Source organism: Anopheles nili, chromosome 3 (genome assembly GCF_943737925.1).
Source record: "Anopheles nili chromosome 3, idAnoNiliSN_F5_01, whole genome shotgun sequence".
NCBI lineage: Eukaryota > Metazoa > Arthropoda > Insecta > Diptera > Culicidae > Anopheles > Anopheles nili.
The window spans coordinates 14,391,494-14,444,089 of NC_071292.1; the positions used below are offsets into that span (position 1 = coordinate 14,391,494).

At 47.2% G+C, this 52,596-nt stretch overlaps 7 protein-coding genes across 7 annotated transcripts; 6 read left to right on the forward strand and 1 right to left on the reverse strand.

The window, feature by feature from the left end:
- Positions 1 to 2,909: 2,909 nt before the first annotated feature.
- Positions 2,910 to 4,226, forward strand: LOC128723706 (protein phosphatase 1B). Its single transcript, XM_053817471.1, has one exon. It carries the CDS (start codon positions 2,910 to 2,912, stop codon positions 4,014 to 4,016), a length of 1,107 nt encoding a protein of 368 aa, XP_053673446.1. The 3' UTR covers positions 4,017 to 4,226.
- Positions 4,227 to 7,908: 3,682 nt separating this feature from the next.
- LOC128723742 (uncharacterized) lies at positions 7,909 to 9,354 on the forward strand. Its single transcript, XM_053817508.1, has 2 exons — positions 7,909 to 9,084; positions 9,154 to 9,354. Exons 1-2 carry the CDS (start codon positions 7,909 to 7,911, stop codon positions 9,352 to 9,354), a joined length of 1,377 nt encoding a protein of 458 aa, XP_053673483.1.
- Positions 9,355 to 10,018: 664 nt separating this feature from the next.
- LOC128722866 (metaxin-2-like) lies at positions 10,019 to 11,150 on the forward strand. Its single transcript, XM_053816549.1, has 3 exons — positions 10,019 to 10,097; positions 10,175 to 10,766; positions 10,843 to 11,150. The coding sequence occupies exons 1-3, from the start codon at positions 10,052 to 10,054 to the stop codon at positions 11,015 to 11,017; spliced, it is 813 nt and encodes a 270-aa protein (XP_053672524.1). The 5' UTR covers positions 10,019 to 10,051; the 3' UTR covers positions 11,018 to 11,150.
- Positions 11,151 to 11,253: 103 nt separating this feature from the next.
- LOC128725690 (DNA-directed RNA polymerase III subunit RPC2) lies at positions 11,254 to 14,743 on the reverse strand. Its single transcript, XM_053819454.1, has 2 exons — positions 14,675 to 14,743; positions 11,254 to 14,600 (listed from the first exon to the last, which is right to left on the reverse strand). Exons 1-2 carry the CDS (start codon positions 14,741 to 14,743, stop codon positions 11,265 to 11,267), a joined length of 3,405 nt encoding a protein of 1,134 aa, XP_053675429.1. The 3' UTR covers positions 11,254 to 11,264.
- Positions 14,744 to 17,558: 2,815 nt separating this feature from the next.
- On the forward strand, positions 17,559 to 24,090 carry LOC128723523 (chaoptin). The gene is made up of 8 exons (XM_053817276.1): positions 17,559 to 17,686; positions 17,805 to 17,965; positions 20,624 to 20,946; positions 21,017 to 21,219; positions 21,289 to 21,535; positions 21,612 to 22,763; positions 22,836 to 23,518; positions 23,578 to 24,090. Exons 1-8 carry the CDS (start codon positions 17,559 to 17,561, stop codon positions 23,987 to 23,989), a joined length of 3,309 nt encoding a protein of 1,102 aa, XP_053673251.1. The 3' UTR covers positions 23,990 to 24,090.
- Positions 24,091 to 38,025: 13,935 nt separating this feature from the next.
- LOC128723743 (uncharacterized) lies at positions 38,026 to 39,270 on the forward strand. The gene has a single exon (XM_053817509.1). The coding sequence runs from the start codon at positions 38,026 to 38,028 to the stop codon at positions 39,268 to 39,270; it is 1,245 nt and encodes a 414-aa protein (XP_053673484.1).
- Positions 39,271 to 45,858: 6,588 nt separating this feature from the next.
- On the forward strand, positions 45,859 to 48,029 carry LOC128727030 (uncharacterized). Its single transcript, XM_053820889.1, has 2 exons — positions 45,859 to 46,307; positions 46,563 to 48,029. The coding sequence occupies exons 1-2, from the start codon at positions 45,859 to 45,861 to the stop codon at positions 47,962 to 47,964; spliced, it is 1,851 nt and encodes a 616-aa protein (XP_053676864.1). The 3' UTR covers positions 47,965 to 48,029.
- Positions 48,030 to 52,596: the final 4,567 nt, after the last annotated feature.

Here is a 52,596-nt window from a genome sequence, read left to right on the forward strand (position 1 = left end):
GGTAGCTTGTGATGTGAATAATGTTTGTGTCTATGTGTGCGAACTAGTGTATTTGTGTTTGTGTATGTATGTGCGCGCGTGTGCTTTGGTTTTGTTTTTGTTTAGTATAATTTAAACGCGACACTCGGTGCTGTAATCATCGCATCAAGGCGGCACCGTCGCGTATGGGGTCAAATTTAACGAGTGGCAAAACAATTACAACCACCACAAGGCGAGCCTGTTTGGGCAGGATTACGTGGACGACGAGACAGAGAGAAGGCAGCGGAGAGCGAGCGACAACAACGACGGCCCCGGGAACACGAGCTGCTGCCCGCTACCTCCAGCCATCCACCGCGTGTACAATGTTCGCGTAGAATGTCCAACACTCGCTGTTGCTAGATCCGGATGAATTGCAGCCTTCTTCGCAGCTTGAACTTGTCCTGTTTGTTCCGTACGATTGTTGCAACGCAACAGGGCGCCCGAAAGCGAAGGCGAAAGAAGAGGAGCGTCAGGCGACACGGAAGGACGAACAGTGGGTGGTACGTGTGCAGTAGGGCATCATTCTCACAGAGCAATTCCGTTCCGGTCAACCTTTGGAAATCAATCGACGAAAGGAAATTGGATGCTAGCGAGCACGCGACGAACAGCGGCTACCTAAATAACGTGCTATATTGCTGAAAAGCACTCATCGTGTAGAGCTCAGAGCCGAAAAACAGGCGTGCTAAATTGGGAAAGTAAGTTTCGCGGCATGGGGCATTTCATGTTAGATACAATTCCAAGCAGATATTAAAAATAAGCCAATGGGCATAATGAACAAGCCAATACCAACCTCGGGCTGAAACAATTGCACCGAGACGTGGGGTGGATTTGCGGGTTTGTTTAGAACCATAGCGACCGATCCAAGTCTCTCAAAAAAAACATAGCTATACCTCCTCACTGTGGTGAGTTGATTTATGTTCTATGAGTGATTGGTTTTCCCTTCAGCGTGCCTGACCCGCGGCCTGCTTTGTTCGGGCACACTTGAGGTAAAAATGAGTTTTCCAACGCTACACGTTTCGCCAATTGCATGTGCGAGTCAGGCGCGTTAGCCTTCGGGTGACTCACCGGAACAGTCAGCAAGTGCTAGAAAGTGTTTTAAAAACATAAGGTGTGCTCTTACTCATCGATCTGATGCAATTCTCTTCCTAAGGGACCCGAGAACCCTGTGTAACAACCATTGAGAAGAAAAAAAATCATGGCAAAGGAAAGAGTGTTTTTCTGTTTGAAATATCCTTCATTTCGTTTCTGTTGTATTTTGTAGAAGGTGGTATTAAGTAAATTACTCTGGGAGAGACTCGCCAGCAGGTTCACGGCCGGCCTTTAAACGCAGGATCTCACAGAAGAACGTCACCGGAAGTCCCATCGCATCAATGACCGGGTGGAGGGAAAAAGTAGGTCACGAGGAAACTGTTTCATTCATGGACGGTCGTCAAGCAGGCGTTCATTGATTCGCCAGCTCGGGGGGGATATGACATATGTCGAAAGGCCATCCTTTGACATTTTGAGCGTCCGCTAACAAAAGCGCATCCGCATCGAACAGGCCACTTGAAAATTGTATCGGTCTCCGGGACGTGTCTTTAAACGAAACGTGGTCCGCTCACAGAAGCGAGTCAATGATGTGTGGACGCGTTCCTGTGAATATGCATCGTAGCACACTATCGTTGCCGTTGTTCCGCCGACAGTAGGAAGGATAATCCCCGCTCGGTTGCACAAAAGGTTGCAATATATCCTCCACCTTAGGTGAGGGCAGTCCGTAAGGGAACGACCGAGTGTGATCGTAACGCAGGGAATTTCATGTGTGTCTCTTAATACGCTCCGCAATCCGTTTTATGTTGGGGCTTGTAAGATTTTTTTCAACCGAAGGACAAAGAAGATAACCCCCTCTGAGCGTGAGCATGTTTCGGGTAGTACAACCCGAATGGCTGACTGTGTGCATAAATCTGTCGCGAGAAAACACTTTGCTGCTCGTACAAGAGCAATTTAAAAATAATCTATTTTAAATTATTTAACTATGAACAGCGAGGCAATTGTTTAGACACGCATCCGAGAGCCGGACGTCCGAGAGATGTGCCGCTAGAACGAAAAGGTACGCGAATGGGGAAAGGAAATTAGCGAAAGTGGAGTAGAGCGAAGGGATCCACCCGTTGATCGGCCTGGTACACTATTTTTAGTAGTAAAGTAATGCGGCCGGTTTTTAATTGAATTGTGCGCAAACATAATAGAGCTTTCGGTACGTTTCCCGCCACTGTCTCGCTACCGTGTTGTCGTTGGGTGCTCGGGGACATGAAAGCATCGCAAATCAATTTACGTTCCGGAACTGAACAAGCATGCATAGCAATGTTATGGAAATGAGAAGGTCTCGTGCATCAAACATTTCCGGACGATAAGCATAGGGTTTTCCCGATGCATATATCGAATATGTAATCTTTTAAAATTGCTTGATAAATACATTAACATAATACATTTTAAAATAGAAATTTTCATCATTTTTTTTCAAACATTCAAAAATACAATTAAATTTTATAGAAAATAAGTGAAGTTAAAAAAAAAATACAAAAAACACACGATAAAATTTTGTATTAGTTTTTTATTAAAATTTATATTTTTCCTGTTTTCAGGTAGATTTTGAAGTAGTGTAATTAAACATTTTACGTCGAAGAGCATAAAAATTTCGTCTGCAGAATAAGTAAGTAGATTTTGACTTAAAATATAAGTGAATTTGTTTGAAATAACCTGTATTTCACTTGTTTATGTGTTTCAGATTTGATTCTAAGCTCCGTCGTAGAGGTTTCGCTTTTTCTAACCAATACTGCTCGATTGGTCCAGAGGCAACATCTGACGTAGCGGTGTAGTTTTCAAGAATAAAAAAACACCAAAACCCTACAGCAACGATGGGTGCCTTTCTGGAGAAGCCGATGACTTGCAAACACAATGAGCACGGTGAAGGTAACGGGCTTCGTTTTGGTGTCGGCTCGATGCAAGGCTGGCGTTGCGAAATGGAAGATGCCTACCACGCCAAGACGGGTCTCGGCGAGAAGCTAGAGGACTGGAACTACTTCGCCGTGTTCGATGGCCACGCGGGTGATAACGTGGCGAAGCATTGTGCCGGCAATCTGCTGCAGCGCATCATTTCGACGACCGAGTTCGGCAACAATGATATTACGAAAGGCATACACACCGGCTTCCTGCAGCTGGACGAGTCGATGCGCGACATTCCTGAGCTCGCGTCCGGTCTGGACAAGTCCGGCACAACGGCCGTGTGTGCATTCATCTCGAGCCAGCACCTGTACATAGCGAACTGTGGCGACTCCCGTGCGGTGCTCTGCCAGAACGGTCAGGCCATCTTTACCACCCAGGATCACAAGCCCATCCTGCCAGGCGAGAAGGAGCGCATCCAGAACGCAGGCGGTTCAGTAATGGTGCAGCGAGTAAACGGTAGCCTCGCGGTAAGCCGTGCGCTTGGTGATTACGACTACAAGAACATGAAAAATCTTGGCCAGTGTGAGCAGCTCGTGTCACCGGAACCGGAGATATTCTGTCGCGACCGGGACCCAGCCGACGAGTTCCTTGTGCTCGCATGTGACGGCGTGTGGGATGTGATGAGCAACGCTGAGCTGTGCCAGTTCGTGCACAACAGGCTCGAGATCACGGACAATCTGGTAGAGGTTGCGAATCAGGTCATCGATACTTGCCTGCACAAGGGCAGCCGAGATAACATGAGCATCATCATCATCGCGTTCCCAGGCGCTCCTGTCGTATCTGAGGAGGCACAGAAGCGCGAGGAAGCACTGGAGACGGCCCTACGCACTCGTATCGAGGTGATTCTGAGCAAGATGAGCGACGTCGAATACGGTACCCTGCTCAAGGAACTCGCTAAAGAGGACATTCCCGATCTGCCACCGGGTGGTGGGCTGTACGCGAAGAGTTTGTTCGTATCGAAGGTGTTCAAGGAGCTGCATCCAAAGCTGGCCGAAACATGCGAGATGGGAAACTACTAGAATCGAATGAGGCGGGAGATCCGAAAGTGGAGAAAGAGAGCGTGTTTCTCCTGCATCCGGTGGTAAAACTGCGTTCGAGTCCAAAGGTGGCAAAGGGAGGATTCCTGAAAAAAGGCACACGCGCGCAGTTGCGGATCGTTCCGTTCATGCTGGCGGGGACGATCGTTGGTCTGCAAGAGACCGCTTGTTCGATCTCTGCAAATCCTTTACGCCCTGTTGAGAATATGTTGTCTAATTTAGATTTGCTGCCTTTCTCGATTGTCGCAGAGTTCGTGACAGGCAACGTATCGAATGCTAAGCTATGCTGTGTTTTTGTACAACCGACAGCGATTTGCTTACCAGTGGATAAGTCCAAACTGAACTTTAAAAAATAGTAAAGACATTCGTGCGTACACTAGTGTCGTGTTCCCGTCTGCTGCTCGATGTGGCGGATAGGGCCTATGGAAAGTACCACGAGAGAGGCGTAGCTGCCGAAATCCGCATATATACATGTACCATAAGCATATACCTTATAATACACAGAGCAAACAGAGAGATTGTAGTAGTAGCTAATAAGGCTGTGTTACATTGTTGCTGTTAGAAAGGCGCAAACCGAGAAGCATATAGAACAAAAGGAGGTAGTGCAGATTCCCCAATAAAACTAGAATGTAACCGTTAGTTTGTCTTCAAAAAGGGTGCCAAGTGAGTCATAGGTGGAAGATGCAACTAGAAAGCAAACAAGCAGCCGAAACAAAAAACAAATCTATTGTACAGAACATTACGTTTTTTTTCTCATCCAATTTGATGAGCAGTACAGCCCTAGCAAGTGGCAACGAGTGTAGTTCTAGGAAAAGTGTTTGCTTAACAGAGTCCATGTGCAGATTAGCACTAATGAAACGGCTCGAGACAGAACAAATCACCGTTTCATACATTTTAAAGTTAATTATTGTATTATTAATATTATTTTAACATTAATATCTTTATTACTACTGTACACATAATTTTACATGTATGATTAGTGCTGCACTTCCGCATTACGCTATTCACTCAAACAGTGCACTGTCGGTATTCGGATTATTAGCAGCTTTGGTAGGATCTTTTTTTTTTGCTATTTCATTCACCACCGTTCTTCGGTTTCTTTTCCTTGCTGCGGTTATTCGAATGTAGTTTTCGTATCGTTTCGTACTTTCTGTTGAACCATAGATAAAGCACTAGAGATTACTTTGTTAGTAGATGTTATTGTAATAGCGCCACCCATGCCCTTGATTGCGAGAGAGAATACTGAAGTCATCCGATCCGATCCGCGCGAAGGCACACGGATAATAAAACAAAGTAAGGAAGGGAACGTAAGCCAGGTAAACTATAGGGCCATGCAGAGCATTGTGGTGAGTAATGTCCGAAAAAGCAGCGACAAAAGCGTTAAAAAAATACTTGAAGGACCGGCAAAAGTCACCAAACATTGAACATATAAGCCTAGAAATATAATAAAAGACATGTTATGAAATGGAACAAAGTAAAAAGAAGTCAGGGGCAGTAAAAATGGTAACGGGTAGCGAGAAACTTAAATAGCAAAGAACAAACGTACACACAAAATCATTTTTCGTCAATTTTATTTTTTTTCCTTTCGAGGAGAAACGTTGTGATAAGATGCAGAATGGAAATGATGAACGAAAGGGAGAGAGGACAGGCTTCTGATATCATGCCACTGGCGTTCTAGACGGCCGAGAAGCGATTTAAAAATAGCCGGGAAACATACACATTCCATTCGAAGTTTAAGCAAACGCGTAAAACAATTAGCGAATAAATTATTTGAGTAAGCAACGACAAAAAAAATAATCAGCTGGTAAATTTTTCGAACAGAAATAACAGCTTTCACCACAAGAGCCACTATTTCCTAGCTAGAAGACTTGTCAGTAGAGGAATGAACTAACACATGATGAAGAAATCATTTCGGTTATTATTTGTTGATATTATCTTCAGTTTTGCATATTGGTTGGTGTATTTCGGGAATGATATATTGGCGTCTAGCCATTTAGAATGAGAACACTACTAAGTCAGAATGGTGTTACGATACAGCTTGATTACAACCAACGGGTAGATAAGTACTTCTCTCCGCTAAACATTATCTTTTACTTTTCAACATTCGGTTTTGCTGGTCGCATAAAACTATCATGGTCCATAAAGTGATCCGGCAGCAAAATGAGTTTGGCAAATCATGGTTAATGAACTCACGATTTAAACCTATAGCTGCCATCCCGACCAGGTGGCTTTTTACATTTTACTCTTGGGCAATGTTTCCGGAGCATTTACTAATCACGCACACGGAAATTCTATTCCCACGAGACCCTCTATAAAATCTACATAAAGTAAAAGACGATAAACAATAGGGCTCTAAATCCATGGAAGAAGAAACGAGCAAACTGGGGAATATATGCGTTGTCTGTCAACCTATCTACAATCCAAATGGTTTCCGGTAGCACGTCCATGGCTGTTCGATTGATTTAATTTGAGCAATCTTTCTCCATCCATATTCTATCGCGCATCGTAACTAGTGCAAACGAGGCCATTGTCAGTATGCGTCGAACGTTTTTTTAAGCTGAATAATAAAAATATAGCAAAATTTCGTCGGAACAAATAGAACACAAAGTGGCAGATGGAAAGTGTGTATGCGAGGGATAAATAATATTGTAAGCAAACGCAGGAAAAATGTTTCTTATATTACCTTTAGACAGTACGGTCGATGTGTGTTTCGTTTGCTTGGAAAATGCGTACGAGCGTATGAGTGTTCGCCCTAGGTTTGAGCGTAGTCGTCGGGACGAAACCAACCTGAGGTCTGTTTGCATCGGTCGGATGGCGTGCAAACTCAATGCCAGGCCACCCCCTTTTTTGGTATCGGATAGAATAGTTGGATTCAACCGGAAAGGAATTCTCCGGCGCTTTAGGAATGGAATTGTCGAACGTTTATAAAAACAAATTTAAACAAAACCGCCTGCAATTCGCACGGTACCACTAAATGAGCAACTGAACATGAACAGGGACAGAAGCATCAGGGCGAGAACTTACTTAAGTAGAAGGAGTATATCATCAACCACACATATTACGCGTTGCTGCAATTCCATTGGGAGTCTAAATGCGGTGGCGAGGGATAAGCGAAAGAAACAAAATTCACGTTGCAATCAACTACCATACCATACACATTTCTTCTGGTTTACGATGGGATTCAAATATATATATATACACACATATATGAATATATTTTTTGCGAAAAAGACGAAGGGTTGAAAATCTTTAAAGACACGTTCATGGGGAAAAAGAGTAAACTAATGAACCCGCGCCCCACTGATTGTAAGCTGTAACTATTAGAAACTATCCACGTTGGAGCGCGTGGGGAAACTGAACAAGGGAACTCATAACGCCCGTTTAGCAAACCTCAGCTGGAAGAGCATGTGGTTTGTGGCTCCGGGGCGTTTTCCACGAAACCCCTAAAAACAAACAGCAACACAACATACTGTACATGGAAGGAAAACAAAAATAGAGTTGGTGTTTTATTGCTAGAAGACCGTTTGAAATACCTATTGTAGTAGTCCTGTTGTAGCATATCTCACGCATCCGAATCTCGTCCCCCGTTCATTCAGTGTTTAACAAATTATGCCACCTGCTAGCATAATGCGTTGGACAGGCGCTAATGTGTTATATGTTCAAATCCAAACTGATAAATTTAACATAGCTGTTATCGCTTTGTGCCTGATCGTTATCACCTTGGAGAAATTGAAAGTGAATATAGAGAAAGTGCCCAAATGTGGCTCGTGGCCTCTACTCACCTGATAAATACAGTCGCAGTAGGCGTGGATCAGACGCTTTTAATGCTGAACCGCTTAGAATTCATACGACGTCAGGATCGTTCCCATGCACAATGGGTGCCATGCGTTTTACGGTGCTTGTAGTGATAAGCTTTGTCTGCGTGTTTGGTGGAAGTTTGTTCAATTTCGGTCGTACTGAGAAGACAAATCCAGTCCAAGAGCAACATCTTGTTCGTGCGAAAAGAAGCATCGGAGAATCCGGCAATCGGGAGGCGCTTTTAGTGACAACTGAGTTTATTCTTCAGCTTAATGAGCTTATTAAACATTTGGCGATGTACACGCGAGACGAAACAATCGACTCGCGCACGTTGATCGAGCGGGCTGTTGGTATGTGGAATCAAACGGAGTCCATGCTGGACGATATAGTACAACGATCGGAGCATAATTTTACGTTTGTAAGTTCCAACACGACAATTTTCGCCCTGCGACGTGCTTCAAATGCGATCCGAATGGAAAAAGACAACTTTATCAATAAATTAATGCAGCTAAACGACACAGCGTTGGAGCATATTGTATCGCCATTGCTAATCGATCAGGGTATGTTCGAGGTTGCGCAACCCGGTTTTGCCCGTATTATATATTCTAGTGTGCACAGATTGACCCGCGTGTCGGCCAGTTTGTTGCTATCGCTGGAAGCTGTCGATGCACAAAGTATGTCTACAGACCACGCGAGAGCAAACCCGACGAAACCAACAGTTGATATGTTCCTGAAAGGGTTAAAACGCACCATCAGAGATACCAAGCGCAACTATCGCACGCAAACGCTTCGCCTGTACAGGAAAGTTTCCATGCGGCTTTCCGATCTCTCAAACACGCAGGAGCTGGGACAGTATTTGAAGGACCTTGCAATGATTTACAAGACATTCCTGCAAACAATTAAAAGCCTGCTCGATGCTACCTATAAGTCGGTGGAGATGTCCATGTCTACGTCCTACTCAGCGCTGATAGATCAACAACTGACCAACGGTCTCTCGGTTCTGCTCCAAGAAGCAGCAAATGCTGATGAGTACGAATCACTTCAAGTGTGTCTAAAGCGATACGTTTACAAATATTACGACCAGTCACTAGCCAGCGCGAAGCTGCTCTACTGTGGGCAACCGGAATTATCTACATTCGAGTACTTGGTCACGATCGCCATTCCAATTTTAGGACGAGCAATCTTTTCCGACAGTAGTGCCATTCGAATGGATGTTATTTGTACCATAGACTCGCAAGATTGCTTGAATAACGTAAGAAAAACCCATACTTAGTGTTGTTCCATTAGGTCGATTTGTTTCAGAATATCTTATTATTTTCAGTACAACACCTTATTGAGCACCCAGAGTAATGCGATCGGAATTCGTATGGAAAGTTATGCCAATTTCACCCAGCAGGAGCTCGTTAATCTGGCAGTACGAGTAGAAATTTGCGCTCAGTCCGCTACAATTGATGTTCAGTACTATGTGACAAAAATCAAAGAGCGTTTCAACAAATGCTTGATGACAGGAGCTGCTAATTGAGAGTAAATTAGCCAAATCATCTATGTGCATTTAATTTTAAGTTCTTACATTGAAATATATTAAGTTATTTATCATCTGGTTAAACGTTGTAGCAGCGTGTGTTATTTTTGCAGTCACGTGTTTGAAACAACTGACATCCGCGCGAAAAGTAAGTACCACGTGCGCGTACATTTTGAAGGTTCAATTTTGTTTGCAGTTGTGTTTTGTTTAATGATGACTGTAATAAACGTATAAATACTACTGAAATGTATATAAAAGATTAAACAATTCTACAAAAACCTGTAATTTACCTAAAAAGAGGCAAATTTTTTAAAGAAATGAACACCTGCATCCGTATATAAAAACATATAGCGGCTACCATATCTGAAAAGCAAGACATTCAAAACAAAGTCCTCATTTGTTTACGTGCTCTTAACAATTCAATTTTGGAGTTATATTTCACGGATTAAAATCACGTTTCTTAAGGATTTATAATTTTCAGTTAAAAGGTAATTATCTGTTTAGCTCTCTTAACTTTAATGTAGCATTGATTTTGGCACCCTAGTTGGTTGTAAGCTATGAATCGTATCGCGGTTCAATCACGAGGAAGAAGAAAAATATTGAAAGATAGATTTATATAACCGGATAAATTTGATGTTGTTTACAGAGCTGCCTTGATCAGGAAGCCGGATCAAGCCGCCGAGTAAAGTAATCGAAAATGGCATCAACCATAGATAATTTTTTAAAGAAAACAGCTACCGCTGGTAAGTATGAAAAACACAGTGTATCGTTGCATCGTTTGTACTTCAGACTATCTACTTGATTTCATCTCATTTTACAGGAATGGAAGAGTGGCCACGAGATGCCGTGTTGTACCAACCATACGAGGAGGAACAAATTCTGCTGGCCGAAAATGCCAGTTGTCTCGCGGTACGAACGTATCTGAAAATGCTGAACCTTCCCGTGGCTCTAGAACAAAGAGCAAACGCGGAGTTCATCTCGCCCGGAGGCAAAAGAACAAAGCTCCCGGTGCTGCGTGTCGAAAACTTTATCTACGCAGAGTTCGATCATATTACTTCGTTCATCGAACAGAATTTCAACAAATCACTCAACGCGTCCCTTTTGCCGGAGGATAAAGATCTGTTGCGCTCGTCCCTTTGCCTAGCGGAGCACATTTTCACCAACGCTGAACAGTACATCAGCTGGATGGATCAGGAGGTGCGTAATACGGTAACGTTGAAGCGTAATGGCTGCGTATATCCGTTCCCACTCAATCACATACAAAATTGGCGCAAGGAAGCCGCTGTGAAGCGGCAACTTCGCATGGCAGATTATTTGAACGTAAGCCTCGAGAAGGTGATTGCCGATGTCGAACATCTGTGCCAGGATCTGAGCGATCGGTTGGGGACCAATCGATACTTCTTTGGAAATGGGTATGCAGCATGAAAGTTGAATGCGAAAAATCAAAGTCGTAATCATGAATCATTTTCTTTTTTGTTTCATCTGCAGACCAACGGAATTAGATGCATTAGTCTTCGGGCATCTATATAGCATTTTCACCATGAAGCTACCGAATAACTTGTTGGCGTTAACAATCAACAAGTACAGCAATCTGAATACGTTTTGTCGACATATCGACGAAAAATACTACTCAGTGAAGGAAAACCCCAAAGCGACACGCTAAAGAGTGTTCGGCTGATGTGTTTCTAAATACACGTAAATATTGAAACGCTTCTTATCTTAGTTGATCATTTGTCGAGCAACAGCTGACAGAGTTGTTAACATTTAGAGCGTTTTCGCACATACAGTAAAACAGAATAGATGAATGGATTGCAGTGAATGCTGTATATATAACGCGCATGGTTTATTACGATTCGTTCGCATAGTTGGCATTCTCAATTCATCTTTGATATTCCCCCTGTATCAAATGGTTAATAATTCTGCAGTTTCAACCGTGGAACGATGTTCATACTAGTCAGCTCCTGGAAGAGTAGTTTGCACGCGTACGGCATGGAAATTTTCGACACGCTTGCCGACGAACGACAGTTGTGGCACCATGACGAGTAGGCCAGCCGACCGCAAACGTTACACACGTCCACGTCGAATGCATCGGACGAAATCATCAATCGCTCCATAATCAGCATGCTGGCACCGTACGAGATGAGACAGTCACGTTCCATCTCGCCCAACCGGAGTCCTCCCTCACGGCTGCGACCTTGTGTCGGTTGGCGAGTCAACACCGCCCGTGGACCTCGTGCACGCGCATGCATCTTATCCTGAACCATGTGCTTCAGCTTCTGGTAGTACACCGGGCCGGAATAGATGTACGCCTCGAGCGGTTCTCCCGTAATCCCTGAATAAAAAACGTCTTTGCCGAGGTAGTTGAACCCGTGCTTAAAAAGCTCGTCCTGTAGATCCTGACACTTGGACCCGCCAAACGCGGTGCCATAGTGAAATTTGCCCTCCAACACTCCAGCCTTACTGCCGAGCAGCTCCAACGTTTTCCCTACCGTCATACGGGACGGAAAACCGTGCGGGTTCATGACCATGTCCGGTGACATACCGTAGTCGTTGAACGGCAGGTCCTCCTGATCCACGATTAACCCCGTAACGCCTTTTTGCCCGTGACGAGAGCTAAACTTGTCTCCAATTTCTGGACGTCGCGTCTGCCGGAGCAGGATCTTCACCAGGAACTCCTCCTCGTTGTTTGTCGACACGAGCACCCGCTCGGCGTAGCTCGGTTCCGTGCCCTTGTACGTGATCGGTACGGCACTGTACGCGATCGGTTGCTGACCGGATTCCTTTTGCTCGATAGGGTTGTTCGATTTTACCGCCGGCATTTCTTTGTTCACCATCGTCTGCTTGCAGGTGAGCCGCTCGCCCGGCGAAACGATACCGTCCGTGTCGAGGCACTCGTGCTTGCTAATGATCTTGCCCGTAAGAGCGTCCTTCATCGGACCCATGATGCGATCAAACGTCTGGTTGCTATACCGCTTGATTGTGCACTTGCTGTTTTTGTACACGAGACAGCGACCGTACCCGCGGTCAATCGACGCTTTGTTGAGAATAAGCGCGTCCTCGATATCATAACCGGAGTAGCTCATCACGGCAACGGTCGCGTTTTGGCCCGCCGGCAACTTGTCAAAATTCGTCAACTCGATCGTACGCGACCGCACCATCGGACTCTGTGGGTACACAATGTTGTACATCAACGTGTCGATTCGATTTTTCTGATTGTACCCAATGATACCCATCGCTTGTTTCCCCATCGCACACTGGTACGTGTTACGAGGGCTCTGGTTGTGGTGAGGATATGGTACTAGCCCGGCACACACACCCAGCAGGGTGAATGGTTCGATCTCGAGATGAGTCGTCTTCTCCGGATCGATGTCACGTTCCTGATACGCGATGAACGAATCGTTCTCCTCGTTCACATCCAAATACTCAATCAGGCCATCGTGGAGAAAATCATCGAATTTGCGCAAACCAAGCTTCATCTGTTCGATGTGGTCCTGTAGTACGAGCGGTCGTCCATCTTGGACAATAATGTACGGTCGGCACAGGCGCCCTCCGTCCGTGTGGATGTACACGCAGCGTTGCGTGAAGGAAGTGTGGATCGATACAAAGGCTCCGATCAGCCCCCGTCGACGCATCATCCGGAAGACCTCCACCAAACGACGGTAGGCGATCGTTACACCGAGAATGTTACCGTTGATGAACACCATGAACACCTTCGGGTTGTTGATGGTCTCTCCCCCGAGCAACCGAATATCTTCGACACCGGCATTGTAAGCCAGCCGGATCACCGGTTCCTCGTCGACTTCAGTCGTGATGTGCGTCATGAGGGCTAGATTTTTCACCAACCCGCAGGCCTCTCCTTCAGGTGTATCCGAAGGGCAGAGCATGCCCCACTGGCTCGGTTGCAGCGATCGTGGACCCGACACCTTGCGAGTTTTCTCAAACTGCGAATTAACACGCGTCATCATGCCCAGTGCGGATATATAGCTCAGTCGCGATAGCACCTGCGTTACACCGGCTCGTTCCATCTTGAAACGCTTGATAGTCCAATTGCCAGTCGAGATGGCTGTTTCCAGTCCCGAAGTAATCAGCGCTTCCCGCATGTGCTTTCCAACGTCGAATTGAGCTGCCTTGATCTTTGGGATGTTCTTGTCAGCGATCATTTTCAGCTCCCAGTTGAACCGCTTGAACAGATCTTCAAACATGAGCGAAAGCAGCGAACCTGCTAATTCAAGCCGTTTGTTGCCATAATAGTCGCGATCATCAACGGCATTACGGTCCAGCTCGGCGGCCATCACGCGCCTTATCATGAGCGCAACGTAGATCGCTTTCACCTGAAAGTTGAAGCTGGGAACCGGTACGTGTGCCAGGATTGTTGTGGCAAGTAGATCTCGAGCCTCATCAGCTGTGGTTTTGTACTTGGTAGCGGCGGTTGTAAACCGTTTCGCAATTAGTTTCGAGCCCATGTACTCGAGAGCTCGTTGCTGTGTATATACTTTGTGGTTTGCAGCCTCCAGCAACGACGGTGCGAAACGCTTCTGTGTTTCAGAATCAATACCAACAAGCTGCATGATCTCCTGATCCGACGCGATGCCCATCGCCTTCAGAATGATGGCAACTGGGATTTCTTCGGTCATGGAATTGTGCTTGAGATAGTAGCGGCCGTGCTTGGTGATTAGAATCGTACGAGACTTTTTTTCATGGGTCGAACTCGTCACCTGGCACTGGATTACCCCATTGTAGTCCTCCGTGATCATTTTGTTCCAGCTTAGCTGCTCCTGAATTAGGATCACCTTTTCCGTGCCGCGAATGATAAAATATCCACCCGGGTCCATCGGACATTCATTCACCTTCGACAGTTCGTAGTCAGACTTACCCGTCAGCACGCAATTAGACGATCGCAACATTATTGGCATCCGCCCGATTAACAGCCCATTGCGTACGACACGCTGCGTTCCTCGGGTATACTCTATGTCGACCGTTATCGGAGCCGAGTAGGTCATGTCCCGCAACCGGCATTCGTGTGGTGTGGTGGATTTTGTATTATTGAAGCCTTCTTCCACGTCTGGTTTGCCAACGTGTACGTTGAGATACTTCAAGTAAAAACACGGATCAGCATCACTTTTCACCTCCTCATTTGCTTGCACAATCTTCTTTATGTCTACGTTGATGAAGTAGTTGAACGAGTCGATATGTTGCTTCACCAAGCCTTTCACTTGCAAGAATGCTGGCACAAGCTTCCATTTTTCCTACAAAACAGAGAAATCAACTAATGATATGCTTTCTCACAAATCAAGATTGCTTGCGATAGTGGATTACATACCTCCAGAGCACGTTGCGTCTTTTTATAGTTTTTACTCTCCTCTTTCCAACGCTTTTCATCAGTATGCATTTTAGCAGTGTACCCCTCTTACACGTTTTCGATAAATAAAGTTTATTTCTGTTTAACTCACCAAACGTTTAATTAGAATCTCAGAAAAAGGAATAAACTATCCACGAGCCTAGAATGTGCTCCGAAGTAAACACGATGTTGACGTTTAACGTTGGCATACCGGCAAATTGCACGTATTGTCAGACGAATTTAGCGCATAAATAACCCGAAGTCTAGCCAAATTTAGCATGTAGTTTAAAGATTATGTTGTTAGATGCAATAAAAATTGCATATAAACAATCAAATAATCCTTAAGACACTTTAATAGTAGTTATTACTGACGATTAACAAGATAATACCTTGTTTGACACCTCTGCTGTGTTTACAAACAACAGATACAAATAGCACATTCAATTCGAGCAGTTTATTCGAGCTATATCATTTCAGTATAGCTCTCAATCCACACCTTGGTTTATATATTGTAAAATTCATTTAAAATAATTATTGTTTTTTGTAAGATTTTATCTTAAGTTATAAGAATCGACTATTAAATCAGCATACTTAATGCAGACGTTAAAATGTTCTATTATTCACAATAAGAAGGTGGCCAACGTACCGAATGAAACATACCTACCCTTCATCTTTCAAATGTTCCATCCCTTCTCTTTGGCATGATCGTTCGCAACATGCCAGCCACGATCATGTTTGCGACAGGGAGGAGGAAAAAACCAGTCTAATGTACGATCATGGGCTCTCGTGGATGGTTTTAGTCATACTTTCACATTCGATCGGCACAGTTTAGTGTAGTATACATAGAGAGCTGCAAGAAAAGACACAGATGTACAGTGTGAAGTGATCTGTTTTCTTATAGATCGTACGTACATTTCGTACTATTTTCTCCTAATGATAAATATTAATGATAGTGTTGCACAATAGTTGCATCCAAAATAGATATCCTTCACGAGTTGGCTGTTTGGTTTACTAACCCATATTGATAATCAAAAAACGCTTGGAGATGCACTATCGTTCGATAATATTTCGTGACCGAAATACGTGAAAATCAAATGGCCCACATAACAACGATCACGCATTTGGATCATTATTACAATTTCTTGGCCATGACATTTTGGCTTCGTATTCATTGTAAAAGTGTGTAGCATAAACGACGGTAGAGTTCATAATAAAGACACTACTCTGTGATTAAGCAAGGAAATGGCATGCTACAAAGCTTACCGTAACCTAGTCGAAAGAGTAACCCATTCAGTTGAGGTGAAATTGAACGGGCAAAAAACGTGCGACGAAAGAAAGGAAACCTCCTGCCCGATTTGCGACGTGCAAAACGTACTCGTGCGTGATCTCCTCTTTTAGCGTCCGTGATCTGTGATGTGAAAAATTTACAGCACCACAATTAGCGCCGCGATGAGTGGAAAGAAGAAAGGCGTTTCAATGAAATGTTCCGTCGGTACTCCCCAATGTGTAGTAATATCCTCGCCGTGGTGCGCCCACAAACCGCGATGATCGATCGAGTTAATGAAACAACACGGAGCGTTGTTGTACCCGTTCGTGGTGATTACGGTCCATCCGTTAAGTGAATCGCGCGTGTGTTTAATAATAAAGTACAGCAGCATGGTACGAAAGACTTGCGCGCCGCGCTTGATAAGCGACGAACCCCCACGATCAGTGCGATTGATTGATGTTTGGCGCGCGTTCGATGGGATGTGAAGTGTATCGGCCACAGCCCTTCGCGCCAATAGCCGATGATTCTTCGAAAGGGAACCGGTCCAGTGGAAAGGTGGACGATCTTCGCGGGAACAAAAATGACCCGCGCTTGATGACAGCAAATTATGCTCCACGTGAAGTATAGAAAGTTTTCAAGTGGAGTTCGAAACGGACGTGCTCATCCTTGCAGTGATTTCTTTTATGTAAATGGGGCTTTTTCCCATGATAATGGTATCTTTGATCGACTGATAAGTGATTTTACAAGAAAGAAGTAAAGCTTTTAATATCGCACCTTTGTGTTGGAAACTTTTCAAATTGGCAAATATATTGTTATTGTTTTTCCCCGTGGTCAACGAGGCTTGAAATGAATCGAAAGCCTCTCGAGCTGATCACCTTAGTGAAGGGTTTTCGATGGTCAATTATCTCCGATGCCGTTTTTTCAAGGCACTATCGTAGCAAATCGATCGCTCCATGGAGACAATTTGTCGCTCTACACGGTAGAAGCTTTGTCTTATTCGACTAAAAAACAGCAAATAGTGAGCCACCTCCATCGTGGTTAGTTCACGCTGCAAATGCCACCAATTGTTGATTATTTCCATCTCACACGGGAAACCGTACTTCCACCGGTGTCGGTGGCTTTTTCATCGGAGACACAGAATCGCGCAGGGAAGGAAAATAATCATAGACGCGTGTCAAAGACCGACTGGCACCAAACCGGACTAAAACCGGTCGCCTGCCAGTTTTTGCACGGTCGCACGCAGTAGTTGTGGCTTCACTTTCCGTTTCATTCAGTGCACAGTTACAGCACGCCTAGCGATCGGGGCACGTGAAGCCGGAAAACGAACTACACAGCACCATGATCCTCAAGGTCAACGAATAATGCCAGCTCAACCCAGCTCCAGATGAAGGTGGTAGTTTGCTGCTTTTTTTTTCGTGCGGTACACCGACATTCGGATCAATTGTGAATGTTTCAGAGGCCGGTTGGGGGATTGATTTATAAGTGAGACCGAGCCTAAAAAAGAGCCAGAGAACTCGAATAACACGTTAACTCTATGTCTCTGCCTACAACTTGCCTTTGCAAAGACACGAAACAGCGACACCGCCTCGCTACAGAACAATGAAATTCGGACGTGGCGGTGCGTTATGGCATGGGCTGGGCCTAATTGCTGTTCTATATGCAGGCTGGCCCTCGACAGCCCACGCGGAATACATACCGCCTGGACCGAAGTACAAATGTCCCGAAAAGTAAGTATTTGCCAAAAATATGCGCGAACGCTCCTCGATGTGAACCTTTGTCATAAATCAATTTCCATTTTTTTTTTCGCACCTATTCACGTCCTATTCTAATCCTTTCTTCATCTAGACCTAAACTCATATATCCATGCGTCTGCACCCACGGCACCGACGACGGTTTGTTCGTGCAGTGTGAAAACTCCAATCTGGCTAGCCTCTCGGTGGCATTCATCAATCTGGGCAGCATGAATATGCCGATCGTGCAGCTGCATCTGAAGCGCTGCAAAATCAGTAAGTACCCTCACGCTACCAATCAAAATACTGCACCAAATTCCACAAAACAACCGCCACCACGATCTGTCGTTATGATGCAAAACGAGCAAAGCTCGCGCAAAGCAGATGTAAAGCAATTACGGATCGGGGATGCATTTGCAAGTGCACAATTACTTCACTACCAATGTGTGGAGCCTTCGCGATTCGTTCGGAGTGGCGTTAGCAAACACATTGTTTCTCGTTATCTGCGATATGGTGTTTATTTTTGACTTGCCAGCCACCCCATTGTTTCCTTTAGTGTTCTCTTATGCACAGGGCGATAAAATTTATCTCGCTCAGGCCACGACCTGGGCCATATTGCTCTTCGCACCCTTTACAAAAGCGATGCAATTGACGTTGATCGAGCCGTAAAAAGTGTTGTCCATTATGCTGTTCATAAAGCGTGTAAGGTCCAGCGCAAGGTGGCAGTGTACCATTTCGGCCGCAAATTGCTATCATTCACGCTGATTCTTTCCTTCAAGCGAGGTAGTAAAGCTACGTGCCATTTGCAATGCTTTTACAGCTCAATTTTGTTCGCTGCAAGCCAACAAAAGATCCATTTTCCATCTACTCTTATAGGACACTGTAAAACTCTATCAGCACTGAAGCTGCGTTGATAGTATTCTGTCCAACTGGTCTTATCTCGTGAACTATCTCTTTCTAAAAACTTAAATTTCTTCAAGCAGCAATTAAAACTGTTCGAAAGCAACCACGCCATTCTAGTTCCCGTTTGGTTTGTCCTTCAACGCAATATTAAGCTGGTGCGCTGGAAACTCTGGTACGAGAAAACACACTGCCGGTACTAGATCGGTGTAATTGTTTCACTGAAGCATTTTCCGTAGCTTTCCTCTCTTTCGCTTTATTTCTGGGCCGCTTCCCGTGTAATCCTATTTATGCTCGCACGTACTTCTACACCGCTGTGAAAAGGGTTAAGATGGAAGAAAAGACCTGGGAAATGAATGGGAGAAAACGTAAACATCATCGCGTTAAGCAACTTTCCCGCACGGTTAAACAAATATCAAAATGTGGAGCAACAAGCATGCTGTCTTTATTTTCTCGCTCTATATCATTTTCATTGAAATAAAAAGTGCTTCCTACGGACTAACTAATTCAATTACGATTTTTTTTCCGCGTAGAAGGAAAATTTATATATATGTTAAACCTGCGTGGTATTCAAGTCAAAGAAGAAGCATTTGATGAGGTTTTTAACGCCATGATTGTGTGGTTTTTTTATGGCTATTCCGGCAAAGAATTTCTCGAAATTAAAATCGTTATAATTCGATGTTTTATCATCTGCTTGTTGCTAATACAATGCCATCTGTCGTCGAAACAGGTGAGAACATGGATTTTAAGTAAAATATATATATCAACGTTTTTCCATAAATAAACAAACTGTTAGAAAATTAGAAAGCGGTTTGCATGCCGACTGGACACGGTTACACACATATACAATACATTTGAAATGGTGTTAATTTATGCATACTTCCGTCGAAGAATTAAGAATGCAAATGCAACGGACCGTCGCACGTGGGTACCACCATCGCAGGAAGCTGCCGAGATGCGTGACATTTGGTTTGGGCGCGTGTTTTCCACCTGGGCAAAACTGGACAAGATTTAAAAGTGAAATGGACGCACCCAAAATTTCTCCTTACTCGCTGGCGAAGCATTCCATTGTGTGGACCAGTCAGCGGTCAGATCAAATATTTTGATCCACAATCAATGTACTGGAACTTGCTGAGAAAAATGTTCGCACTATGAGCTGACAATATCTTTAGGTCGGTAACAGGAAGACTAATCACTTAGAAGTCTGGATTAAATACGATAGCTGGAGGAAAATCATTCGATTGATGGTAACGTGCTATGGCTGATACTGATAGATCAACTATTGATGGTTGCGAAATCCTATCGATACGATCGATTTTTTTTTGGAGTACCTCTGATCGCATCGATTATCAAGATCTTTGTTAATTAGCTTGATTCGTCCCCGGAATCAACTGTACACGATCGATAAACGTTGAAACACCAGAAATGAGTGTCCGTTATTGAATCCTGCATACAATTGTAGCATTGGTATTGAATCGGCACAACAGATTTAATTTGGAGTAAACATCGCGCGTAATTTATGAAAAATGCATGAACTGCATAACAGGTCGAAACAAACACACTCTTCCATAACAAAATCGTTCCGGCTGTGGGCAACTACATCAGCCTGAGCAGGGCTCTGGCCGCAGCCCTTCGAGTGTGACACCGCTCAGACGAGGTCGGGCCCTTCGTTGACATGGTCGATTGATCTGATCCGGCTCACGCTTCCGGTGTAGAGCGTGTCGCTCATGGCAGTCGGGTAAAAGTCGTAAAACCGGACGACAACTTACTCTAAATGGTTTCATAGAAAAAAAATTCGAAGGGCTGACAGGGGCATTTACTTGGATAAAATATGACATGTTTTCGGTGACGATTTGTGTAATTTATGCTGAAAAATGGCTTCATTTTTCTGATCTCACTTTTAGAGCTTTACAATGGGGTCGATCTCTTTTAGAGCGCATTTATGGAAACTCCCTTTTACCGTGCCAACTAGCGACAGGTCGAGTTAATAATATAGTTAGTTTATAATCTGTCTTACTATCTACTCCTAACCAGAAAATCTTTTTGGAACTCTGCTGCATAAGCTGCCTGTAAAACAACTGCACATTGCTGATACCCCACTTGCCGACATAGCCGACCATGCGTTCTACGGTATCAACGATACGCTGCAAGAGCTCCACCTGGTACGCAGCGAGCTAACGCAATTCCCAACAGATGCGTTTAAGATACTTGGCATGCTGAAAGTCCTCAACATCGACGGCCATCAGATAGAGATACTGAAGAAGGGGGCTTTTGCCGGGGCGCAATTCGAAGGAACGCTCGAGAAGCTACACTTCGTTAACGGTGCGCTCAATGAGCTGTCAGCAGACATTTTTGGGGTAAGATCAGTGGAATGAAAATGCCCAAAGAATGTTGGAGTAACGAGAAGGTTTAATTGCATTTTTATAGAGCCTCAAAAAGGTAAAAACCCTCGATCTCCACGGCAACCAGCTGTTGGCGCTGAAGAAAGGTCAGTTCAAAGGAATGCGCGAGGTGGAAGTTCTGGATCTGAGCTACAACAATCTCACCAAACTCGACGCATCCCACGTGTCCGATCTGACGAAGATGACCTGGTGCAACGTGTCCAACAATGCGCTGACGGAAATCACGAGGTAACATATGCTTGTAAGCTTGTTCGAAAAACACCACGAGTGATCATACTTGATGTTATGGTTTTATAGAGGAACGTTTGCACGTAACACGGTTTTACGCGTAGTGAATATGGCTGCTAACGCCATCCGCAAGATCGATGCCAACACATTCCGAGGAATGCGGTTCTTGCGAAGGCTCTATCTGAACGACAACATGATCAGCGATGTGGGCCGGGGAACGTTCGGATCCGTCACGCGCATAGGCACGATTGATCTGGCGCGAAATCGCATCAAAAAGGTCGACTATCAGATGTTCTTCCAGCTGAACTACGTTGAGGTATGTATCGGCTTCTATATGCAGGAGGTGGATGTAGGTTCACAGCTAAGGCTCACTCATTCACCTGCTCTTTCAGCTGATAGATTTGGCCGAGAATGAAATCACCGAAATTCAAAAGGACGCTTTCAAGGATCTCTATCTCACACACATCAACATTTCCCACAACCGGCTGGAAACGATCGAGCCAAAGTCGTTTATCAACTGCGCTAACATGACGGTGTTGGACCTATCGCACAATCTCATCCGAGCGATTCCGCGAAACGCCTTCGACGAGACGACGTATGCAACCGAGTGGATCATGACGCACAATCTGCTCACGAATATGTCTCAGCTTCCGTTGTCCAACATGACTGGGTTGAAGGTTCTGAACGTGTCGTTCAACAACCTGGTTGAGATACCGAAGAACACCTTCCCAAAGCTGTACGAGCTGCACACGATCGACGTGTCGCATAATAACATTTCGCACATCTACAACGCCGTGTTTCAGAATTTGCTCTCCTTGCGAAACCTCAACCTGAGCCACAACTCGTTGGAGAAGATCGGCCCGTCTACGTTCGGGACGTTACCTACGTTGTTGGAAATGGATCTGAGCTATAACCGGCTGCGGGATATCACTCGAGGTGCGCTGGCAAAGACGACGGGCTTACGGTTCTTGCATATGCAAGAGAATAAGCTCGAGAAAGTGTTCCAAATACCAATCTCCTTGAACGAACTGAATCTGGCGCACAACGAGATTGCGGAAATACCGGAGAAAACCTGGCCCACAATGAACTCGCTGCTAGGGCTCGATCTCAGCCACAATCGGTTGGGAAATAATCTCGCCCGTGGCAGCTTTGCTGGATTGCTCACTCTGCAGCGATTACACCTGGAGTCAAATGGCATTTCGACTGTGCCGAAAGACAGCTTTGCTGATCTCGGTACGATGCAGTATCTGTATCTGGCTCGGAACAACATCACGAACCTCCCGAAAGGCGCCTTTGGAAGCTTACCTATCTTGTTCGAGTTGCAGCTCACCGAAAACGGCCTCGAAAGTGTAGCGGAGCGTTCATTCGACGGGCTCTTACAGCTGCTGACGTTGAATATGTCTAACAATCTGCTTCGTACGGTACCGAACGGAGCCTTCCTGGGGTTGGTTTCCTTGCGTCGGCTCGATCTGTCCTCCAACTTGATCAGCTCAGTGGACAATAAAACGCACAGTCTGCTGGAGGATTGTCTCAGTCTAGAGGAGGTAAGAGCTTTCCAATCCGAAAGCCGGAATCGTCCTTCTATCTTTTTGTACCTATTTTAACCTCTCTTGCAGCTCAATCTCAGCCACAATCGGATAAGCTTCGTCACACGGAAGACGTTCCCGTCGAACCCTTATATCCCATATCGGTTGCAATCAGTTGATCTCAGCTACAACACGATGTCCATCGTAACAGGTGACATGAAAGTCGGCACCAAAACCGTTCGCCATCTGAACCTCTCACACAACAACATCAAGGAGATCCGACCATTCGTTCTCGGCAATCTAACATCCCTGGACACGTTGGATCTCTCGCACAACGAGCTGACGAAGCTCGAAAACGAGGTGTTCAATCTACCGGTCAACTTCAGCGCACTCTACCTGAACCATAACAAGCTATGGAACGCGTCCTACGAGTCATTGTTACGGTTGAACAACCTAACCACGCTGGATCTGCGCTCAAACGAGCTGACCCGCTTCGAACCAGAGTTGGTGCGCAAAATGAAAGCCAACAACGTGACGGTCGCGCTCGGTGGCAACCCACTCGTGTGCGATTGCTACATGCGTCCTCTGTATCACCATCTGAGGACACTGCCATCTATCGGAGAACCATACCGGGAGCTAGAGTGTGCCAGTCCAAGCCCACTCGCACAGGAACGACTGTACAACGTGTCCGATGAGTTGCTAGCGTGTGTCCCCGCTGTCAACGAGGATGCGTATCGGCCGTTGCCGGATCTACGTTTCCGAGAGATCGCCTTGTGAGTATGCCTGTGGTTACCATGAGGTCGAACATTGGACTTATCTCGCTTGCTTACAGCTTCCGCGGGCAATTGATCGTGAACTGGTACGTGGCTGCAACGTCTGATGTGGCCGATTTTTACGTGTATATTCGCGATCGAGCAAACAGGATCATCGTCGAACGGACAGTAGCGTACAGCAGTCGTACGACGTCGATCAACGGCAATGACATCCGGCCTCAGGGTGATCCTCAGCTGGAACTGTGCGTGCTGGCGAAGACCAGTGACGGTGCGATCAACTTCCTTGACACCCAGTGTGTGCCACTGCCAGCGGACCTGGACGCGATCAAGCGGCAATACAACGCGCAGTACAACTACAAGTACCCGCTCAATCTGGCCAAGGCCAGTGCTCGATCGCGGGCGAGCAGTGATATGCAGGCCGGTGTGGCCACTCTACTGGCGCTTTGGTTTTCTGTGCTCCGGATGCTCTAAATCTGCGGGAGTTGCTCTGCCACCTGCCAGGGAACGAAGAAGAGGACGTATTTATTATTCGCGTCCCACGAGCCGTGTAGCTTTAGTGCCGCGAATCCTCACCTAGCTTTAGCCAATCGGCGATATCGTTTGTGCCGATGGAAATGTAAAGAAAACACAACCCCATCCCTTACATCCCAGCTTGTTGGCTGTCATCACACAAGGGTGCGGCATTGTTAATGCAGAAGTAGATCGAGATTATACAACCTACACCACGCCACGTGTCGTGTTTTTGATTGTTATCACCTGTTTGGGGGTGGGTTTTGTTTTGTTTTTTTTCGGTGGGGGTTTCGCGAAACTCCCGAGAAGTGCTTTCACTTTCACAGCAATTAATCTGCCCGCTATCAAATGACACCTTTAGCGCCGTTTAGGCGTGCGTGCCCGCGAGGTTGTAGAGATTGGGCGTTGCAGATTACCGCCGATGTTCGTAGCCATCATGGTTCATGGTAAGTAACCTCGGTGTAAGTCCGTGCCGGTGACGGATTCACGCGGGCCTATCAGTCACGCCGTTGGCCACAGGTCTGAACGCCCGATTGTGGCTTCCCTTTCGAATTGCATTAGCAAACGTGGATGGTTTCGCGGACCTATTCGCGGTGAATCGGTCTCCGCCAAGGGGCACTTCATCAAATCGGCAAACCGTAACCATCCATAAGAGCTAAAGTTGGCCGAAATTATACCGTTTATTTTCGGTTTGTTTTTATTGCTTGCGAGGGCAGGAAAAGCGCCATCGTGAAGGTGGATTGATACGACGAGACCTCGTCAATGTGCGAAACGACAAATCGCAGGAAAAACCCCATCCATCCGGTGTTTGCGACAGCGAGAGAGAGAGAGAGAGAGAGAGAGAGAGAGAGAGAGAGAGAGTGAGACAGTGAGGCCCAATTAATGATGATGATTCCAACGAGACGTAATTAAATGTGAATGTTGATATTCGGTTTTATCGGTCAGCTTTGTTTGAGAGCAGCACGTGGCTGATCGTTCACGTTGGTCTGGCGGTGGTTTGGCGTCCCTGAGTGACATCTCGCATCAAAAAGTGACGAATTATTTGTGTATCATTTGAAATGCGAATTGATTTCGCTTTGAGAGTAACGGCGGGATGCTTACGGCGTCATTTCCATTACATGAAGATGAAGTGTGTCGATAAGTTGCTAATGATCGTGCTCATTACGTTATACGACTCTCTTAAATCAAAATAATTAGACTGTTACTGCCATCTCGCTATTCGCTGTGCACTTTTATATCTCTCTAATAAATATTAATTTGGCAGTTTTCGTCAAAGCATTTTGCACAAACTTTAATCACGCGATAAAACCACCCGGACGTAGTTTGTGAAACGATTTCTTTTGAACTTTTCACAACGGAATAAAAGGCGTGTTGTTTTCGGGAGACCTCGAACTCGCTGCTTTATGTATAGTAAGTAACTATTTACGTTTCCACAAACGAGCACAAAATAACATAATTTCTCAGTAAATCCACGAGCATCAAGCCACCGTGTCGAAACTATCCCGCTTTGCAGAAACAAGACCGGCACATTACAAAACGGACGGCTCCGGAAGCCATTTTACACCCAGCCTCAGCGTGGTGGCGTTTCCATGCGCTTCCGTTTCCCTGCACTTTGCTTGCGTTCCCATCTGGAGGCGGATTGAAGAAGATTGTTTTCCTGTTTCTTTTTGCGCGCCGGTGTCGTCGGAAAGGGAAAACAGAAACTCTGTCACCGGGAAGGAACAACATTTGCCACCATCTTGAAGCCACCGACCGCGCAGGGGACGCTGAGAAACGAAAATGGAAGCTTCCTTTTCCGTGTCAGCTTGGATCCTTCTCCCTGGGATGCCTTTTTTTTTGTTGAATTTTCCTTCAACATTCACAACCGGTGTTTACGAAGCGGAAGAAAAAAAGAAAAAACGGGGCGCAGACATAAACACTTTTTTGCATTAGCTCAACACAGTAGATGTCGATGTTTTGTTTGAATTTCAACAAAGAAAATGTGATTTTGATGCGTAGATGTGAGTGTTGGGTGGATTATTTCTTCTTTTTTTGTAGGAACCGATTTCTTTGAGAAAGAAATACCTTGCTGATTCCGAGAGCATACAACAGTATGTCTCTATTATACGAAATTGAACATGGTTGCTGAAGAAATATCCAAATGATTTAAATTGCCGAGGGCATAAAGAATGATATTCATCACCGAAGAAATCATGATGGAAAATTATATTGCTTTTATTGTTGTTGACGCTCTGTTTTATTGATGTTCTATTTCTAAATCCTTTTCATCCACGTTTTCGTTCATAATCAACGCGTATCATTTCATAAATTTACAATTTTACTCCTCTTATAAAACCTAACATCAATTTTAACACAATCGTTAGTATATTATTAAAGTAGGTACTTTGCAGTAAGTTATCTGATCATTTTTTCGTAGCCTTCAAAACTGTCTGCGTTTTTCCCTTTTTTTCAGTACTTATATACTCATTGTTAGCTCAAAAAACCAGCTTCTAGAACCGTGTGTAGCTAGAGACACCATAAACGAGTTACTAAAGCAACATTTTATGGCTTTCTTTGTGCTAAATTACATTACCGGGGCGCAATTGCCGGATGCAACCTCGCCGCCAGTCATCGCCCCAAAATGGCTCTCCTTTCACGACCTGTCTCCCATCTTGCCTTCTTCTCCTCATGCCTCGTGCGCATATTTGTTCTGGGATTTGATTAAATTTAACTCCACCACGACGCTCTCGTGCTCCGACGCTGAAATAGACATTTTGTTGTTGCCCACCGGTTCGCAAAACGCACCCCGGGCCGCGGACAGGATCCGCCTGGTAGTAGCATCAGTCCCGGACCAACCAAGGACGATGTATTGTCCCGGGTTTCCCCTTCTGTGCTGCGACGAACAATGGCCTGATGGGAGGGAAAGTTAATGAAAATTTGTAATTTATTTTCTTCCACTTCGAGTTCGGAGATCTTTGAACCATTCAAAGGGCCTGGTAGTACCCCGACAAGGAACAAGAGAGACATAGGTATCGTCACAATTTTGGCTGTTTTCAGCGTGCAGCGCTGGCAGGAATCTTGAAATGTTTAGCGAAAGAAGGCTGTGATGTTACACCCACTAAAGAACATTTTCTCATCATTGTTCATCATCAAGCTCTACGTAAGGAACTATTTTAGAAATTCTTCAAGGAGATATCCGAGCGTACCTTCTGCAAAATACGCTCAAATTCAATAACACAAGTTTGATGCTTTTCCAAGTTCGATGCAATACATAAAGAACTATCTTAGGAACGCTGGAAGAAGCTAGCCATGTTTTCGTTTACCATCCAACTGCAAAACAAGAGCAACTTTATTCGCCTAAGTTTTCAAACTGAAACAAAGCTTTCCAGTTTGAAACTATTCGCGATAATTTCCACGATAACATTCAAAACCTCGCACGGGAACCATCAAACAAGTACGTCGCATTGTTTGTCACTCGCCAAATTGTTATAAGAATGCTAATTAAAACTAGAACCAATTCGAAACAATTTGCAGCATCCCATCTGCACGGTTCCATCAATCGATTTTCCAGCTCAATTTTCCACCAACTATGCCACAGTCAGCCAACAGCCCGGCCAGTGTAAATAACTTTTACATCCGCCGGTTGCTCGCCAGCTCACAAACAGCCCCACCACGTTCCAGCAGAAGCTGAAACCAAACCTTGGTGTCCAAACAATCGGTTCGCCGCAGCTGGGCAACAAATGCACACAGCAGGACGAATGGGCGGAATAATTCCACTAAGCCATCCGCTGAACGACAAAAACAAAGCGACCACCGTGGGACGGGTGGGAGAGAGGATGCATAAAAATGTCCTTCTCCGCACCCACGCGTTGTGCTGTGCGCTCTAAATCGCCCAACATCGATCGAATCGGCAATAAATTCCCTGTGAGCGTCGGCCTCCACAGGATTGCAAACATTAATCTACACTCCACAAACGCGTTTACAAACGCAATTCCTGTTCCATGATTTCTTTCGCCGCTTCCGCTCGCCCTTCTGCACCCGTTTAGCCTCGCTCCCTCTGGTGGTGGTGCCATAACAAAGGACTTCAGAGTCGCAGTAGTTTGTCGGAGTTGGGATCACCGGCGAACGGGCTTCAGCCCTGCGCCATCTTTTCTGCGTGGCCGAGTAGCTCCCTGTGGGGATGGACGGGTGTTGGGTGATGCCGGAAGTCACCTTCCACACGTCTACCCCTCCCCCGCATCCACGTGGCACAAGGTAAATAGATAACCTACAAATCAATTCTATTACTGCGCTTGTATGTGCACACATTGTTGGGCTTAATGTGGAAATTTTCACAACAAATTTCATTACATCCCTAACGGGGAGATCGGGGAGTGCAACCGAGAGAGGAGGGAAGGGCCGTCCTAAATGTCCTTGCCTATGTAAGGCGAGCGGGCTATGTAAAAGGACGCAACACATAGTACGCGCACACCGGCACTGGACGGCTTTACAGCACGGATGCCAACCACAGCAGCTGCGAGTGTGTTTGTGACGAAAGTGTTTGCTTGCTGTGTGTGTGTGTTGGTGCGTGTGTCATTCCGCGCGCGCAAGGACTCGCACCGGCAGGACGACGAAGGCGGCAAAAGTGGCCAGCCAATAAGAAGCTCTCTTGTAACACGCCGCTTTTGGGTTGGATATGAGCTTGTTTGTTAGCCCTCGAGTATGGGTGAGTCGAGCGAGTGCGCCGTAGTGTTGGTGTGCGCACACCATCAACGGCAGGACTCCACTCCGTCGGTGTCCTGCTCATGCTTTCGTCTCCCCACGCAAACAGCCCCCACGGGGAAACGCACGCTGCAAGGATTCCAGGCGTACGAAGATGTCCTCGTATTCCCTCTGCACGTGAGCTGCCCTACTCGTGCCACCTTGCAAGGATGCGATGATGGCGTGGCGATGATAAAAATAATAACAAAATTTTTGCTTTGCACAAATTTTCTACCCTTGTCTGTTGACAAGCCCTTCACGCTTTCGCCACAGCCCCCTACCGTACGGTGGAGTGACGTGGCAAAGTTTTCCACCATCTCCATCCGGTGGCCTTTCGGGGGCAGGGAGAGATAAAACAAAAGCAACGAGCAGCGATGGCGAAGGATGGATGGATGAAAAATAAAACTATCATCCAGCGTCCTTTTCGGGGTGGCATGAGTGTGTTTGGGAGTAGACGGAAGCAAGCCCGCTGCACCCAACCCACACTCACATCCTGACACGGAAAAATGGGGATTTTTAGCGCTTTTTCTGCGTACAATTTTGGCCGGCCACCCTTCTCGGTCGTGAGTCAGCCAAAGTCGGGTGGAGGAAAAACGCGCGCGCACATCTGCGAGGAGAAAAAGCGAGCAGGACCACGCAGGAAGCAGGGCAAATAATTTGAAATGCTTTTCCCTCTGACTGGCGGCCCCGGGTGTTTAATATGATAATATTTAAATAGTACCGAGGAAAGTGTGTTCTCGTTTTTCCTGTTTTATGTTGCCCAGACGCAGACGCGGCGATAATCGCAAGCGATGTGGCGGAATACAAATGCGAACTGCTGACGCTTGTTCCACCCTACGCCCATTCCTTCTTGTTGGGTGGAAAATGGGGAAAAGAACAAGGTGTTTAAATTGCTGAGCCTCGGGAAATTATTTCATTTTCTGTGCAAGAAGCTCGAGGTTGGTGAAGTTTTTGCAGAGGGCAAAGCAAATAGTTATCATAAAACTGGAGTTATTGTACTATTTTCTGACAGCTTTCTTACAATGATCACCTTGACCATATACTGTTACACGCCAAACAAACGCACAGCTGAATTGCTTATATACTTGGTCGAAGGAGGCCGAATTGAAGCCATGTTCAATCTCTCCAGTGATCCTCCTTTGTCACTGGTGACTCCCGACGCGTCTCCACTGCATACCTCCAATCGGTACAGCAGAAATCCATTCGAATTCCTTCCGTCTCAAGCTCGCGATCTCGCTTGCAAGCCAAAAGAGCCCGCCATCGTCTCCCAGCGAAAGCAAACTGTTTGCCTCCCTGTAATTTGCCACCGAAGCACCGGACCGGCAGACGGGAATGCTAATGCACGTGTCGGAATCGATTACGGGCGGAATATTGTCACGCCATTCCACGCCCGACTTGCTTTATTGAGTAGCCCTTTCACGGGCCAAGCTCGCGTCGATGGGCGTTGTTACCGTTGCCGCTGGTGACAGGATAATGCCGGTCACGCGTAGGAAACGCCCGTCCGCATCTTCCATGCGCAGTTCCCAAAACAAGCAATAATTACGCGGACCATTTCCCAACAGCGAGATGTATCGCGGGCGTTGCTGAGACTGCGCTGCATCTCACCGAAGCTCACTCATCTCATCTTACCATCTCATCTCACTCAGCGCCACTTGACGGGCGGGATGTTGTTATCCGTGTCAGTGTTTAGAGCCACTTCTGGGTCCGTTTTAGCGTCTATTTCCTCCGTAAATTAACATGCCGAGCACATAACGCGCCCTGCGCTTTGTTTGATGTTGGTTCTTTAACTACTTTTTCCACAATTCCACTCGGAAAATTGAACATGGAAACCGCGGGAAACCAAACCATGCTGCACGCTTCATTGCTTCACATCCAAGCGTTAGTGAAATTAGTACGGCGCGCTTCCTTTTAATGGTTATAGTTGTCATAATTTGCCAATGTCGACGCTCGTCCCGAGCAAGGATGAGTTGTGCCACAAAGCGGTGTAGTTATGATGAATTGAAGTGCTGCGTGAGCAAAAAAAAAAGCGACGCTTCCATAACACATATTTCAGCCGCATTCCGGCGAAAGCATAAAAGCCACACCAAATGGGTACGAACGGATGGACGAACGGTTGGAAGCCGCGTGGAGTGGGAAAATGATTCCTTTCAGCGGCGCCAGGACATGCTCATAATTAAATACTTACTTTATTTTCATATTTGTTTTACGACACTTCACACTGCCACTGCTGCTGCTGCTGCTGCTGCTGTTGTCGCCGTTCCGGAAAGGGTCCTTTGAAATTGAGGGGTGCGAGCAAGGGATTAAACGATGATGCTCGCTTTTTGGTACCCAGTTTTATGCCCGTAGGTTATAAGGCTCGCTGACGACGGAGGACACTTTTCTCCGGGGCTCGACCCAGCTCGGGCTCGGAGTGGTTAATGATTTATGCCGCTTTATTAAATTTCCTAATCGTCGGTAATCCGGTCGACAAACAGCCAACGAATTGAGAGGGAGGATCATCGTGGCCCTCAGCCTAGGAAACAGCATTATCTTTCATTTGGCGCTTCTTTTTTTTCATTCAGTTAAACGCGACCTTGTATTTAAGGGGTTTTTATTGATATTTGTAGCAAATATCGCAAACGACCGGTTCGTGGGGTGATGATGACCCGTTCTGGGAGATGTTGCGGCTCATTTCGATGGTCGTTTATTTTGTGAACCATACCATATGGGTTCGATTACTCAGGTGACGGCCCTTCGGTGGCTTAAGTTTTGTTAATCTCCGTTGATCGGGTCAACTTATTGCCTACCGTATGTCGGGTGAAATTGTCGAATTATGAGCACGCCTTTCGTCCCTGATCAAACATATGTGTTTTGAGGAATTTTCATTACACGTTTCTAGCTGTTTCCAACATTCCTGTGATCTGAAAACAGAACAGAAGCACTCCTTTTTGGGGGCTGCTAAAATCAACACCACTAATCTCTTGACAGACGGCAAAGAAAAATATCAACATTTTCACTCCAACGCTGGCTGCAGATGCTTCCACAAAAGTACGTACTCCGGAAGCCTGCGCCATACCTTGCGAGAGTTTTATTTTTCTTCGCCTGCATATACAATGCCGAATGCCACGTAGAAGCCTCCCGTGTACTGCCCTCGTTCGGAGAAAGAAACTTTCTCGAGAGATCTTAAGATTATGTGCCCGAGCAAAACAACCCGTAGCTGCAAGGGGCTTAACGATAAGAGTCAAACAAAAATGCTCTGAAAAAGAAGAAACACTAGCCGATGAGATACTTTGTTGCCCCCAAACACACGGCAGGACGCTAGCAAGGATCTGCCGCGGGAGGAAAATCGTAATCTCCTTGGAAAGTTCAACTCAGAGTCGCATCCTCCGTTCGGTGATGTAACGCCACACGCCAAGGCCAACATACTGGGAATGTGTTTGTGGGTGCTGTTGTGTTATGGCATCAGCGCAAGCGAGCTAAATTATCGAACAATATTTACGAAATCTGCTTACGCAACTCGCAACTATCATTCGCCCATGAACGTGAGGATTTCCACTCATGAAACCATCGATATTTGCGGGACGGTTTCATCGCGAGGAAACACAATAGCCAAGTCGGCCCTAACCTCGGAAACTTTGCCGATTGAATACTTCCGTAAACATGCGCTTGTTTGCCCGGGCTGTCCACTTCACTTGACTCTTTTGCGATGGATTTTCTCTCGATTCCCTCCGAAAGCCGACGGTGTGCCTGGGCGCTTAAAATACCTCGGTGTAATTTAAAGGTTGTTTTGATCGTTTGCTCAGTACTTAAGTACGGTTTGATCCTGGCACTCGCGAGCACGAGCAGGGAAAATCAAACCCCACCTTAGAAGGCGGTTTGGTAAGAGGCATTGTTGTATTGTTATTCCGTTGTGTGTTTTGCGCAACAATATCACCCGTGCACACAAAGCGAACGGGCACAAGTTTCAGGAAGAGCCAAAACCAAGCCACGGATTGATAAGGTAAGCCATTCGGTAAACATTTGCAACCTCCCCGGGATCGGTTTGGACTCCTGATTTGAGGGATCCCTGATGAGAAGATGGAATCGCGACCCAAGTAGGCGTTGGATGCATTGACGAACGTGTGCTATAAAATGAGACACCTAGACACAAGATTGATAGACATATTACGAGAGTTTTTACTTCAATTCCTCGGGCGCAATAGTTTTCCAGTTCACACACGCCACGGGATGCTGCAGATGGGCCATCAAACGAGCAACAAAACGCCACTCGTCAATATCCACGCCGACAAGTGTTTTCCTCGGATCGGACGCTCGGCTAAAAGGGCGAGCAAGCACCAAATGGATCACTTTGTGTGTCGAGTGTTGCCGACGAGTATCGCTTAACCAAATACACCGCTGAAAAATCACGAGTTATTATGCGCGAATCGCGCTTCGACCACGGGGCGAATCGATGGCAAGATGAAGCCCTTCGGTGTGTGCGCCAAACCCCTGGTAGCGGTTCCCGTTGGTGCCATAATTGAAATATGCCCCGTACGAGCCCGAGACAGCCATCCCGCATCGATGCACAAGCGTGATGGCCCATTAGTGCCTCCTAAACCAACTGTTATACTTTCTGCCACGAAGCCTCGGTCGGAGGAAAACGCACCAAAAACAGGGCCGACACGCCGTGGTGCATAAAATAAAAAAGGGAAACATTATTCCGGCACGTCGGTAAAGCTTCCGGCAGCGTCGCAATGGAACGTCACAGAGAGGCCTGGCTGGTCTACCGCTCCTGGTGTGGTTCCGTAATCCGTCCGGGGTTCGGTTTCGCTCGTTCGGGCGTTTTGTGTGGGGCGCAAATTTTTCGAGTGCACTTTTTAACTACCGTCATTGTTCGGGTGAGTGGAGAAAAACGCAAAAATCCACCATGTGATAAGCACCGCCTGTGGAGTGGCCCCTTTACGAGGGGCAACGCGAGGGTTGGGGTATATCTTTTCAGGATTTTTTTTTAGTTTTCAGCAAAATTAAGCATCCCCTGGGGTGTTTTGCAAGACTAATTTAATAGCAATATAACAGGTTTGTGAAGTTTTGATGTGAATAATTTATCACAAATAAGATCGTCTTTTGCCCAAATATGAATGAATTTATTGACATACGTAAATTTTCTTAACAATATTCATTTTTTGAAATGAGCACAATAAAAATACACCATGCTAATCGTGTACAGTATTTGATAGATTTGGTTTAAATTATCTATTTGCTATTCGTTTACCGTTTGATTGATTCACACCTAGAGCCAAGATTTATCTTAAAACATCATCATTGGCTCACTGGAAAGGATAACAAAAATATTTTTCTTCCTTTCGCCCTAAACTGATCCTTAACGGTGGCACCTGCCAAGCGCTGAAAATAGAACCATTTTACGATTAATGTTCCCAGTATCCGTGCCCACAATCAGGCGCAGGATGAATGAAAATGTTCCCTCCACTTCTCGAGTGCACAGCCGCCCCTGTGCGCGGCCCTTGTACGTTTTTAAGTAGGATGGGATTATCGCTTTTATTCTACTCGCACTTCGGGGTCCTGGAAGGATCTGACGCGCCCGCCGCACCCTGCCGGCCACCCCACTCAACGGATAGGGCAGGAAAAATCAACTGCGAATCAAAGAGGAATCAAAAGCGCCCAGCCGGGATCTGGCGGCTGAAATCGAGCGTGAAAGTTTTACCTCACCGTGCAGCCGCGGGAAAAAAACGGTCCGGATAAAGCGGAAGGATCGGCAGGAGAAGTGCAAGGATTTCGCATCCGGAGGGCTCCTCGGTAACGGGGGGTTTCATCGCTTTCGCTTGTTGTCATTGTAGCCTGTCGATTGTCGCTTCAAATGTCGGCTCGGGATTGGGCTGGAAAAGGCTGGGATATCACGAATCCTTACGTCTGCAAGGATGCCCCGGTGGGTGTACCGACCGCAGAGGGGATTCGATTCGATTCGCTCCTTTTGACAGCGTTGTTATGATTCTTTGCACAACCGAACCGAAGGGCCTCCTTATTCAGGCTGCCTGCCCGGGTTTAGGACCTTCCGGTGGAAGGGATTTTTGTTTGCAGGTTGCGTAATCTACCGGACAACCGCTCGCGCTGGGATAAGGATTACCGTGTTTCGGGATTATGATTGTGCTTGATGTCCTTTTGATCTTTCGTAGCAAATGGAACGCGCGTGAAACAAACTGTAAACCTTCGAAACTGACCCCTGAACATTAGTTGGTGAAGCATGCGTAAGACTTCTATGCGTAACGAGACCCTCTTCTCATGTTTTATGCTAAATTTTAGAACGCTTTTCAATTGAATCAATAAATGACACCGAACCCGTTGCTATAAACGCGCGCTATTGACTCGCGTTTCTATTTATCCGAATTGAATGCTTTCTTGATCAAACTTTTGCGCCGAGCACACACACAATTAGTGCCGGGCGGGAATTTTCTTCCCATTTCCATTATCTCTCGAGCTCACCGGTCCAATAACCGACCGAACAAATCACGGGAAAATTGCAAACGAATTATTTGGCAAAACCTCTGGCAAACCAATACGCTCCCCATTACCCGGCTCGGGATATTGGTTTCGAACGGTTTCTAACTCGCACTCCACCCTGGTCCTGTGAATGTCCTGGAGCGAGAATCATTTCGGCTAACTTTTTCGGCATTTTCCCCCACACCCACGTATCCTCCTCTTTCCTTGGTTGCGCAAATACGAGCGAGCCCTGCGTGGGTCCTTGCACCCGCGCCAGGATCTATTAGTTTCTATTCAATTTAGACAAATCCGCAATCGATTTTTGCGCACGGCCAGGCTTCGATGCGTGTTTAGTGTGCTTCGGTCGGTGAATGCAACCGGGTTCTACAGCTAGTCCTTTCCTCGCCACGTCCGGGTGCGCAATCAAACTCGGGCTCGCAACGCCAAGGATTTGGTTCCATTTGCCTGTGCGGCTATATGACGAACAACCAGAGGAGTGACTGGTTGGAGAGCGTTTGCAAATCGAAAGCGCCGAATATTTGTATATTTGGGTATCCCCCGGGCCGTACGGCTCTGTGGTCCTTTGGAAACGCTCATTGGGCGGGAGGAAATTTATTCAAATCAGACACTCCTGCAGTCCTGCAATCGACCACCCTTTGAGGGCCACCCTATGGCGCAGGAACGCACGATTGCGTTTGATTGAGAACCCGCCAGCACTCCACGATCACCCTCTTCAGCTCGTGAAACTTAAAAAAAAGAGACCAGAATTAAAACGCATCTCCAAACCAGCACACCTAAGCCTTTTTCGTAGCCTCCCCGTGGTTTTAGAACTGAAATTCACCCGATTCGTATCCCTTTTATTGGTGATACGTTCCTAGTTTTGGGTTTTTTTTTGCTTGTACCCTCAATGACAGGCTCAAGTGCGCTTCAGAAATCGGACCAACTCCTGCTGGTCGATGGAATTGAGACATTTAAAATCGCCCATCGGGTGTTCGGGTTTACGGACGGGGAAACAAACTCGAAACATGATGTTGTTCCTTCCCTGTCAGATTTTTCCAACTGCAACCAAATCATTTAAACGAGACCCCTGTTACATACACACTCACGTGACACTCGCGAATAGTTATTTAATTAAGTGCGATTTAGTGACATAAATTCGATTTGCGTCGAACGAAACCCACAACCGGTGGGCTTCCGTTGGGTGTGGAATGATTTAATTCGCCTCACAGTTATACCTCTCTCCCGCTGAGGTCCTTTCAGCGATTGTTAGCCTCGCGCCCAGGACACAGATCAAGGGAAATGGATCCCGCCGGTTCCCTGCGCAGCGCAGCAGGTTGTCTAGGAATTAATCGATGCGCTCGCTCGTTGAAGGGGCAAACCTTTCGGGCGGTCACCAGCACCACCTGGGTGCTTACGCAACAATGAAACGGATCCCTGCTTTTAATACATTTTTTATTTCAAACACCCACTCAAGCCAGTTAGCGAGCTGTCGGTTTTAATTTGTCCTATCGTTCGGCATCTCCCGTTTGCGCAAGTGTGCGCCACCGTTTGTTCGGTGAAAATTTAATAACGCAATATCCTTCCAAAGGGTCTTGGGTTAGCAACCACGCGGCACGTGGCGCGTGAACCCTTGCGTGAAATGATATGTTTATTTTCACACCCAATATTTCCGGCCGTCCTTTGACGGGGAAAAATGTGGCAATTTTCAAACGATTTAGACCGCTTTCGGTGTCTCAGATTCACCTGAGAACACTCGCGAGCTGAATCAAATACACATTCACCGCCACAAAGGACATCAACTGAGACGCGCGCCGTGTGAATGTAACCAATATCCTTTCCGTTCGGCAAACAATTTTCCCGCTGTTTTTTGTTTATGTCTTCCCTGTTTTGCTCGCTGTTTGAGCAAAACATTATCTCAAGCATCGGCACGTGGGCCAAGGGCGCAAGGACACGCACAACCGATACGGTACGATTGACTTTGCCACGTGATGAGTGCCTGGAGATGGTGTCAATGATTTTTATTACATTCCTAGTCCTTCGTGACGGTACCGGAGAGGGTGGAGAATTACGTCCGGCCTCTGTTTGTACAGCGCCCACATACCTCTTGAACACGGGCTGCCAGAATGCCGAATGGCTGCCGGGGAAACGCGAAAGATTTCCCGGCGCGATGATTACGTGGCGCTAAGGGCTAGATGGTGACAGTGGAAGGAACCGAATAAACAACCGCCAGGACGTACGTAAACGGATGTCGTCCGAACATCAAACGAAAGTAACTATCAGCAAACAGCGGTGGATCGTGTTTGTTTTCGTTTCGGTGTTGAAAACGAAACAAACACAAATCCCTTTTGTAAATTAATTTCGAGCTCGGTAAATCCGTGATTGCATTTGTGGCATTTTATGCAAGAACCCTGTGAAACTCTTAAAAAAGCATTTCTTTTTTTTTAACTTAACATTGGTTACGTCCTTCATGTTCTGATTTTGTCGAATTTGAGAGTTAGCGCCAAGCGCAAAAAACGCTATTTGCTGTTCAAATCCGCTTCGATGCGAGAAAACCCTGATAAAAATTAAAAAATAAATTGCACATGCAAGTTGTGCATTGTTCTTCAAATTATTGAGTGTCTGATGTGTCATTTCCTGAAGCCCAATAATTACACAGTTGCACATCGAAGTAGCCATCGCGTTTTCGGCATTTTTGTCAGCAACAAATCCATTCGCCCTCGACACATCGCTTGCCACAGTATTTCCCGGAAAGGCACCCGTGAAAAGAAAACCATCCACGGGAAGAGGCACGAGCTATCCAAAATTTCAAGTTTTCCCAGATCAGAATGTCGCCTGCCGTTTCACTAACAGCCACCAGCTTCGGGAAGCTGGTCGACGACACGGGCCGAGAAGTTGCTGTTCAAAAATTCACCTGGCAAACGGTCGCCGGTCTGCGGCTTTCCGTGCTCAACCTTGACGCAGCCATTATCGAACTATCTGTGCCAGATCGTAGTTGGGAATCGATCGCGAACGTGCTGCTCGGTGTGAACAACCTCGATCAGTACTTGCAGCTTGATCCGGCGCTCGTTTCCTGCGCTCAATTCGAGCACGGTTGGCCAATCCTCACAGGAAACGGTCCCCGGGAGGACGAAACCAATCGCTCTAACCAAAAGGCGGATTTCCACCGAATCTGGCACCCGTTCGTGGATGAAACGCGACTCCATCTGAGCCTGGTGCGCAAATCACCGACGCAGAATCGAAACACTTTGGCCACCGTCACCATCTCGGTGGAACCATCCAACGTGGTTCGAATCCGGTATCGGACCTGCTGCACTGTCGGTGGTCTGTTCCGGCTCGCACACCGGTTCTTGTTCAATCTCGGAGGTTGTGAATCCGGAGCCCAAGGCACCTTCGAGCACGTGGTGCAGCTAAACGCCGACTCGTACGTCGATGAAGGACGCAATATACGCAGCGCGATGGAAAACGTGACCGATTTACGTATTGCGCAGCATCTCGGGCTCGCCTTGTATCGTGCCGGAAACGAAGGCATCGATGGAGCGGCTCGGTTGCGTGGCATTTACCAGCTCAACAGCGCATCCGAGGAAGGATACGCCCTGCGGTTGATCCACACTGGCTCTGGTCGGGCGCTGGAAATGTATTGCGATTTTCCCTGGCTGCACTTTTCCACCCTCGACGAGTTGCCACCGGGAAAATGCACGATCGTACCGTTTTACCCCCGGGAAGGACTTAAGAGGGTATCGCTCATTTTCGATCTTGACCAGTTCGTCCTGTCGGTGGTCGATGGGATCGAGCCGGAAGTTCCTGAAACAGACGACCAAGATAAGCCTTCTGGACAGGATGAATCGGCCCCAGAGCCCACCGCACGATCAGACACTTTTCTTAAGAACGATGGGATTCTTATACACCCGCTGGCGTGTCCGTTCGTCATGAAAGGACGACGAAAGCAAGAGGATTCGCCCCACGCACGGTGCCCACTGCAATTTATCGGACATGTGACGCTGAAGTTTGGTATCTGTAAGGCGCTTTCACCAGAGGATACCACCGGCCCCAAATTAACCGGATCAAAATGAGAAACAGCAAACGCAATAGAGCTCCGAGGTGGAAAATTTCAATTTCGAGCCCTTGTGGCCTCGTTGGTGCTCAGAATGGAAGGGAGTTTCCACGTCGCCTATAGAAGAGCCCTGTAGGTGGAAAATAAATATTGAAACGATCGAGAAGCCGCAACCGCTACGCCGGTGGAGTTCGATACCGTTGTAAAACCCGGGCGCATTCTATCGAGATTTCAATAAACGAGGCATTCAAAATCAATCATCATCATCATCCACCCACTGTGCCCTTTATTGGCTCAGCTGTACGGCGTTCGCTTTCCCCGGTGTGATTCGATATGAAGGATCCGTTTCCGGTTACAGTGTGTGTTATGACGGGTGGAACGTTTGTGCGAAAGTTGTAGTTAACTAAAAGAAGTTCTTTTTTTAACCAAGCCAAGTTTCGTCTTCCTATTGAAAGTATGAAATACGTATAAGAGAGCGTTTGACATATTCATTTTGATTGCAAGCACGTTTTTCTCCGCCCCAACTAATTGAAGAATATGTCTTAAAAGCTCCGGAAATGGCAATAACATACATAAAGTAAATCTTACTGCGTCTTTTTGCCAAGTACTGTAGCAGCAACACCAGTAACTCTGCTAAGCCTGTGAATCTAAAAAGGACACATTTGAAATCTCTCTCTCTCTCTCTCTCTCTCTCTCTCTCTCTCTCTCTCTCTCACGGGATCAATCTCACCGCTCCGTTGCCTTCTCGGAACCGTGCGATGGAATGTGCTGCGGCTTCTGTTAATATTGATGTTGTTTGTATCAACAGTAATAGAAGCTCGCAGCTCGAAACTCGCACCGACAGCCCGATGCTAGCCACCATCTCTGTGTACTAACAACTGCAGGGCATAATATAAAGTTCGATTCGATCCTGTATGCCAAAGGTCGACCCTCCCGGTCCAGTTCCTCCCGGGTTTGACCGCGTGCCACAGGATTAGAATCGAAATCGAATCGCATTCCGACACAAAACCCTCGTCCTCCGTACGCCTTTCCCGGACCGGGCAGCTCCGGTTTATCGAAGCGACCGATCCGTGAACGTGGCGCGAACTGCCATTTCCTTTGCATACCCCATCGCGTCCATTTTGAAGTTCCAATATTGTGCCCCGGCGCTCGGGGCAGCTCAAAACTGGGATGGGACGGAACCGCACACCAAGTCAGTTGATTTTGCCGAGGAAAAACCAATAACTTCTGTGCGGGGGTTGGAAAAGTTCGGTCTCGGCAGTGGAACGGGCTGGAGTGGGAAACTTTCGTAATCCACCAACGTCCAGTGGGCTGGGGCTTTTTTTATCCTCTTTTTTCAACATTTTCAATAGCAGCATTTCCAAGCGCTGGTTTGTTGCGAATTCCACGACGCAGCGGTGGTTTTGGTTGCGCGATTCAAACGCATTCCTTCGGGCAGTGGTGTGATGCAGGTGATGTATGGAGATCATCCTAAAGCAGTGCCAAATGCAAGTAGCTTCACCAACCGATGGAAATGTGCACGATTGAGCAACGCTGAAAGGACCTAGACCGCAGGGAATCTCAGCCCGCGTTGGCGGAGCAAAGAGAAGCAACAAAAAAAACGCAAGCTTCGAATGGAAAGTTTCCAAACGCTTGCCATTCGGTCTTCTTGCCGTGTGCATCCTCTTGGACGCGTGAACTCGGATGCTGGTGTAATGTATTTTAAATATGTAAACTCTGTAAATTCGTTTATCATGTCGATAAACAGTTTTGCTTGTTCCCTGTCCGCGTTTCCTTCCCGACCAACCGTGCTACAGCCGCGAAGTTCCCAGCGCCAACACGGTTTGGCCAGGGTTTGATGGCAGATTTTTCCTTCATTTTCCGGGCTCGGGCACAAAACGGCAGCGATGCAACCGGCCAGCTGCGTTCGTTCTCAGCCGGTGCTTGCGCGGCACCTAACAGCGGTTGGATGGAGTGAGAACTACGAATTTGGGAAAGCAGACAAATTCCACTGACCTGAGCTCGCGTGCTGACCTTAATTTGAGACGCGCTCAAACGTCCATTAGCTGAGTAATTTGTGCTGGTTCAAGTAGGCTCCAAAACCCCGGCGCCAGTTTGCGCCCAACCACGAAGAAGCAGCTCGATTGGATACTGTTTTCAAATTTACTTTCCTCTCTGGCTGTAGCTGATGCCGCAAAGCATGTGCATGTGGTGACATTTATGGACCGGTGGTGTTTGGGTACTTTTTTGCGCGCTTCCTCAATTGTTTGCAGCCATAAAATACAAACCCTCAATAGGGAAATGAGACCATTTTTCGTTTGCTTTTCGCTCACGGAGTGACGCGTAAACGGCCGAGCCGTCGGCAATTCGGACCGCTATTTGCTCCCGTTTAGCTGTCGAAAAGTGCCACGAGCCGCTAACGGGGTCGGTATTCTTTGATGGATTTGCCAAGCGATCGTTGGACAGTTCATGTAACCTTTATGCATCTTTCTCGTCTGTATTGTATGCTAAACATTCACGTTCAAATGCACATACCCCTTAGCTGAGGATCAAAAATCCAATAAAACATACTCCACTCCTGCATGAAACAATCCCTGTCAAAGATAACAATATCCTTGAATGATAATCCCCGCACGAACTTAATTGCATCAAGCGGGCAACCCTTGAAGTGTGCCCGATGATGAGCAACTGTTTGCCGAAAGGATTGGCTTGAAATCGTTCGGAGTTTATCGAGGCAGTAACCAATCCATGGGAATCGGACGGCTCTGGCCGTGCTCGAGCGTAAGCAAATAGCCCCAGGGCTATTTTGCGACAGTATCATAATCCGTACGAAATCATAATGTTGTATCCGTTTGCTGGCAGCTCCCGAGCGGGATGAGACGTCGAGTGTCCTTTTTATCGTCTTACAATGTTTGGCTATTTGCTGTGTACACAGCTTCCTGTGCGGCTGATTTACTCAACTCGTTTGCTGGGTCTTTCCTGAGGCTGTTTTATCGATCGCTCAGTAAGGGTTTCGCTGGGAATCTTCAGACGTTTGGAATAATAACTTACATATTTACTCTCATCTGCTAGCTTGAAAGTTGCTGGATAATAAAAAAACAAGATGGTTTCAGAAGTTTATGAGGCCACTTTTTATGCTTTTAAAATGCGTTCAAAGCACAACTAAGGCATATAAATACAGGTCTTACTGCTCGTTTGACGATCTCATTTGTCATCCAACCCGTTGCCCAGCAACCGGTTAGGCAAGCGCTCGGCCGCACAAACAACAACCTTTTCAATCAACGTACAATTTGTCGCATTTGCCGATACTTTATTCGGCCACCCTTCTAAGGGTATTGTTCCGCACCGTTCGGCGTTTTCCGTCCGAAAACTGCTGGCCGGCCAAGCCACTCGTCCTGCGAGCGCCCTCAAGGACCATGATATGGTTCCTGTCCGGGGGCAGCACATTTCTTCGCCCACCCAATCCGGTCCATTGTCAATGTGGCCCCGAAAGTGGCGAAACAAAGGCCCGAAACCTGCCTTTTCGGGCTGAAACACTTGGTTGCCATGGTGACGGAGGCCTAGCCAGATGGTCTCACATCTTGTCTCCGTCTGCAAAAAGGACGACGAACCACCCCCGAACGAATCGAACAATTACACACCGCATTCTTCCTTTCATCCTGCCACAGGACGCCCCGTTGGGTTGATTCTTCATAACAATTCAATCATGTCCGCCGCAGCTTCCACATCGCTCCCCATCTACGGTGCTTTGGCTCCTCGAGCGGCTTTCCCGGAGGATGCCTTTGTGCCGGGTTCCCGCTCCCCCCTATAAGGCATTCCGGTGTCCCGAAAATAATGAATGATGCTCAAGATGTGTAGGCCTACACCGTTATTGGTTACGGAATCCTGCGCCGGTGCTGGCTCGGACAGACACGAGAACTGATTATTGCGATTTGCTGGTCGAGAAGAATTCGAGTGGCGCACCGGAGACCGTGGCAGGACGTTTTTGTCTCATTTTTGTGTGCTGATTGGCGATGTTGGATGCATGAACTGTGATGCACGCAATCAGAGCACTTGTTTCGGATAAATTCACGTCGGTACATCGATGCCCGCGTGACTGAAGTAAATGTTCAACGTGTAGCCTTAGATAGACCGCAGGTTCTATGCCGGTAGAGATTTCTCTCTATCCTTTTTACCATCGTGGTAGGTCTCGTAATTTGAAATTGAACGGCCAATTTTCAGCGGCAAAACTTAAAAGCCTTTCCTTGGGTTTTTTTTCCCTTTCGCGTGCTTCAGCGCGTGTACACAATGGTGTAAATGAGTTTCTCACCGTGCTGTAGTGGATAAAAAGTGGTAGAACTAGCAAACAGGACTAGCTGGCATAACTTCCCGTAGTGGCAGGTACGGCACACACCGAGATTCCACCACCAAAGGCATTGTTTTGCTCGCACGCACACATCAACTCCACCAGCCAACCTAAGCGATCCTTTGGTGCTTTGTTGGTGGGATGGAATGTTTTTCATTTTTCATCCCCAAACTCCGCGGCATACAAATTATCACATGTCATCGACAATTGAATTACTGGGCCGCTCCTCCCTCCCGCAAGAATGCCCCCCTGACGATGCCAATTCTTTTGCGTCAGAGACTCGTTGAAGGCTTTTTTTCTTTTTTGCTCCATCCCTCCAAACATCCGCCTCCGCCAACTGAGCTGAGCCACCTTGCGTGAAACAGTGTAAGAGCCAGAGTGGCTCCTTACAACGCTTTCGTCAGCACGAATGGCTCCACTCGGCCGGGTGGGAGGCAGGATAAAAGGATGCTGAAGGACACTGGGGATTCATGTTTGTGTGCCACTATTTGCTGGCTCGCGTCCGGGGAGTTAACCCGGCAGGCTTATCAACGCTGCTTCATGGAGGCGCCCGTGCAAAAGGCGATTCAACGGGCGATCGTAGTATGCGCCGTGTCATAGAAAACGCACACCATCACGCAGGTGTCCTGTCGGGATGAGAAACCGTTCGTATATAAAGGATACATATTACACCGTGCTACAGCTACGCTCCCGACCGAAGGATAATGCATATGGTGGTCTTGCTCTCTCTTGCACCACGCCACGCGGTTGCTCTTCTACCACAAGCATCCCAAAAGGACGACGCTCGCTTAGGACACACCCTCCGAAACGGATACAGCCAAGCACACGCACACACGCAACCGTTGCGGAGTAGCGCTCTCACTTTCGTTCGTACGGTTCGCGTGGCGTGGTTTTGCTAAAATAAATGTTTTACTTGCAAAGGAACACAGTTTGTACAACTTTTTCTCCGTGCGACGCGCGACCATCCCGGTGTCGGTAGCAAGTAAAAATTACTTTCTTGCTCACGGGTGGTTGCATGTGTGCGCGCGTGGTCCCCCTCGAATTCGCTTGTGTGGGTGGGTCTGTTGGTGAGAGCGAGCGAAGAAAAGCATATCCTGCAAAACGGAACCAGTGAGTCCGTGGAGGAGGAAGGTGAGCATGTCCCCCTTTCTGGGGCAAAAAGGATACGGGAAAACTCCAAGAAGCGAGGTTGACGTACTCTAGGATCAGACGCACCCGGAGAGACCTGATTATTGTATTACAACGAGCCTCCTTGAGGCAGGACGACGACGTCCCGCAGCATCCGGCGTACACACGGCCATTTTCCGACCGATGGCGCTTGTGTGCGTCTGCGTTTCTGGTCCCGCGTTAGAGCGTCCTAGCTTGCGAGTGAGCGAGCAGGAGCCATACGCAACTGCGTACGTGTGCACAGGAAACGCCACACGCCGCTCGGCGCCATTTTTCCTTACCACCACCCAGGCCGGGATATGATTTTCATTTCTCCGCCCATCCCGTTCCAGTCGCCTGGTAGGGGGGGAGACCTTCACGCACGAGGACACGCTGAGTAGTGCAGGAAGTGCACGAGAGCGAGCGAGAGAGAGAAAGAGAACGCACGATTGAGAGCGAAAGGGCGTGAAGGGCAGGACGCAAGGACGGAAACGAACGGACGGACGGAAGTGTAGCGCGTGCAAAATTTTCACAATTTTCCACAAAGTTAAAATAACATTTTCATTCTTGCCTTCGTCGGTGCCGGTCACAGTCGCTGTCGAGTCGGTCGATGTCGTCGTCCTTACGACACCGTTACGTTGGGCGGGAGCAGGTCACCGACGTCGTCGTCGGCCAGTGAGTGTTGGATTGCGTTCGAATGTCCTTTTGCAACGTGTGTGGTGAAAGCTTTCAGAGTTTCTTTACCCGGTGCCAATAGTTTGTAACGAAACTTTTTTCATGGGCAATCAGTCACTTAATGCCGAAATAAACCTGGGGAATTGTGGTGTAAAAGGGTCTCCGAAACCAAGAGATCCAGAGACCAGTGTGCAATGCCGATGGCATTCAAGTTCATCAAGTGATATCACTCACGATGGGGAAGAAGCAAAAGTTTTTTAGCAAACAGTGAGGCATACAAGTGGCAAAACGAAATAACTTATGATTGAGCGAAAAACATAAAAATCTGTGAGTGTCGAACGGAACAAACTAATACGAAGCGTGTAACAAATTCACATTAGTGACTTCAACATGAACGCATGTGTTAAATAGAAAGCTCTTGAACAAATCATCCACGTGTTCGTTTGTGTGGTGCGGAAAATGATGCATTCGGCTATGGCATCTCCGCTAGACCTGAGACCGTCGGGGTTGCTGTCGATGAGTTCGTCCCCACCGCAAGGATCTTCGCACGGTGGCCTCAGCAGCGAACCGTCGGCACAATCGCATTATCATCCGGCCCACCAACACCATCATCCGGCTCAGGGAAACAACCAACCACCGTCGGGAAGTCGATCCGGCGGAACGGCTCGTCATCGTTCGCGGAGTAGTTCAAGCTCCGAGAATGGTGCTACCGGTGGTCACCAGAACCCGCCGGATGGTGAGTCGGGTGCTGGAGAAGGAGCACCGTCGAGTGGTGGAAAATCTGGAAGTCTTCGATCGCAAAGTTTGGTGAAACCGCCCTACTCGTACATCGCGCTTATCACGATGGCCATACTGCAGTCGCCACAGAAGAAGCTAACCCTTAGCGGTATCTGCGAGTTCATCATGACACGGTAAGGTGACACTAGTTAAAGTCATTAATTATGAGCTCTTCTCAGTTAGTATCCTTTGAACATTACCCGGAAAAAATGAAAAAGGAAAAGGGTTCAACATATGTTCCTCTATCTGCCAATTAGTAACTGCCGTCGGCCATTTTGATCACAATTTTCTTCTTTAAGCCATGTGGTGCATTCAAAGCCACAAAGTTGTCACACCACCAACGCTCACTTTGATTCCAAACCAACGGTTTTTGCTTCTTTCGTTGCTAGGTTTCCGTACTACAAGGAAAAGTTTCCCGCGTGGCAGAACTCGATCCGACACAACCTCAGCTTGAACGATTGTTTCATCAAGATCCCGCGCGAACCGGGAAATCCGGGTAAGGGCAACTTCTGGACGCTAGATCCACTGGCCGAGGACATGTTCGATAACGGCAGCTTCCTGCGACGCCGCAAGCGTTATAAACGCACAACTCTCGCCCAGAGTATGGCTTTCCCGGGTGTATTCGCGCCCTTCGCGCCCTTTTGGATACGCAAACCGGTTCCGGTGATACCGATGCATCAGTTTGGTCCAGCCCATGCTGCTGCGTCCTCGGTGGCCGGTTTTGGAGGACCTGACGGCCCAGGAGGACCGTTGGCCGGGCTTGGACCGGGACGGGCCGGAGACTTCCTTCTCGACAGCAAACTCAACCTGTTCGGTTCGGTCAAGATGGACGATCTCAATGTGGCCATGATGGAGAACAGTGACTTCCTGCAGCGCAACGTTGATAGTTTGAAGATCTCGAGTGCGATGAACAAATTCTTCCACGGCTACCACCAGGGACAGACTGGCACAGGTGGGCCCTTAGTGGACCTTTACGAGGATGGTCCTCATGCGACGCCTCTAGGGGTTCATCCGTGTAATGGTGGACTCGGTCGTGAAGGACTCCCGTACGCGTATGCAGGACATAAGCTGCCCAATGTGACCACCGCACGGATCGGTGAAACAGAGCCCAATGGCGGTGTAGATCGACGGGGAGACTTCACGGAAGAAGAGCATATTTCGGCTGATCTTGACCTCTCAAGTGACGATCGAATCGACGTTGAAAGTGAGGACGATTACAAATCACCCGCAGATCGGGCAGGTGTCCTCAATTACCACGAACTGCTGCTAAATGGCCGCAAGTCCTTCCCGGAGGCGGATACAGCACCAACTGGTCCTCTGTCAGGATCTTCCAGCTCACCGGTGGGTCCTCGCGGTTCGAGCTCTACGCAACCTCCGTCAGCATCTCCCACAAGTGGACCCACAATCGCGATACCTTCCGGCGAGTACTCTCCACACTGTAGTCCTTCGCGGACGGTGCGTGACTCGGACGAATACTATATCGACGAGGACGAGCAGTCTGACAAAGCGAGTAGTAGTGGTGGTTCGCTCGAGGAATCGCGTCCAGTCGAGAAGGAGCTGCGTGAGCGGTTCTACACCGAACTGCAACCTTCCCTAGACACTAGTGAACCGCTTCGAGGGTCGGCACCGGCAAACAGCGGGCTGGAATCTGGCGTGTGTCCTGGATATGTGGAGACAACCAAACTCTTCGAAGGTACCGAGCCCACGTTCGCGAGCCGTAAACGCAAGTACGGTAACACCAAGGGCTTTAGCATAGAGAATCTGATCGGGTGCAGTGTGGAGGACAGATGAATCTGAACTCCAGGACATTGGAACCCGCGAGGATTGGCGAAACGCAAAGCAAACAAACCAAAGAAACCGTTCCCAGTGCTTGATCTGCGTGTGTGTGTGTGTAAATAGGTGAGCGGATCTCGAGCCTCCTAGCTGTAGGGTCTACCTATTGTTTGTTTGTTTTTTTTTTACGTCCTAGAGAATGTTTTAGATCACCAAATGTCCTACCGCGAACCGGCCTAGGCAAGATGCTAAGATATATATGTAAATAAAACCACGGCAAACGATTTTAGTCTTTTAGAACCTGGTATGCGCTAGATGATCTATAATGAAAAAGATGAATCCTATCAAACGAGTTGTTGTGTTTTTGTTATATGTTTTTACAATTTATTAGACCATCCTTGAAGGCCAAATTGCAAATCTTCCATAAGAAGGATGTATCATGAGGACCGAGTTCATGACGGCCGAATGAAAATTTTGCTCTAAACGGCGTAATTTGGCGCAGATCCTTACTAGTCCTCACAACTTCCATGCAGGATCCGTTCGATTACCGTCTTGAGGCACCTTCTTGACCGTTACTAAACTCCCCGTACGGAACACCTTTTCCGATGCAGAGGACCGCGTATGAAAGCCTCCCACGTTGCGGGTTAAGTTTCGCACCTTACTCGAGGAAACAAACTTAGCCGGCAATGGAACCACGCTTCGACTGCCCTCGAGCGTTGTTTGAATGCCGCACGTGAGGCAGTTGACAGCCCCAGGATCTAAAGAGGGCGATCCTGCTCCTGCTACTGCGGCCGAGGCGAAATCACCCAGTACGACCGGTGTACACTTTTGATCCTTTTCAAGCTTCTGCCAGCGGCTCAGCGCTCCGACCAGCTGCTTGCGAATCTGACTAACATCCTGCGCGGAAGCTTTCGCGCCAAGTCCTTTCACCAACTCGTACTGTACCGTCTTCAGGTTTTCGTCCACTACGTGCAACTCCTCGCGCACTTGCGTGACGGTGCGTGACAGCTCGCGTACCGCCTCATTGAAGGTGTCGTAAGGGACACGCTGTTGCATATCCGTCACCAAAGCGCGCCGGTTCATCTCAGTCTGGACGTCCACCTTATCTGCCTTCACCGTGGACAGATAGTTAACCTGCTCCGAGACGGCCCGCAAATCCGCTCGAAGGGCATCGCGTTCCTTGTCCAGCCGTTGGAATGCCCACTCAAACTCGCGTACTCGAACGTCGTGCCGCTCGAGGTGCTTCTCTATCTTGTCAAAATTGACCTCGTAATCTGACACGAGCATGCCCAAGCAGTGAGTATCGGTTTCGAGCTTGACCACCTTTGGTTCCTGCTCACTCAGTCTCAGCCCTACATTATCTAGCGCTCCGGCTAGCTTAATCGTATCTTCGTGCTGGCTTTGAACGCGGCTCTTCAGCGAGAGCAGTTCCTCTTTTACTGCCTCCAGATGGCTTTTGCAGCCTTCGAGAATCTCCACGAAATCAGGCGCCGTTTGTGTGGAGTCGTCCCTTGCTTGAATCTGATCTGATGGCTTTTTGGGAGCCTTTCGGTCCCTATCCAGAGCGCTCTTCGACGAGCCAGATACAGAGGATTGGATACCTTTACGAACGTGTGAAGACTCATCGCCTGATCCCTTAGATGACGATGTAGATTTTGCCAGAAAATCCGAGCTGCGGTCCTGCAAAGCTGTAGCATTCAACGGTTCCGATTCCTCCGTTTGATCTTCCGTGTTTTGTTCACCCACGTGTGAGCTAGTTTCATCCACAGCCTCGTTTTCGGTTGAAGACGCAGTCACGACAGTGTCCTTTCCATTAACCAATGGTGTTTGTTTGGAGGGAATGGGAATTTTAACGGCCTCATCAACATGTTCTTCCGCTGTTTCCGGCTGATCCAATTTCGAGGCACTTTTAGTAGTAGTGTCGCTGTTATTGATTTGATTGCCACCTGCCAATGCACTCTCAGCACCCTTCAAACGTTGTCTCTCACCATCATAGCTTACATGCAGATCGACCAAACTCCGCAAAAGACTATGCAATTCTCGAATGTTGATGCGTCCGCTTGGGGACGTGCCGAACACTGCACCAAGCTGCCTGTTCAGTTGCTCAACCAGAAGGCCATTTTCTTCGCTGCTCGATGGAGCCATTTCAATGCACAATACATTGAATGTCCCAGAATCGCTGCCTCCTGTGATTGTCAAGAGCAAGCTCAAGCAACCCCCACAATTGAACGGAAGGAAATTCCACCGCCTGCTATGTAACAGACCCGGTCGTTGTATTCGTAAGCGCCTTTTTCCTGCCCCCCTTGAGGCTCACGGATCGCATGTGGCAGGATAACCCATCGGATAAGTATTAATTTATTCGTCACAGGATGCAGATAGCACGAAACGCGCGGTAACAAAGAACAATAGCAGCGAGCAGATTATTGCATAAATCGTGCATGTAAATACACCCTGCCGAGAACAATCAAATCGCCACGAAGGAATCTTCGCCCAAGGATAACGAAGGACAAGGGAGTGCTGGATAAGCACACCACCACCGATGCAGTTATTAGTACGGGTGGTGAGCGATTTGGATTAACCGTAGCAATCCTTGCGTCCGTCGGCAGGACGAACGGTGCGCGATGGAAGCAGGATCAGGATAATAACAAAATACCCGCAATCGTCCGTTGCGAACGGCGCTCCACGGGATGTCTTGCCAAAAGCGTCACTGTACCGACCGGACTATGTCCTACTCGTCCTTTTCGGTTCAGTTCTATTGCTCCGTTCCCCGTGCACGCTCGGACGCAATGTTAGGTGCTATGTGAGAGCGTACAGTTTGATTGTTATTTAAATTACACTTCAATTAAACGCTCGGTTGCAGATCAAAATATTTTTCCTCACAACGTGCCTTGGTTCCGCTTCTTGTAGACAGGGATTACAGGGAGCGTTACGGCGGCAACGCTTGGTACGGCTGCATCTAATCCTTGAAAACTCCTGCCGATTTGAGTGACATCTTTGATGTCTGTACGTTCTGTACGCTCATCGGGAGAAATGGTATAGGACGGCAAAAGGCCCGATTCAAAAGTGAGCAAATGGCGAAAACACAAAAGGAAGCATCATGAATGAACCGTTGAATGATAGTCCTTTGAAAAAATAGCCGTTTCTCACGGGGTGACGAAGAAGAAGATTAAGGAAGAGATAAAGGTGAATATGACACGAAAGAAAGGTCATATTAGTATCATAAAGGTTTAGCAAAATCCAAGTCAAGCGAAATAAACATAATTTTCAGATAACTTTCTTCATATTCAATTAACCGAGCGTGTGCGGAAGGCGGTCGTTAATGTATGGGCCATTAAATTCAATAAAACTCAACCACCTGCAGGGAACAATCCAGCAGCCCTCTCACCCATCACAACACCCATAAAATATGTGTCTAATTTGCCACTCTTTTGCAATTGACTTATCGTTCCCGGGCACATGACCAAAAGGGGAAAAAAGAAAAGCACTCTACGCGCGGCGTAAATAGGTTAACATATTGCAGTTTGATCCTTTTTAATAAAACGACCCTACCCCCGGTACCGGGTCTAAACAACCGGCTAAAACCGCAATAAACTGTTTTTCGCCCACCCTTTGTCGGTTTGCCGGCAAATAAGCCCTCGTTACCGATACCCAAATAAAGCCCCGGACGGTTTGGGGAGTGAAAGCAATTTGTCATTTTGCTCGCATCACGCGAATGCGGTCGACCGGCCGAACACCAGCATCCGGTGGAAATTGCCCTCGCCTCGTGACGCCAGCGTATCGAAAATCCTTTCCGTCGCCAATAGTAAACGGCACATGATTAAAACTGGTGTCCATAATGATGGCGATAATAATCCGTGCAATACCACCAATTGCTGGATGCAGATCCTTAATGCTGCAGTATGCAAGACTTTTCATTGTTGGCTCGTCCTGGTCGGCGTATCGTCGTTGTAGGGGTCGATTCTTTGTGGACAGAAGGATTACGCTTGGAAATAAACAGTACCTACCCTTGACGTGGCGAGAAATGCCAGTGGAAAGGATGGCACGATGCACCTTTGAATCATTTGCGCCAGAAGAACGTTCCTCGAGTCACCGCCCGGTGCATGCGTTAAATCCGGCCCCGGAAACTGCGCAAAACGCCCGCTGTGTACACTTCAGCTTTCCACTCAACCATTTATCATTCATCCGGATTATCAGTACAGGTCTGTAGTGGATACTCAATGTGCATTGTTTGTCACCAGCAAAGATTGGTGCTCCTCGGGAATACGCGATATCAAACGCGCCACGTCTGATGTCGATACAATAGGCAAGCTGAAGGAGATCCAAAAGTGCATCCACGGATGCTGTGGCTTTTTTGTAGCCTTTAAACCTTCTTCAAACTGAAAGACCTGTTCACAAAGGTCATAAATTTCGTATGCATCCAACATGGGCATTATCTAAAAGGTGGTTGATGTTAATAAACGATAATTCATATAATACCGTTTCGGAATGATAAACATTTGAATTAGACATTATTTAGCGTAACTTATGGCATAAATTTAATTGTTTAATTAGTTATATTAAAATGTGAAGCTTTAAATAAATGAATGAATTTGAAAAGAGCGTACATAGCACGTGTTCCTTAACGGCGTAGAGCTCTGCGCTATCGAGCGT

Excerpts from the sequence above, each read along its gene's own strand:
- LOC128723742 (XM_053817508.1), top strand. The coding sequence starts at position 7,909 with ATGGGTGCCATGCGTTTTACGGTGCTTGTAGTGATAAGCTTTGTCTGC. Across the intron at positions 9,085-9,153 it reads CGCAAGATTGCTTGAATAAC|TACAACACCTTATTGAGCAC; the intron begins GTAAGAAAAACC and ends TATTATTTTCAG.
- LOC128727030 (XM_053820889.1), top strand. The coding sequence starts at position 45,859 with ATGCATTCGGCTATGGCATCTCCGCTAGACCTGAGACCGTCGGGGTTG. Across the intron at positions 46,308-46,562 it reads TGCGAGTTCATCATGACACG|GTTTCCGTACTACAAGGAAA; the intron begins GTAAGGTGACAC and ends TTTCGTTGCTAG.
- LOC128722866 (XM_053816549.1), top strand. The coding sequence starts at position 10,052 with ATGGCATCAACCATAGATAATTTTTTAAAGAAAACAGCTACCGCTG. Across the intron at positions 10,098-10,174 it reads AAAGAAAACAGCTACCGCTG|GAATGGAAGAGTGGCCACGA; the intron begins GTAAGTATGAAA and ends CTCATTTTACAG. Across the intron at positions 10,767-10,842 it reads CGATACTTCTTTGGAAATGG|ACCAACGGAATTAGATGCAT; the intron begins GTATGCAGCATG and ends TTTCATCTGCAG.
- LOC128723743 (XM_053817509.1), top strand. The coding sequence starts at position 38,026 with ATGTCGCCTGCCGTTTCACTAACAGCCACCAGCTTCGGGAAGCTGGTC.
- LOC128723523 (XM_053817276.1), top strand. The coding sequence starts at position 17,559 with ATGAAATTCGGACGTGGCGGTGCGTTATGGCATGGGCTGGGCCTAATT. Across the intron at positions 21,220-21,288 it reads GCGCTGACGGAAATCACGAG|AGGAACGTTTGCACGTAACA; the intron begins GTAACATATGCT and ends ATGGTTTTATAG. Across the intron at positions 21,536-21,611 it reads TCCAGCTGAACTACGTTGAG|CTGATAGATTTGGCCGAGAA; the intron begins GTATGTATCGGC and ends CTGCTCTTTCAG.
- LOC128725690 (XM_053819454.1), bottom strand. The coding sequence starts at position 14,743 with ATGCATACTGATGAAAAGCGTTGGAAAGAGGAGAGTAAAAACTATAAA. Across the intron at positions 14,601-14,674 it reads AGACGCAACGTGCTCTGGAG|GAAAAATGGAAGCTTGTGCC; the intron begins GTATGTAATCCA and ends TCTGTTTTGTAG.
- LOC128723706 (XM_053817471.1), top strand. The coding sequence starts at position 2,910 with ATGGGTGCCTTTCTGGAGAAGCCGATGACTTGCAAACACAATGAGCAC.